Here is a 71,818-nt window from a genome sequence, read left to right as displayed (position 1 = left end):
AACAGACACTGACCGTACAATGAGGAACAGTGTTTTTCAAACTTTTTTTTTCGTGACCCAGCGGAAGAAAAACACTTCCCCCAGGGACCCAAAACATATCATAGAATCATAGAATCATAGAAGTTACAACATGGAAACAGGCCCTTCGGCCCAACATGTCCATGTCGCCCAGTTTATACCACTAAGCTAGTCCCAATTGCCTGCACTTGGCCCATATCCCTCGATACCCATCTTCCCCATGTAACTGTCCAAATGCTTTTTAAAAGACAAAATTGTACCCGCCTCTACTACTGCCTCTGGCAGCTCGTTCCAGACACTCACCACCCTTTGAGTGAAAAAATTGCCCCTCTGGATCCTTTTGTATCTCTCCCCTCTCACCTTAAATCTGTGCCCCCTCGTTATAGACTCCCCTACCTTTGGGAAAAGATTTTGACTATCGACCTTATCTATGCCCCTCATTATTTTATAGACTTCTATAAGATCACCCCTTAACCTCCTACTCTCCAGGGAATAAAGTCCCAGTCTGTCTAACCTCTCCCTGTAAGTCAAACCATCAAGTCCCGGTAGCATCCTAGTGAATCTTTTCTGCACTCTTTCTAGTTTAATAATATCCTTTCTATAATAGGGTGACCAGAACTGTACACAGTACTCCAAGTGTGGCCTCACCAATGCCCTGTACAACTTCAACAAGACATCCCAACTCCTGCATTCAATGTTCTGACCAATGAAACCAAGCATGCTGAATGCCTTCTTCACCACCCTATCCACCTGTGACTCCACTTTCAAGGAGCTATGAATCTGTACTCCTAGATCTCTTTGTTCTATAACTCTCCCCAACGCCCTACCATTAACGGAGTAGGTCCTGGCCCGATTCGATCTACCAAAATGCATCACCTCACATTTATCTAAATTAAACTCCATCTGCCATTCATCGGCCCACTGGCCCAATTTATCAAGATCCCGTTGCAATCCTAGATAACCTTCTTCACTGTCCACAATGCCACCAATCTTGGTGTCATCTGCAAACTTACTAACCATGCCTCCTAAATTCTCATCCAAATCATTAATATAAATAACAAATAACAGCGGACCCAGCACCGATCCCTGAGGCACACCGCTGGACACAGGCATCCAGTTTGAAAAACAACCCTCGACAACCACCCTCTGTCTTCTGTCGTCAAGCCAATTTTGTATCCAATTGGCTACCTCACCTTGGATCCCATGAGATTTAACCTTATGTAACAACCTACCATGCGGTACCTTGTCAAATGCTTTGCTGAAGTCCATGTAGACCACGTCTACTGCACAGCCCTCATCTATCTTCTTGGTTACCCCTTCAAAAAACTCAATCAAATTCGTGAGACATGATTTTCCTCTCACAAAACCATGCTGACTGTTCCTAATTAGTCCCTGCCTCTCCAAATGCCTGTAGATTCTGTCCCTCAGAATACCCTCTAACAACTTACCCACTACAGATGTCAGGCTCACTGGTCTGTAGTTCCCAGGCTTTTCCCTGCCGCCCTTCTTAAACAAAGGCACAACATTTGCTACCCTCCAATCTTCAGGCACCTCACCTGTAGCGGTGGATGATTCAAATATCTCTGCTAGGGGACCCGCAATTTCCTCCCTAACCTCCCATAACGTCCTGGGATACATTTCATCAGGTCCCGGAGATTTATCTACCTTGATGCGCGTTAAGACTTCCAGCACCTCCCTCTCTGTAATATGTACACTCCTCAAGACATCACTATTTATTTCCCCAAGTTCCCTAACATCCATGCCTTTCTCAACCGTAAATACCGATGTGAAATATTCATTCAGGATCTCACCCATCTCTTGTGGTTCCGCACATAGATGACCTTGTTGATCCTTAAGAGGCCCTACTCTCTCCCTTGTTACCCTTTTGCCCTTTATGTATTTGTAGAAGCTCTTTGGATTCACCTTTGCCTGATCTGCCAAAGCAATCTCATATCCCCTTTTTGCCCTCCTGATTTCTCTCTTAACTCTACTCCGGCAATCTCTATACTCTTCAAGGGATCCACTTGATCCCAGCTGCCTATGCATGTCATATGCCTCCTTCTTATTTTTGACTAGTGCCTCAATCTCCCGAGTCATCCAAGGTTCCCTACTTCTACCAGCCTTGCCCTTCACTTTATAAGGAATGTGCTTACACTGAACCCTGGTTAACACACTTTTGAAAGCCTCCCACTTACCAGACGTCCCTTTGCCTGCCAACAGACTCTCCCAATCAACTTCTGAAAGTTCCTGTCTAATACCATCAAAATTGGCCTTTCCCCAATTTAGAATTTTAACTTTTGGGCCAGACCTATCCTTCTCCATAGCTATCTTAAAACTAATGGAATTATGATCACTGGTCCCAAAGTGATCCCTCACTAACACTTCTGTCACCTGCCCTTCCTTATTTCCCAAGAGGAGGTCAAGTTTTGCCCACTCTCTAGTCGGGCCATCCACAATAATATCTTCTGACTGGAGTTTTCATCAAATCCCAATAAAGGTCAATACATGCTCGCTCTTCACTTCACTTCAAGTAATAACTAAAATTAGACATCGACGTTCCTTGAAAATCATTTTAAATACAGTTTAAATACAATAATGAAACGGTCAGGTTGAGTTTCACTTATTTAACGTGGCGGGTGGGTCCGCCTGTTGTTCACGATCTCGTTCCAATCTGGATCACAAGATGAAAGCGCTCCACGCATATCAGGTGCACTGTTGAGTCGGTTTCCTTCTCTTGTTTTTAACTTTGTCAGAGTCGAAAATCCCAGTTCGCAGATGTAGGTTGTTTTGAACGGCAGCAACAACAGAACACTAATCTTACTCAACAGAGGATATTCTTTGAAAACACTGATCGAAAAACATGACAAACTGAATGACTTGTGGTGTGCTTTCAGTGTGCTTACAGGTGAGTCGCATCAGCTCGTTTTCTTGCTCAAGCATCAAGTTTAGCTTCATTATTTATTCAGGATTTTCGAAAGCAAAAGGATCTTTCAACCAACGCTTTTCCATCAAATTTTCAAATCCCTCTGCAGGGAAGTCGTGATCAAAATGGTCAGACAGAGCAGCGAGATGTAACTGTATGACACATTTCACTTCATTCCCTTTATCTTCCTCGATGCTGTTCTCTCCACCCCAGAGGTTGTGGATGTTCAGTCGTTTAATGTATTCAAGATTGAGTTTGATAGATTTTTGGACAAGGAAATCAAGGGATATGGGGATCGGGCAGTAAAGTGGTGTGGAGGTACAAAATCAGCCATGATCGATTGAATGGCGGAGCAGGCTCGAAGGGCCCTAAGGCCACCTACTGCTCATATTTCATCTGTTCTTATCCTGCCAGAGGTGCGGTGCCCAGAACTGAATACAATACTTTAAATGAGGTCTAACCAGAGCTCCGTATAACTGTGACATAAATTCCACTCCTTTTTATTCCGGATCCCTTGAGATAAAAATCAAAATTCCATTACCATTTTAACTTTTTTTTGCATTTTTAGTGAATTCTGCATTTGGTCCACAAATCTCTCTCCTCCCCCACAGTTCCTAACTTCTCCGCATTTAGAAAATACTCTGATCTATCTTTTTATGGTCCAAATTGGATGACCTCACGCTTCCCCACGTTGAACTCCATCTGCCACAGTTTTGCCCACTCACTTAATCTGTCAATTTCCCTTTGCAACTTTCTGCTCCAATCTATAATGTTAATTGTGCCACCTAACTTAGTGTCATCAGCACACTTGGATACAAGGCTCTCTACATAAGAACGTAAGAAATAGGAGCAGGAGTAGGCCATACGGCCCCACGAGCCATCTCTGCCATTCAATCAGATCAGGGCTGATCTTCGACCTCAACTCCACTTTCGCACCCGATCCCCATATCCATTGATTCCCCGAGATTCCAATAATCTATCGATCTCAGCTTTGAATATACTCAACGACTGAGCATCCACAGCCCTCAGGGGTAGAGAATTCCAAAGATTCATAACCCTTTGAGTGCAGAAATTTTTCTCATATCGGTCCTAAATGGCCGACTCCTTATCTTGTGACTATGAGCTCCAGTTCTTGACTCTCCAGCGAGGGGAATCAGCCTCTCAGCATCTACCCTGTCAAGCCGTCTAAGAATGTTATACATTTCAATGAGATCACCTCTCATTCTTCTATCTCCACAGAATATAGGCCAATTTTACACAATATTTCCTCATACTGCAATTGCAGCAAGATCTCCTTAATCTTATATTTCAAAACCCTTACAATAAAGGCTACCATTTCATTTGCCATCCTCACTCTCATTAGACACTTTGCAGCTCACTATTTCCAGCATGTTTTTCCTCTATTCCTTCTATAGGGAAAATAAATAAAGGCTGAAATCATTTTACTAAACCTACACTCGTTTATGTTTTGGAAACAATATCCAACTGAACTGCATCAAATTCAATACTTAAGAGTTTCTGAAGGAAATAAACTAATGAGAACACTTAATTGCGATGGCCGGGAATCGAACCCGAATCAATTTCTTGGAAGGCAACTATGCTCACCACTATACCACCATCGCTGACCATCCATCATCATAAAATAGTTGTTAAACATCACACCCTGAACAGACACCGCAAGCGGTTGGATTTTGTTCTTCATTTGAACCGGTTTCCGACTGACCATTTCTCGCTCTTTTGTAGTTCACGTCTCCGCCCAGTAGATGTCGCAAACCCCCCAACCAATGGAAATTACACACTATCCAGTAATCCTTCACGTTTTTCGGCCGCATCACCCATTTCGTGAGGTTAAATAATTACATTAAATGATTACGGAGACCGGACTACCAGCTGGGCACGACTGGCTGCTTAATATTCAAGTCTATAAGATCTTTAGAAAGGACAGAGAAGTTGGGAAAGGAGGGAGACCAGCAATATTGCTAAAGGACAATATTACAGCAGTTGAAAGATAGAATATCAGTGAGGGTGAGCGGGCAGTGTAAACACTCTGAGAGAGACCCACTACAAATGCCCCCACTGTACTCCTCCAGAAGGTATAAGAAGGGCGAGAGCAGGAGAGTTCTTTATTCTGCATTAACGTATTTGTGAGATTGTGGAAATGTCTGGAAGAGGAAAAACCGGCGTTAAAGCTCGGGCCAAGGCCAAGCCTCGCTCATCCCGGGCCGGTACTGTAGTTCCCTGTGGGCCGTGTTCACTTGCTCCTGCGAAAGTGGAAATCCGCTGAATGTGGGTGCCGGAGCCCCGGTCTATCTGGCTTTTGTGCTCGAGTATCTGACGGCTGAAATCCTCGAGCTGGCCGCCAACGTAGCCCACGACAACACGAAGACCCGCATCATCCCCAGACACCTGCAGCTGGCCATCCACAACGACGAGGAGCTCAACAAGCTGCTGGGACGGGTGACCATCGCTCAGGGTGTCGCCAGATATCCAGGCCGTGCTGCTGCCGAAGAAAACCAGCATTGTCAGCTCCAAGAGCAAGTAAAGCGGCAAAGATTTAATCTGATATCCCAAAGGACAGGACCAACCTTATTGAAATCTTTGAAGAAGGAACAGAAATTGAATACAAGTTTAAAGCATTAGATTAAATATATTTGGATTTTCCGAAGGCCTTCGATAAGGTTTCGCGTTGTAGACTCATGGCTAATTTCAGAGCACGTGGAGTCAGGGGACAGGTGGTAGAATGGATCGTAAGCTGGCGACAAAGCAGAAAAACGAGAATAGAGGTTAAGAGTCGCTACTCAGACTGGCAAAAGGTGGGAAGTGATGTTCCAGTTGCTGGGACTACTGTTCTTCACAATTTACATTGACAATTTGGAAACGGGAATCAGAAGTACAATTTCAAAATGTGTCGACGACTCCAAATTGGGGGATGTATTTAATACAAAGGAAGAATGTAGCAAATTGCAAGAGGACATTAATAAACTTGCAGAATGGAGAATAAGGAGGTCACACACTGCTTGGATAATAGGAGTCTAAACGGGATAGAGGAGCAAAGGGATCTAGGGGTACAGATATAAAAATTACAAGAACTAGCGACGCTGCTCAATAAGGTCATAAAAGACAAATCAAACACTAAGATTCATTTCGAGAGGGATAGATTTGAAAACAAAGAAGTTATGTTAAAATTGTATGGGACCTTGGTTAGACCACACTTGGAGTATTGTGCACAGTTCTGGTCTCCATGTTATAGAAAGGACGGAGAGGGATTGGAGAAGGTGCAAAAAAGATTCACAAAGGTGATACCAGAAATGAGAGGATATTCTTATCAGGAAATGTTGAACAGGCTGGGGCTCATTTCACTAGAAAAGAGAAGGCTGAGGGTTGACCTGATAGAAGTCCACAGGATAATGATCAGGTTTGAAAGGGGAGACGCAGGGAAAATGATTCCACTTGTGGGGAGTCCAACACTTCAGGTAATAAATATAAAATAATCGCTAATAAATCCAATTGGGAATTCAGGAGAAACTGCTTTACCCAAAGATTGGGAAGAATGTGGAACTCGCTACCCAAGGAGTCGTTGAGGAAAATAACATAGGGGCATTTAAGGGGAAGATAGAGAAGGACATGAGGGAGAAAGGAATAGAAGGGTGTTGTGATAGAGTTAGATGAAGTAAGGAAGGAGGAGGCTCACGTGGAGCATGAACACCGTCACAGACTAATTCGGCCGAATGGCCTGTTTCTGTACCTTGGTTTCGATGTAACTCGATGCAAAGGCTCATGTTCAGATCCACCCACTGAATGTGTAAAAAGACTGGTTACTGACTGAAGGAGACGCTGATATCATGCGACCAGTGTTACTTTGAGCTTCTTTTGTCTTGGTGTAGACGACATTGGGTATTAATGGGACTGGAGTCGGGGCACCGACCAAAGTCCGGTACTTTAAACGGTGACTTATGAACCCCAGCCCACACATCACCAGATTTCTTGTATTTATTTAAAATAGTTGCCATGCTGGGCTCGTAAGGCATCACCAGAACTGTTCGACGAACCTTTCTACATCTGTGGGATTCAGCGCTTCGCTCCGTTTCTGTTATATTTTGTTGGATTATTTAAATAACGCATCAAACACACTGGGGAATCACTGAAATGTAACTCTGTACAGAAACAAATGACAGTGAATTACCTGGTGCCCAGGAGATTTGAAACATTACTCGCCTTTCGTCTTGTTGACTTGTCAACCGTGTTTCGAGTCCAACTACCCGCGTTGCTTCCATGTAAGGGATTAAACAGAGAGGGCGGGAGTGGAGGAGAAAGAGTGACAGACAGAGCAGAGAGCGGCCTCTGATCTTCCAGCTCCACCTCCAGCTTTCTCCACCCGCCAATTTCAAACAGTTTATCGATATTAGAACCGAAACACAGCGCTCTGGACAAACTCTTACATACTCGGACTTCATATTCAAGGATTTCCAGAAACCCGCAGCTTTTAAATAAGCCCCGTTACAATTAACAGTCAGTAATATTCCTGCCTAAATACAGTCCCTTCTATAACAAGTCAACCCGCCTCCTTCCATTTCAGTCCCAGACTCCCCCGATTCTATCTCCCCACACATCCCCTCCCGGACGGGTTCAGCAGTTTACAAACACTTTATTCTAGCTGATTTCGAGAATCTCTTGTGTTGGGGTTTGACTTGAGACGCGATGTTTCTCCGCTAGTGGTACCGTCTCACAGAGACTCTCACCCTGAATCTGTGAAAAAGAAATGTCCATGAACTGGGACTGAAGCCGAACACATCCCCGGTTACACTGCGGCCCGGCCCGGAGAACCCATTCTCTCTGTTTTATGTCAGACAGTATCCCACCTTCATGTCCAGCACTACAGAGAGACAAACACACACTGACAATCGTACACTTCCTATCAGTGTGTTCATATCAAGCTCAATAGCATCATCCCACATTCATATACAGCACCAGAGAGAGACAGAGAGAGGGAGACAGGGAGACAGACACGGTGAGAGAGAACACGGAGAGACAAAGTGCCACAGTATCAGTTGCAGACTAACCTGTAAAGTTTCGTTTAATCCAGAAATATCCAATTGGAGAGACAAAAGATGCAATCTCATCTCTCACTGATATTGTACCAGAGGCAGACACACTATTAATCCCACACACAGTTCAGAGAGTGACAAAAACAATGGGCCACATTTAACCCTCTCTTGCCTGTTGTACTTTATTCTGTTTTGCAGCTCAGGGACGTTCGGTATTACTCTCAGTAATCGAGAGTTTCAATCTGATTAAATTAATCTGGGACCGGTGCTGTCAGATATTAATCCGACACGATCCCAACAAACACATCGACTCACTCTTTCCTCCTTTTTTCTCCAGGATTGGTTTGAGAAATCCTCCCCCCGCCCCAGCTTCTTCCTCACGCGTCTGTTTTATCAGTAAAGAGTGCAAGAATGAATCAAAGCCATTTATCACCCGCCCACTTTATCTATGAAAGGCTCTTTACCATCAAAAGATTCCGAGAGAAACAGCAGGGATGGAAACATCTGGTTTAATAGTTAGAGATTGTAAAGTCAGTCTGGATTCCAGCGTTAGGCACTGGTGGAATCCCATCTGTTTTCCATTCTGGTGCCTGTTCCTGCACTGCCTGTGGACCCCATTCCCTCTGACCTTTCCCCCAGCCCCATTTCCTTTGCTCAGACTCTGAAAAATTCCAATTGGGGAAAGTTTCCATCGATTTTTGTATTGGGATTGAAACCAGATATCTGCGCATGCGCGGCTCAGCTCCGCCCCCAGCGCTGGTTGTTGGTGAACAGAAGAGCGCATGCGCGCTCCCCTCCCCCAGCTCGGCCTGTGGGCGCCATTCACTCAGTGAGCGGAAGAAGATGGTTTAAAACAGCCGGGAATGGAGAGATCACGGCCCCCGGGGGAAGGGAGCAAAGAGCAGCCTCGTTACAGCAGCTCATCGCTTCGGGACCGTGTCCGCAGATGGGCTCAGAGATCGGCATTGAGTCCGGGGGAAGGTCAGGGGGAGTCCGGGGTCTGTTTGTAAGAGGCGGAGTGGATCAGGAACTGGTCCCGGAACATGGAGTGAGCGGGGGAAGGGAGAGGTCATTCTCGGGCTGTGTGTGTCCAGGGTGTGTCCAGGGGAAGGGAGACTGAATGGGAAGAACCTGCTATTTAAAACCATTGCTGTTTTCTCTCCCCAAACCAGTAGTGAATGTTCCTGGTTTAGTTCCAGTCTCACCCTGTTTGTTGTTATTGGACAGTGAAGAGTGGAAACAGAGCCGGTCAGTGAGGATGTGGGGAGTTATACAAAGAGCGTCTGTTGCAGGGATCAGGTGAGAAGTGTGAAGGACACATTTTAAACAGCGGCTGTTTGCTTTCATTTGAACGGTAAGTCCAATGGGAGAGGGGATTAGAAACCTGACCTGTACAAAGGTCCCTGCCCCATCGGGTTGTCCCATTCATGGATCAGTGCAGGGGTTGGGTTGTGTCTGGATGTCACTAAATTGTTGTAAAATTGCCCAACACACCTGGTGTGCAGAAGCTGAGTGCTGCAGTACTGCAGTGGAGTCAGACACTGACACTGTTTGTATCACTGGTTTTCATTTGTGGATATTCAAAATAATCATTGACATGGATATTAATTCGAACACTTTTGTATTTTCTACCTCACTGGTTCTTGAGTTACAAGAGATAAATTTCTTCCGACAGGCAAATCCTTCAAGGACCCAGAATCAGTGGTATGTTTCCTCCACTCGAGGCACAAGGAACAGTGCAGCCAACTCCTTCTCCCACACAGTAAGTACATTATCACACACAGCGCACAGAGACACAGAGGCACAGACAGGTCATCAGTTCCACAGTCTCAGACAGTAGAAGCACTCAGTCCCACACTGATCCCAAGTTTCACAGGCACATTTTCAATCCAACGTTCAAACAGAGCAGGTGAGGCAGACACTGTTCCATTTCCCCCGAGCTGAGTCCCGCTGACAGGTAGATACAAAAATCCCAGTCCAAGATCACACTATCAGATTGAAAGGCACTGAGTCAATCTCACAATAGGGCAACATTAGGTACGAATTAAATCACAGATCGAAATCACACATGGCACCCGATTGGAAGGTACATAATCTATCCCAATAATGTACCCTGAGATTCCAATTGAATACTAGCTCAGAACTCACACACACATGTGAGTTTAATACACTATTCGAATGGATATTGCATGTATCATGTGATACAAATTCCATACATGTCCAAAACTCATGTACAGTATCAGATTGAGAAATGCTGTGACAGTGTAACCTGAGAAACAAATTAGATATCAGTTGATAATACACTCATAGTATGAGATTTATAGATACAGTATCAATTCTATTAGTATAGACTGAGCTACACATTATATACCATTTGAAAAGTGTCACCATATCAATTTGAAATATACATTATCATACACATTTGTACTTACAGAGATACAGATTTAATAGTAGTTCAAAAAGCAGATAAATTATCTGATTAAAACCTACAGCGTCAAATCCTAAAGTGTATCCATATTTACCAGTTAAATAATGAGAGATATGACCAAAACATGAAGATATTAAAGCTACAATTTTGAACGCAATAATGCAATCTGAGAGAATAATTACATACAAATACAGAATGAATCTCACACTCAGATACAGTACCAGAGACTGACAGATGCAAAAGGAATCCCAAACTCACATACAATACTAGAGACTGACAGACACAGAGCGAATCCTACACTCACATATGGTACCAGAGATGACAGATACAGTTTGAATCCCACACTGGCATACAGTACCAAGGGCTGATCGATATCTGGTTAATTACTCACTCTCATAAAGTACTAGAGACTGACAAATAAATAATGACTCCCACATTCACACAGTACCAGAGACTGACAGATAGTGAATGCATCCCACACCAACATGCAGTCTGAGAGGCTGCAGAAATAGAATGAATTCAACACCCACATACAAGACTGGAGACTGAAAGACACAGAATAAATCCCACACTCACAGTATCAGAGACTGCATATATAGAATAAATCACAAACTCACACACACGACTGACAAGATACAGAATGAATCTCACACTCACACACTGTTCCAGAGACTGGGAGATACAAAATGAATCACACATTAGTGCAGGCTGTGTAACACATTACTTACCAGTCCAAGAAGTATCAGATTGAAAGATACAGTATCAATTCCATTAGTGCAGACTGATCTACACATTATAAACCACTACAAAAAACTGATGCAAATTCACTCTGAAATATACAGTTTTCCATTCATGCAGACTGAGCTGCACATCATATACAAGTTCAAAAATGTCACTTTATCAGTTTGGAAGAGAAACTAATGCACAATTGTGTTCACATCGATACAGATTTAATAGTAGTCTGAAAAGTGCCCACATTCTCTGACTATATTCTACAGAATTTCATTATCAGCCAATTAAACACTGGGAAAAATATGCATACATTGAGGTATTAAAGATACTGTTTTGAACACCATACTGTAAATGGAGATACAAATTACACAGAGATAAAGAATGAATCTCAGACTCAGATAGAGGGCCAGAGTCTGACAAAAAGAATGAAAGCAGCACTCACACATTGTAACAGTGACTGACAGATACTGATTGAATCCTACATTCACACACAGTACAAGGGAGTGACAGACATAGAATGAATCACACACTCCCACAGTACCAGAGCCTGACAGATAAAGAATGAATCACACATTCACAGACAGTACTATGGACTGACAGATACAGAATGAATCCCACACTCACAGACAGTGCTGGGGACTGACAGATACAGAATGAATCCCACACTCACAGACAGTAATAGGGACTGACAGATACAGAATGAATCCCACACTCACAGACAGTAATAGGGACTGACAGATACAGAATGAATCTCACAGTCACACACATTAATGCAGTCTGAGTTACACAATACACAGTCCAAAAATCTCATAGTTTCAGATTGAAAGATACAGTATCAATTCCATTAGTGCAGACTGATCTACACATTATAAACCACTACAAAAAACTGATACAGATTGAGACTGACATATACAGTATTCCATTCATTCAGACTGACCTACACATTATATACAAGTTCAAAAATGTCACCATATCATTTTGGAAGATAAACTAAGTCACAATTGTTTTCCCTCGATACAGATTTAATAGAAGTCCAAAAAGTGCCCACATTCTCTGATTATAACCTACAGCATTACATTTTAAAATGTATCATTATCTACCAATTAAACACTGGGAAAAATATTGATACATTGAGGTATTAAAGATAGTTTGGAACACCATACTGTAAACGGAGATGCAAATTACATACAGATAAGGAATGAATCTCACACTCAGATGGAGGGCCAGATACTGACATGCAAATTGAAACCAGCACTCACACAATGTAACAGTGACTGACAGATACCGAATGAATCCTGCACTCACACACAGTACAAGGGACTGACAGACATAGAATGATTCACACACTCCCACAGTACCAGAGACTGACAAATAGAATGAAACCAACACTCGCACAATATACCAGTGACTGACAGATACCGAATGAATCCTACACTCACACACTGTAGCACGGACTGACAGAGACAACATTTATATCACTCACAAACAGTACTAGAAATTGATAGATGCAGAATGAATGACTCCCTCACATACAGCATCTGACACTGAGGGGAACAGAATGAAACCCTCCTTCACACACAATACCAGGGACTAACAGATATTGAATGAATCCCACACTCACAGACTGTACCAGAGACTGACAGATACAGAATGAATCCCTCACACACAGTACCAGGGACTGAGAGATACAGAATGATTCCCACACTCACAGACTGTACCAGAGACTGACAGATACAGAATGAATCCCACACTCACATACAGATCGAGAGACTGACAAATACAGAATGAATCCTACACTCACATACAGCACCCGAGACTGATAGATACAGAATGAATCCCACAACCATATACAGCACCAGGGACTGACAGATACAAAATTAAGCTCACTCACACACAATACCAGAAATTGACAGGAACAGAATGAATCCCACACTTACAGAAAGTAATCACAGACATTATTGCAGATCTGAGCTGCACATAACATACCAGTCCAATAATTTCACCATGGACAGATTGAAAGGTACATTATCATTCACATATGAGTTCAGAGATTAAGATGTGATGCTACTCTAAAACCCACACACGTGGTTTGATTAAAGAAAATCGAAAAATATATCCATATTTACAAATTAAATACTTGACGAAAAACTGCATATACTTTAAAGTGTTAAAGATACAGTTTCAAGTAAAATACTGGTAACTGAAATAAGAATACAGAATGAATTCAGATTTGCACTTTGTCTCAGTGACTGAATGACAGAATGAATGCCACACTTAGATAAAGTAGCAGATAATGGCAGATGCAGAATGAATCCCACAATCACAGATAGCACCAGAGACTGACAGTAAGAGAGTTAATTCCACACTTATGCACAGTACCTGAGACTGGCAGATACAGAATTAATCCCTCTCTCATATACAGTGAAAGAGACTGGCAGATACAGAACGATCCTAAACTCATATGTAGTGCCAGAGACTGAGAGATACAGAATAAATACCATGCTCATACTCAGTACCAGAGAATGACAGATGCAGAATGAATCCCACACACACAGTATCAGAGATTGACAGATGCAGATGAAATCCCGCTCTCATACACAGTACAAGAGACTGACCTCTACTGGACGTAGGCGAGAACTGTGAAAGAGCGGAAAACAAATTCGCATGATCTGTCGTGGTTGCAGAAACAGGACAATGTGCAATTTGAGGAAAGTTTCTGTCTGTCACTTCTATTCATAGAATCATAGAATCATAGAATCATAGAAGTTACAACATGGAAACAGGCCCTTCGGCCCAACATGTCCATGTCGCCCAGTTTATACCACTAAGCTAGTCCCAATTGCCTGCACTTGGCCCATATCCCTCGATACCCATCTTCCCCATGTAACTGTCCAAATGCTTTTTAAAAGACAAAATTGTACCCGCCTCTACTACTGCCTCTGGCAGCTCGTTCCAGACACTCACCACCCTTTGAGTGAAAAAATTGCCCCTCTGGATCCTTTTGTATCTCTCCCCTCTCACCTTAAATCTGTGCCCCCTCGTTATAGACTCCCCTACCTTTGGGAAAAGATTTTGACTATCGACCTTATCTATGCCCCTCATTATTTTATAGACTTCTATAAGATCACCCCTTAACCTCCTACTCTCCAGGGAATAAAGTCCCAGTCTGTCTAACCTCTCCCTGTAAGTCAAACCATCAAGTCCCGGTAGCATCCTAGTAAATCTTTTCTGCACTCTTTCTAGTTTAATAATATCCTTTCTATAATAGGGTGACCAGAACTGTAGACAGTACTCCAAGTGTGGCCTCACCAATGCCCTGTACAACTTCAACAAGACATCCCAACTCCTGCATTCAATGTTCTAACCAATGAAACCAAGCATGCTGAATGCCTTCTTCACCACCCTATCCACCTGTGACTCCACTTTCAAGGAGCTATGAATCTGTACTCCTAGATCTCTTTGTTCGATAACTCTCCCCAACGCCCTACCATTAACGGAGTAGGTCCTGGCCCGATTCGATCTACCAAAATGCATCACCTCACATTTATCTAAATTAAACTCCATCTGCCATTCATCGGCCCACTGGCCCAATTTATCAAGATCCCGTTGCAATCCTAGATAACCTTCTTCACTGTCCACAATGCCACCAATCTTGGTGTCATCTGCAAACTTACTAACCATGCCTCCTAAATTCTCATCCAAATCATTAATATAAATAACAAATAACAGCGGACCCAGCACCGATCCCTGAGGCACACCGCTGGACACAGGCATCCAGTTTGAAAAACAACCCTCGACAACCACCCTCTGTCTTCTGTCGTCAAGCCAATTTTGTATCCAATTGGCTACCTCACCTTGGATCCCATGAGATTTAACCTTATGTAACAACCTACCATGCGGTACCTTGTCAAATGCTTTGCTGAAGTCCATGTAGACCACGTCTACTGCACAGCCCTCATCTATCTTCTTGGTTACCCCTTCAAAAAACTCAATCAAATTCGTGAGACATGATTTTCCTCTCACAAAACCATGCTGACTGTTCCTAATTAGTCCCTGCCTCTCCAAATGCCTGTAGATTCTGTCCCTCAGAATACCCTCTAACAACTTACCCACTACAGATGTCAGGCTCACTGGTCTGTAGTTCCCAGGCTTTTCCCTGCCGCCCTTCTTAAACAAAGGCACAACATTTGCTACCCTCCAATCTTCAGGCACCTCACCTGTAGCGGTGGATGATTCAAATATCTCTGCTAGGGGACCCGCAATTTCCTCCCTAACCTCCCATAACGTCCTGGGATACATTTCATCAGGTCCCGGAGATTTATCTACCTTGATGCGCGTTAAGACTTCCAGCACCTCCCTCTCTGTAATATGTACACTCCTCAAGACATCACTATTCTCGTAATTTTGCACGTTTTCTGATTGCAAAATGAAGACAATTGATTCAAAATAAAGTTTTTGTTTCACTCATTCGATAGTTGTGAATTTACCCCGTTATTTTTCACTTACATTGCGCAGTATTTCTCTCTGATTTCTCAGGACACGATTTACATTGCTCCTCTACCCCATTTAAACTCATATTTTCCAAGCAGTATGTGGCCTCCTTATTCCCCCTAACAAAATGCACCAGCTCACACCTTTCTATATTGAAATTCAATACACATTTACACAGCCGTTCTGCAAGTATATTTTGTCGAAGTATTGGCTATAATCCCAAAATCAATTACAAGAATTTAACACAGCATTAAAACCAATGTTTGGTCCAACAAAATGTATTTGCATCTCGTCTCCATTCCCAGTTTTTCTGAATCCCACTCTTGCAAGATATTGTGAAGAATGAGTTTATCTTCTGTCCCTCTCTCATCGGCAAACTTCATTGACCCGGGGTTTGGGGACATCTACTGGCCGGAATCAGAACTGCAACAGTTCGGAACAAATTGCTGAAACCGGACAATGTGCAGTGTGAGCGTGTTTGTGATTGGTGGCAGGTTCTAAATCTGATTGGTTTCTTCAGGTATCCAATCAGAGAGTTACAGTGAATAATTATTGTGACATCACTCTCAGTGACCCAATCACAATCATTGCCTTCCCCCATCCCTCATTAGCATAGGGCTGTGGGGCTGCCTATTTCATCCGAGCTCGGAGCGGATTTGGGTCATTTCTGGGTCTCAAATTGAGTTTGAAAATGCCTGAGGACAAGAAAGCAGCTCCCAAGAAGGGCGCCAAGAAAACCTTGAGTAAAGCACCAGCCAAGGGCGGCAAGAAGCGGAGAAAGTCGAGGAAGGAGAGTTACTCCATCTACATCTACAAAGTGATGAAGCAGGTTCACCCCGACACCGGCATCTCCTCCAAGGCCATGGGCATCATGAACTCCTTTGTGAACGATATTTTCGAGCGCATCGCGGGTGAGGCTTCCCGCCTGGCCCATTACAACAAGCGGGCGACCATCAGCTCCCGGGAGATTCAGACCGCCGTGCGCCTGCTGCTGCCCGGGGAACTGGCCAAGCACGCTGTGTCGGAAGGGACAAAGGCGGTGACCAAGTACACCAGCTCCAAGTAAAACTCCACAATGTACTGAAAAAAAACCACAACGGCTCTTTTAAGAGCCACCCACAACCTCTCTGAAAGAGCTGCATTTCCTATATAATTGCTTAGTATCTTTTTAATACCGCGATATTATTCCAATCCAAAACTGATACTGTAACTGCACCGTTGAAATTTCTGACCCATAAACTGAACGCGAGTTTCTGATCCGCTCCTTCCCATTCGTTTTGTTCTTAAAGCGTTACTATTCCAGCCACGAACACACCCTGAATGACCCCGGGAGCAATTCCATTATCTCCATGAATTCAATCTCAGAAATGTTTAATGTCTGAGGTGAAAATCCCCATTTTAAAAGCAAACGCACCCCTTGCAGAAACACAGCGGAATAGGCGCAGAATGAGAATTCCGTCCGGGTCCCTCGTTTAATAGAAGCACTCCCGGCTCTGTGAGAAAGGAACAAACTATAACGTGTCACTTTCATAAAGACTGAATAAAAACGTGTCACTTCACGGAATGCTGTGAATGGGGCTTTAGTCCCGTCCGGTACAGTTTGTAAGCGATAATAGAATGAGCCATAAATTAAAGCAGATTTTAAAACAGCGCCAGCGATTGGTGACGGGTACCGCTGAATAAGAAAAGATAAAATGAACGGGTTTAAAATCTTGTGCTCAGGGCGACATTGATCTAAATCCGGTCCTTTACGACACTGGCGGGTTTTTTGAAATTCATAAAATTCCTAATCTGTCCGTTGAGGCTGTTGAATCCCGCCCTCATCTAATTTCCAGCTATCTGATTGGTTATTGAAATAGGCAAATGAGGTGTAATAATGCCCAACCAATCAGATGATCTTTCAGTCAATAAAAAGGGTTAATACAGCCGTCATTCTTCATTCTTTGTGAAAGTGTTTGTGAGATTGTGGAAATGTCTGGAAGAGGAAAAACCGGCGGGAAAGCTCGGGCCAAGGCCAAGTCTCGCTCATCCCGGGCCGGACTGCAGTTCCCTGTGGGCCGTGTTCACAGGCACCTGCGAAAGGGGAACTATGCTGAACGTGTGGGTGCCGGAGCCCCGGTCTATCTGGCTGCTGTGCTCGAGTATCTGACGGCTGAAATCCTCGAGCTGGCCGGCAACGCGGCCCGAGACAACAAGAAGACCCGCATCATCCCCAGACACCTGCAGCTGGCCATCCGCAACGACGAGGAGCTCAACAAGCTGCTGGGACGGGTGACCATCGCTCAGGGCGGGGTGCTGCCGAATATCCAGGCCGTGCTGCTGCCGAAGAAAACCAGCAGTGTGAGCACCAAGAGCAAGTAAACCGGTCAAGATTTAATCTGATAACCCAAAGGCTCTTTTCAGAGCCACCCACTGTATCTATGAAAGGGCTGAAGCGAGTCAGAGCTTAATTTAATAATAAATCGCTTAGTTAGAAACTAACGATATGTTGTTGAATACAAATGATCTGTTCAATACTCGCTTCTGGACAGTAGATGTCGCCAACCTCCAATAGGTTGAAATTTACAGATTGTATAGGAAATGAGGCACAAAATAATCAGTTCATTAAACTGGGAGGGTGGAATACAGAAATAACAGGTGAGTTTGATCATCGGCAACAAGAGGCACTCTATTGTGTTCCGGCCATTATTGTAAGTGTTATTTACAGTCTCATCCTCCCAGAACACTTACTCGGTCTGACTTCCAATACCCAGATTTGTCCGCCAGAAGGTGACGGATGTGTTGATTATTGTGTCAGCGATTGCTGAATCAGTGAGTGAAATTTGTCTGTTATTGGCTGAGTGAGGGATTTATTCTGTCCCTGTCAGTCTGTTCCTGTGTCAGTGACGAGTACCGCAGTGAATGTGACACTAAGTTTTACACTGCTTCTGATTCTAGCGCTGAGCGAAAACACTTAAGTTCTATTAGTGCGAGTTACAGTGAAACAGCCTCTGTCACAATAACTGGAGAGGAAAAATAGACAAACTTTATTTGATCCGAGTCTGGTTCATTAGAGATGAAAATATTTCCAACAGAGCCAAGCTGATACCATATCGGAAATGAAAACTTGCATCTCTTGTACTTTGCACGCGTGCCCGAGCCTCTCCCTGTATCGATGTCCGAGTTAGAGTGACACTGTGGGTGTAGATGCCTCACGTGAAAGTGTAGGACCGGAATCAGACCATTCTGTACCTGTTTGCCAGTAGTTTCCCTGTCCAAATGTGCCACTGGATGTGTTGATGGGTTAACAGTTATTAAACTGATCACTTACGTATTTTCTACCTCACCTGTACTTGAGTTACAAGAGATACGTTTCTTTCTACAGGCAAACCCTTGAACGAGCCAGAGTGAATGTGACGTTTCCTCCACCCGAGGCAAAGGAACAGTGCAGCCAGCGCCTTCTCACACACAGTATGTATATTATCACTCTCAGAGCACAGAGACACAGACAGGTCATCAGTTCCACAGTCTCAGACAGCAGAAGTCGTCAGTCCCACACTGATCCCAAGTTCCAGAGACACATTTTCAATCCAACAGCCAAACAGAGGAGGTGAGGCAGACACTGTTCCATTTCTCCCGAACTCAATCCCGCTGACAGGTAGATACAAAAATCCCAGTCCAAAGTCTCGTTTTCAGATTGTCAATTTCACAAAATGGCAATATTAGCCGTGAATTAAATACCAGATACCCCGAGATTCAAATTGAATACTAGCCCAGAACTCTCACACACAAGTGAGGTCAATACATGCCTTATTCATTCGAATAGTGCATCATTCGGATACAAATTGCAAGTCCAAAACTCATGTACAATATCAGATTGAGAAATGCTGTGACAGTATAACCTGAGAAACACATTAGATACCAGTTTATAATATACTCATGTTAAGAGATTTAATGATACAGTATCACAGACACACAAGTCCAAAAATCTTACAAAACAAAAATTAAAGATGCAGTATCAATTCATTTCATGCAGACTGATCTGCACATTATATACCAATTCAAAAATGTCAGTTTGAAAGATACATTATCATTCACAATATTACTCCGAGATACAGATTTAATAGTTATCCAAAAAGCACACAAATTATCTGATTAAAACCTCCAGCATCAAATCCTAAAGTGTATCCATATTGATAAAAACTATTTAAACATTGAGATATTAAAGCTACAATATTGAACACCATAATGTAATCTGAGAGAATAAATATAGACACAGAATGAATCTCACACTCAGATACAGTGCAGAGACTGACATGCAGAAGGAATCCGAAACTCACATACAGTACTAGAGACTGACAGATACAGAGTGAATCCCACATTCACACACAGTACCAGAGACTGACAGATACAGAATAAATCCCTCACTCACACACAGTACCAGAGACTGACAGATACAGAATGTATCCCACATTCACACACAGTACCAGAGACGAACAAATACAGAATGCAACCCACACTCATACACAGGACAAGAGACTGACAGATTTAGATTGAATCCTACATTCAAATACAGTACCAGAGACGGACAGATACAGAATGAATCCCACACTCACACACAGTACGGGAGAGGGACAGATCCAGAATGAATCCCACACTCACACACAGGCCAAGAGACTGACAGATACAGAATGAATCCCACACTCACACACAGTACCAGAAACTGACAGATACAGAATGAATCCCACACTCACACACAGTACCGGAGACGGACAGATCCAGAATGAATCCAACATTCACACACAGGCCAAGAGACTGACAGATACAGAATAAATCCCTCTCTCACACACAGTACCAGAAACTGACGAATACAGAATGTACCCCACACTCACACACAGGACAAGAGACAGAGAGATTTAGAATTAATTCCACATTCAAATACAGTACCAGAGACTGACAGATACAGAATGAAACCCACACTCACACATAGTACCAGAGACTGACAGATACAGGATGATTCCCACACTCACACACAGTACCAGAGAATGACAGATACAGAATGAATCCCACACTCGCACACAGTACCAGAGACTGACAGATCTCGAATGAATCCCACACTCACACACAGTACCCGAGACTGACAGATACAGAATGAATCCCACACTCACACACAGTATCAGAGACTGATAGATACAGAATGAATCCCACACTCACACACAGTACTAGAGTCTGACAGATTCAGAATGAATCCGACTCACATACGGGACCAGAGACTGACAGATACAGAATTGCTGCTTTACTCGGTCATCATCCTTTGAATCTGGTGGATAAATTGAAAGAAAGTCAGTGAAACTCCCCCATTTTAATGTTTGTCTCTGTAGAATTTACTGCCCAATAAAGTGAACACGGGTCCGGGGTCCGTTCAATTCCCTTTTGCTTTGCTCTCGCTCTCATTCAGATTTAGACCGCCCCCGGTTTTCCCGTGAACCACCACTTTCAGGGCTATGAATCAGAATTTAGTTCCTTCCTCTTTCTCACTGTGGAGCCAATCTCTGAAATAATTAATTACTGATCTTAATATCCCGCATATTAGCAGCACGTTCCCCGCAGTGTAACAATCCAGAATGAACGATTGGAGAAAAGAATTGGCTCATTTTCAGGCTTCGTCCATGATTCCGTTTTCAGGACACACGGTTCCTGTTCAGTCCCTGCAACGGAATCAATTGATAACCTGGAGTTTGTTATTTTTACAGGTAGAAGTGAAATTTGTCCATATCAGCAATCTATGATTGGGATTATATTCCGCAAGTTATAGACAATGTGTTTTTGAAACAGCGCTCGGAATTTGGGACGTGTAATACGGAATAACATTATTACAAAGAGATTTTAAGTCTTTGTGTAAAAACGACATGGCCGAGTAATTCACTTATTTCATACACTGAAATTGGCGGCTTTTTTCAAATTTTAAAAAATCGGTCAATTGTGGCCAACAATTTGCTCCGTTTTCTTATTGTCGTCTCTCCGATTGGTTAAGGAAATTAGTTTTCAAGCAAAGCAACCAATGAGAAGTAGCCTCAGTTTAGAGCGGGCTTTGCCAGTTGGGCCTGTGGTAATTCCAGGTCCCCAATGACTGAGCTCAAACGGTTCAATTTCACAAACCCTCTCAGTCTCAGTGTCAGAAACAACCGTCAGAGGGAAAATCCATATCACAAGCTGGGCCCTTATCACAGCGGCTCAGCTTAACCTGTTCTCCCATGGAAACCCCCGGTCCCACATCACAACATCTGACTGATAAATAGAACCAAAACAGAGCGAATGGAGTGAAGGAACATTTCAGCGAGGTGGGGGGGGGGGGGAATTCAGCTCCGGGTAAACTCACTTATAACGTTTCCTGGACAATTCAGTGCATTCAATAAGGGAAAGTTCCCTCTCAGTAACCGGTGCAGCACGCCGCCGATCCCACCTCACCGTACTGTGTGTCACAGAAAACTCTTTAATTATAAAACTATTCCCGAGCCCCACATAACCCCGCACCAGTTCCCAGGTCAGTGCTCTCTCTGTGAGGCGGTGGGTGGCTCTGAGAAGAGCCTTTGGTTTGTGTCCGGTTAGAAAGGATCGAGTTGTTCAGCCGCCGAATCCATAGAGAGTGCGGCCCTGCCGTTTCAGAGCGTACACCACATCCATGGCAGTGACCGTCTTGCGCTTGGCGTGTTCAGTGTAGGTGACCGCGTCCCTGATCACATTCTCCAGGAAAACCTTCAGCACCCCGCGGGTTTCCTCGTAGATCAGACCCGAGATCCGCTTGACACCGCCACGGCGAGCCAGGCGGCGGATGGCTGGTTTGGTGATCCCCTGGATGTTATCACGAAGCACTTTCCGGTGCCGCTTGGCTCCGCCTTTGCCCAGTCCTTTGCCTCCTTTACCTCTGCCAGACATGATGATTCTTCACTCAGATCGCTGCTGAATGAAAGACTCTCGCCTTTCTTCTGCATTTATAAAGCCCGCCCCGACCTGGTTGAGAAAGGCACATTATCGGACAGTCCGGGGAAGAGTGTTTGAATGAAAGACAGAGCATGAAGTGCGGGAGAGGAGGAGACTGGCTCAGAATGACGGACAAGCGGACGTGCAACTTCAAGCTCCGCCTCCAGGAATTAGTTACCGTCCTTTATAAAATTTTCACCAGCATCAAATAGGAAATACAAATTCAGAGACAATCCTTACAGACTCCGGCTTGATATTCAAGGGTTTCCAGAAAAAAAGGCGGAATATATAATTTAAATTCAATAAATGAGGCACACTACAGTTCCAACACAATCACTTTCATAATAAAATCAATCAATGCCGCTACGGAAACGTTAGAAGAGGGATAGTTTTAGTTTCAGATTTGTAGCTGACAGGAGGCGCCCAATAGTTTAATAAACATCAATCGGTGTGGAAGGCAATCTGTACCTTTCCGTGCTTGGGTCAGTATGGACTGGATAGAATCAGGCACTGGGATGGATGGAGAATGATCCTGTGTGGGGACTGGGTAGATTCAGGTCCTGGGATGGACAGAGACAGTTACTGTGTGGGTACAATGCGTTTATTGGAGCTGAAGTCATTGGGAACTGGACAGAATCAGGGAACGGAATGGACAGACCCAGGTCCTGTATGGGGACTGCATGGATTCAGGGACCAGGATGGACAGACCCAGGTCTTGTGTGGGGACTGGATAGATTCAGATATTGGATGGACAGACCCAGGTCCTGTGTGGGGACTGGATAGATTCAGGGACCAGGATGGACCGACCCAGGTCCTGTGTGGGGACTGGATAGATTCAGGTATTGGATGGACAGACCCAGGTCCTGTGTGTGGCCTGCATATATTCAGGGACCGGGATGGACAGAGACAGTTCCTGTGTGGGTAAAATGAGTTTAATTAGAGCTGAGGTCATTGGGGACTGGATAGATTCAGGGACCGGAATGGATGGAGATTGGTCATGTGTGGCTATTATGAATTGAATTAGAGCTGGAGTCAGTGTGAAATTGGATAGATTCAGGGACCGGGATGGACATACCCAGGTCTTGTGTGGGGACTGGATAGATTCAGTGGTCGGGATGGACAGACCCAGGTCCTGTTTGGGGACTGGATCGATTCAGGGACCGGGATGGACAGAGACTTGACCCTGGCCACTGTGTGAGCCGGAATATGACCGTTCGCAACCTTTGTGTCCTATCTGACTCTGAGATGAGCATCCGACCACATATCCGCTCCATCACCAAGACCTAATTCCACCTTTGAAACATCGCGCGTCTCCGCCCCTGCCTCAGCTGATCTGGTGCTGAAACACTCATCCATTCCCTTGTTACCTCCAGACTTTGCTATTCCAATGCTCTCCTGGTCTGCCTCCGATCTTCCACGCTCTGTAAACATGAACTCCTACAAATCTCCGTTGCCCTATTCTAACTCCCTCCAACTCCCGTTCACCTGTCACCCTTGTGTTCGGTGACTTACATTGGCTCCCATTCCTTCAACCGCTATAGTGATGTAATATATCAACGTAGACCGGGGATAACTGTGATCAATAGGTCAGTCTCTTCAGACAGTAACCAGCCCTTTCACAGATACAGTGGGTGGCTCTGAAAAGAGCCTTTGGGTTGATCAGATTAAATCTTGGCCGATTTACTTGCTCTTGGAGCTCACATTGCTGGTTTTCTTCGGCAGCAGCACGGCCTGGATATTCGGCAGCACCCCGCCCTGAGCGATGGTCACCCGTCCCAGCAGCTTGTTGAGCTCCTCGTCGTTGCGGATGGCCAGCTGCAGGTGTCTGGGGATGATACGGGTCTTCTTATTATCGCGGGCCGCGTTGCCGGCCAGCTCGAGGATTTCAGCCGTCAGATACTCGAGCACAGCAGCCAGATAGACCGGGGCTCCGGCACCCACACGTTCAGCATAGTTCCCCTTTCGCAGGAGCCTGTGAACACGACCCACAGGGAACTGCAGTCCGGCCCGGGATGAGCGAGACTTGGCCTTGGCCCGAGCTTTCCCGCCGGTTTTTCCTCTTCCAGACATTTCCACAATCTCACAAACACTTTCACAAAGAATGAAGAAATCTTCCCGCACTCGCCCTTCTTATACCTTCTGGAGGTATAAAGTGGGGGCACTTGTAATTGGTCAATCTGTTTTCACTCTCATTGGTTTAGCGAACAGCCCAATCAGAGAGCTGTTTTATTCGCCAATCAATAGCCGGCAATGAGAAAAGGGCGGAAAATACCGAACTGAACCGTTTTTTTGAAATTTGAAAAGCCCGCCAAAATATTTGTAACACAAGAAGCGGATTTAGTAAATAATGTCGCCTTAAGACAAAGTTTAAAAAATCTCTCTCCTTTTACTCTGTTATTGCACATTTCCCGTCACAACTTCCAGAATCTTTTACAATCCGTTTAAAATCCGGCTCCCTTCACCGTTCGCTTTCAATCTGGCGGGAGTAAAGTAACATTTTGTAACGGGACAGATTCCAGCTCAATCTTTGTAAAAGTAACAAACCACAGATTGTGGATTGATCGCTGTTCACAGGAGCTGCAGCGCGATCGAAACCGGAGCCGAGACTCCTGGTGTAAGAAGTCGAACAGTGACAGAGCCTTTAGACTATTCTGTACTCGGTGTGACGTCCCTTTCAGGGTTGCTGCATTTCAAAGGATTGCGGTTCTCAAAGTGATATTCCCGAATAATGAACAAACAAACGTGAAAAGGAGAAAGAAATGAAGTCTAATCCATCGCCTTATGACGGCTATGAAGGGGCAGACGCGGGGGAAGGGGCGGAATATGAACGGGAATGAGAAAATCAGGGACACGTTTTTGGTTATTGGAACTAAACAGAAAGCGACACATAGATTATTATACCTGGCAGTGATTATGAGAATCTTCCAGATTTCAAGGGAAATTAGAAAAGCACAAGAGTTATAGAGAGACAGTTACTATCAAACTATCTACAGTAAAATGATTCCATACAGAGGGGTCGGCACAGCGTCTTCAGAGAGACTGTGGGTGGCTCTTAAAAGAGCCTTTGTGTTTATTTTTTTTCAGTTGATTGTGGAGTTTTACTTGGAGCTGGTGTACTTGGTCACCGCCTTTGTCCCTTCCGACACGGCGTGTTTGGCCAGTTCTCCGGGCAGCAACAGGCGCACAGCGGTCTGGATCTCCCGGGAGCTGATGGTGTGGCGTTTATTATAATGGGCCAGGCGGGAAGCCTCACCCGCGATGCGCTCGAAAATATCGTTCACAAAGGAGTTCATGATGCTCATGGCCTTTGAGGAGATGCCGGTGTCGGGGTGAACCTGCTTCATCACTTTGTAGACGTAGATGGAGTAACTCTCCTTCCTCGACTTTCTCCGCTTCTTGCCGCCCTTGGCTGGTGCTTTACTCAAGGTTTTCTTGGCGCCCTTCTTGGGAGCTGCTTTCTTGTCCTCAGGCATCTCAAAACTCAATTTCAGACCCAGAAATCCAATCCGAGCTCGGATTAAATAGGCAGCAGCACAGCCCTATGCTAATAAGGGATGGTGGAAGGCAATGATTGTGATTGGGTCATTGGGAGTGATAAACGTCACCTTTTCCTTTCACTCTCTGATAGGTTTTTTCAGATATCCAATCAGATTTAATACCTGCTACCAATCACAAACACGCTCACACTGCACATTGTCCGGTTTCAGCAATTTGTTCCGAACTGTTGCAGTTCTGCTTCCGGCCAGTAGATGTCCCCAAACCCCTGACATTGAAGTTTGCAGATGAGAGAGGGACAGAAGATAAACTCATTCTTCACATTATATTACACGAGTGGGATTCAGAGAAACTGGGAATGGAGAACATTTTGTTGGAGCAAACATTTGTTGTAATGTCGTGTGAAATGCTTGTAATTATTTAGTGGGTATAGCCTATACTGAGGAAGAATCTAACAAAATTCAAGAAGACTTTAATAAACTTGCTGAAAGGCGGTGAAAATGGCCATTGAATTTCCATATAGAAAGTTGTGACGTGGTGCATTTTGCTCGGGGGAATAAGGAGGCCACACACTGCTTGGAAAATAAGAGTCTAAATGGGGTCGAAGAGCAAAGGGATTTAGGGGTACAGATTGACAAATCATTAAAGTAGCAACTCAGGTTGATAATGTCATAGAAAACAAACACAGAGGTTTATTTCTAATGGAACAGAATTGAAAAGGAGATAAGTTCTGTTGAACTGTAAATTAAACTGTCAAACCTTCTGTCAAACTATTAAACCTTCCCTTTCTGAAATCCGTGCTGACTATTCTTTATTATATATTCGGTTTCTATATGTTTATCTACTGCATCATTGAGTAAAGGATTCCATGATCATCCCCACCACCGACCTTTCGTTAACTGGTCCATAGTTCCCTGCACTTGTTCTATCTCCTGTTTTAAAATATAACAATCCCATTAGCTGTCATCCAGTCCTTTGGCACTATTGCACTTTGTGATGATTTTGTCTATATATGTAACAGTGCCTCTGCTATCTCTTCCCTTGCTTCATTTAATATGCACGGATACAATCCATCAGGACCAGTTTAACCACCCTTTCTAACTTAAATGTCTTGATATCTTTATTGACCTCTTCCTTTAATATCATGTTCACCCTGTTAATCTCCCGGGTAAATATGAGCAAAGTAACAATTCAATATTTCTGCTATTTCGCTGACGTTACCTGTGAGTTTATCTTGTGCATCCCTCAGTGGCACTCAAACTATTCTGATTTTCATTTTGTTATTTTTGTGTCTGTCGAATAATTTATTATTTCTTTTCATATTCCTTGATAATTTGATTTCGTGGTTCCTGTTTTCTTCCCTAATTGTTTTTGTGACTTCTTCCTAACCTCTTCCTATTTGCTTTTGTCATCCTTTTATTTAATATCTATGAATGAGAAATTCCACCAGCTTGTTGTGTCTGTTCAGGGGCTGATGTTTGGGAACTATTTATTGTCTGTGATTAAAGTACCAAAAACCCAAAGGGCGCAATTCAGTGTGAAACTCCACAGAAACACTCTACTTCTCTCTCCTCGTGAAATAAGGTGCTATAATGGTGAGTATAGCTGCCTTCCAAACAGTTAATTCCAACAGGTTTGAATCCCAGCACGCTGAATTCAGAAACACCAAGACTGGAACCGAATTTGATGATGTTCAGAGGGATAGTGTTTCCAAAACACAAACGGGTCTAATTTATATTTTAAAAATATTTTAAATATTCATTTATTTCCCCCATAACGTTGAATTTAACTTTGTTCCTTTGTATTATTATTTCTCCTGATCTGTACAGTGGACACAGGACACAATTGCCCGGAGTCAGTGAAATTAATTGATTTTCTGAAGTTTTTCCCTCTGCAGATTCCAGTTCCTTATTTAAATTATGTCGGATTAACCTTTCTGATCTATAGAAGGGTCATTGACCTGAACCGTTAACCCGAGCTTCCCTTCTCCACAGATGCTGCCGGACCTGCTGAGTCTTTCCAGCATTTTCGGTTTTAATTTTTTCTATGTTTTATCCCTTTCACTTTTGACGGTCATTGGAACTTCCAGATTTGCGCTCAGTTTTTATTTGTGTTTCAGTTCGGTTTATTTGAATTAATATAAATCGTGTCCTGAGAAATCAGACAGAAATATTGCGCAATGTAGAGTGAAACATAATGGGGCAACTTTCGAATGAGCAAAGCAAGAACATTACTATGAATCAATTGTCTTCATTTTCACTCACAAAATATGAAAAATTACGAGAGCAGAAGTTACAGAGAGAAACTATTTCCTCCCATTGCACATTGTCCTGAATCTGTATCAACGACAGATAATGTGAATTTGTTCCACTATGTTACAGTTCTCCCTTACAGCCAGTCGATATCAGAATGTATGTGAGTTTGGGATTAATTCTCTGTCAGTTTCTGGGACTGTATTGAGTGTGAGATTCATTCTGTGTCTGTCAGTCTCCGGTACTGTGTGTGTGTATGTGTGTGTGGGGGATTTATTCTTTATCTGTCAGTCTCTGGTGCTTTATGTGAATGTAGGATTCATTCTATTCTTGTCAGTCTCTGGTACTGCGTGTGAGTGTGGGATTCATTGTGTAACTCCGTCTCTGGGACAAAGTGCAAGTCTGGATTCGTTCTGTATTCTTATTTCATGTTACAGTATATTGCTTGAAACTGTATGTTTAATTCATTAATGTATGCACAATCTTTTGTCTAGCATTAATTTGTAATTATGGATAAACTTTTGGATTTTGTTTTAATCAAACAACGTGTGTGAGTTTTGGTGTAGGATTACACTTTAATCTCTGAAGACTATTGTAAATGATAATTTACATTTCATCTTTTACTGTGAAATTATTGGACTGGTATTTCTTGTGCAGCTCAGTCTGCGCTAATGGAATTGATACTGTATCTTTCAGTCTGATTCTGTGTAATATATTTAGATTAGTCTGTAAGGTGTAGCTCAGTCAGCTATAATGGAATTGATACAGTAACAGACTTAAAGATGAAGTATGAGGTTTTTGAACTGGTATGGAATGTGTAGCTCAGTCTGTACAAATCAAATTGATACTGGGGCTCAATCAGCTATAATAAGAATGATACTGTATCTTTCAGTCCGATACCGTGTGAGGTTTTTGGACCGGTATGTAATGTGTAGCTTAGTCTGCACTAATGGAATTGATAAAGTATCTTTCAGTCTGACACTGTATGAGATTTATGGATTGTATGTAATTTGTTGCTCATTCAGCATTGATGGAATTGATACGTTTTCTGTCAATCTGAAACTGTGATTTTTTTTTGTTCTAGTATGCAATGTGTGGTTCAGTCAACACTAATGGAATTGATGCTGTACATTTCAGCATGAGCTTGAAGTGATTTTTGGACTGATATGTAATGTGTAGTTCAGTCTGTACGAATGGAATTGACACTCTAGCTTTCAGTCAGACACTGAGAGAGATTTTTGGACTTGTTTTGTAATGTGTGGCTTAGTCCACACTAATAGGATTCATACTGTATATTTCAGTACGACACTGCATGCGAATTTTGGACTGTATATAATGTGTAGCTCAGTCTGCACTAATGGAATTGATACTGTATCTTTCAGTCTGATGCTGCGGCATATATTTAGACTGGTGTGTAATGTGTAACTCATTCTGCACTAATGGGATTGATACTGCATCATTCGGCATGACCCTGAATCTGTTTTTTGAACTGGTATATAATGTGTAGCTCAGTCTGCTGTAATGGAATTCATACTGTGCCTTTCAGTTTGACCCTGAATGTGATTTTTGGACTGGTATATAATGTGTAGCTCAGTCTGCACTAATGGGATGATACTGCATCTTTCAGTCTCATACTGTGAGAGATTTTTGTACTGGTATGTAATGTGTACGTCAGTCTGTACTAATCAAATCAACACTATATCTTTCAGTTTTATACTGTATGAGAATTTTGGACTGGTATCTAACGTGTACCTCAATCTGCAGTAAAGGAATTAAAACTGTACATTTCATTCTGACACCATGAGCTTTTTGAACATATATGTGAGTCAAATATGGGTAACATCTGAATTGGTATCTAATTTGTATCTCAGGGTGCACTATTGGCATGAATACTGCACTTTTAAACTCAAAATGTGTGTGAGTTGAGGGCTGGTATTTAATTTTAATCTTGGAGTACACTATTGTTATTCACTCTGTATCTATCAATCAGTACCATGTGTCAGTTCTATCTGGTATTTAATTTGTAGCTAAGGCTGAAATAATGTGAGAATTGAAACAGTGCCTTTCAATCTGAAACTGGGTGTGATTTTGGACTGGGAATTATTTATTTGCCAGTCAGCGGTACTGAGTCATTGTGAAATAGAAATTCCGTCTGTCTCTCCTGCTCTGTTTGACTGTTGGATTGGGATCAGTGTGGTATTGACCATTTCTGCTATCTGAGAATGTGGAACTGATGACCTGTCTGTGTCTCTATGCTCTGAGTGTTAATGTACATACTGTGTGTGAGAAGGAGCTGGCTGCACTGACTGCTCCTTGTGCCTCGGGTGGAGTAAACATCACACTGATTCTGGGTCCTTCAACGAATTGACTGATGGAAAAAAAACTGTCTCTTGTAACTCAAGAACAGGTGAGGTAGAAAAAAGCAAAAGTGATCAATTGAATCTCTCTGTTAATAATCATTGTAATATCCACAAAGGAAAAACAGCGATACAAACAGTGTCAGTGTCTGATTCCACTGCAGTACTGCAGCACTCAGCTTCTGCACACCAGGTGTGTTGGGCAATTTTACAATTGAGTGACATCCAGACACAACCCAACCCCTGCACTGATCCATGAATGGGTCTACCCGATTGGGCAGGGACCTTTGTACATATCAGATTTCTACTCCCCTTTCTCATGGGACTGACCGTTCAACCGAAACAAAACAGCCGCTGTTTAAAATGTGACCTTCACACTTCTCACCTGATGCCTGCAATAGATGCTCTTTGTATAACACCCCATATCCTTACTGTCCGGCTCTGTTTACTGTTCAATAACAAACACTAAAGGTTAATGGGCAGGTTTAAAAAATCAGATTTAGTACCTGCCACCAATCACAAACAGGCTCACACTGCACATTGTCCGGTTTCAGCAATTTGTTCCGAACTGTTGCAGTTCTGCTTCCGGACAGTAGATGTCCCCAAACCCCGGGACATTGAAGTTTGCAGATGAGAGAGGGACAGAAGATAAACTCATTCTTCACATTATATTGCACGAGTGGGATTTAGAAAAAATGGAGACGAGCTGCAAGTACATTTTTTTTGGACCAAAAACTACTTGTAATGCTGTGTTAAATTCTTGTAATCGATTTAGGGCGTATAGTCAATATTGAGGAAGACTGGGACAAAATAAACTTGCAGAACGGCCGTGCAAATGGCCATTGAATTTCAATATAGAAAAGTGTGAGGTGGTGCATTTCGCTGGGGGAATAAGGAGGCCACATACTGCATGGAAAATAAGAGTCTAAATGGGGTAGAGGTGCAATGTAAATCATCCTGAGATATCAGCGAGAAATACTTCGCAATGTAAAGCGAAATACAATGGGGTAAATTCACAACTATCGAATGAGTGAAACAAAAACTTTATTATGAATCAATCGTCTTCATTTTTCACCGTCAAAAAGTGCAAAAATACGAGAGTAAAAGTTGCAGACCGAAACTTCCATCACATTGCACATTATCCTGTTTCTCTGACCACGACAGATAATGTGAATTTGTTCCCTCATTACAGTTCTCGCTTACGGCCAGTAGATGTCATCTCTAGCACTGTACATGAGAGTGGGGTTGATTCTGTCATTGTCAGTCTCTGGTACTGTGCGTGAGTTTGGGATTCATTCTGTATCTGTCAGTCTCTGGTACTTTATGTGAGTGTGGGATTATTTCTGTATCTGTCATTTTCTGGTGCTGTATGTGAGTGTGGGATTCATTCTGTATCTGCCATTCTCTGCTACTTTATCTCAGTGTGGGATTCATTCTGTCATTCAGTCTCTGAGACAATGTGCAAGTCTGGATTCATTCTGTATTCTTATTTCAGTTTACAGTATCGTATTTGAAACTGTATCTTTAATGCTTTAAATTATATATAGTTCTTCGTCGATTATTTACGTTGTTAATATGGATACATTTTTCGATTTTCTTTATTCAAACAATGTGTGAGAGTTTTGGAGCAGTATTATATCTTAATCTCTGAACTGTATTGTGAATGATAATGTACGTTTCAATCTGTTCCCGGTGAAATTATTGGACTGGTATGTAATGAGTAGCTCAGTCTGCAATAATGGGATTAATTCTGTATCTGAGTCTAACACGACATGTGATTTTTGGACACGATATGTAATATGTAGCTCATCCTGCGCTAAAGGAATTGATACTGTACCTATCAGTCTTATACTGTATGAAGTTTTTGGACTGGTGAGTAACATGTAGTTCAGTCTGTGCTAATGGAATTGATATTATGTCTTTGAGTCTGATAAGGTATGAGATTCTTGGATTGCTATATAATGTGTGGCTCAGTCTGCACTAATGAAATCGATACTGTACCTTTCAGTCTAACATTGTATGAGATTGTTGGACTGTTATATAATGTTTAGCTCAGGCGGTGCTAAAAGAATTTAAACTATATCTTTCAGTCTGATCATTTATGTGATTTTTGGACTCGTATGTAATGTGTAGCTCAGTCTGCACCAATGGTATTGATAATATTTATATCTGTATAATACTGAGTATTTACCAATATATCTAATATGTAGCTCAGTCTGCACTAATGGAATTTATACTTTATCTTTCAATCTGATACTATGAGATCTTTGGACTGGTCTGTAAAGTGTAACTCAGTCAGCAGTAATGTGACTGTGACATTCATTCTGTATCCATCAGTCTCTGGTACTTTTTGAGTGAGAGATTCATTCTGTATCTGTCAGTCCCTGGTACTGTGCGCGAGTGAGATTCATTCTGTTCCGGATACTGTATGTGAGTGTAGGATTCATTCTATATCTGTCAGTCTCTGGTACTGAGTGTGAGCATGGGGTATATTCTGCATCTCTCAGTCTCAGGGGTATTACATATAAGTGATGGATTCATTCTGTATCTGTCAGTCTCTGGTGCTATCTGTGTGTGTGGGATTCATTCTGTATCTGCCATTCTCTGCTACTTTATCTCAGTGTGGGATTCATTCTGTAATTCAGTCTCTGAGACAATGTGCAAGTCTGGATTCATTCGGTGTTCTTATTTCAGTTTAAAGTATCGTTTTTGAAACTGTAGATTTAATACTTTAAATTATATACAGTTATTCATCGAGTATTTAATTTGTTAATATGGATGCACTTTTCAATTATCTTTAATCAAACAATGTGTGTGAGTTTTGGAGTAGTATTACATCTTAATCTATGAACTTTATTGTGAATGATAATGTACCTTTCAATCTGTTCCCGGTGAAATTATTGGACCCTTATGTAATGTTTAGTTTATTCTGCAATAATGGGATTAATTCTGTATCTCAGTCTAAACTGTATGAGATTTTTGGACTGGTGTGTAACATGTAGCTCTGTCTGTGCTAATGCAATTGATATTGTATCTTTGAGTCTGATAAGGTATGAGATTCTTGGACTGCTATATAATGTGTGGCTCAGTCTGCACTCATGAAATCGATACTACATCTTTTAGTCTAATATTTTATTGGATTTCCAGTCTGGTATGTAATGTACAGCTCAGGCAGTGCTAATAGAATTGAAACTCTATTTTCCAGTCTGATCATTTATGAGGTTTTTGGACTCGTATGTAATGTGTAGTTCAGTCTGTACCAATGGTATTGATACTGTTTATTTCAGTGTAATACTCCATGAGTATTTACCAATATATCTAATATGTAGCTCAGTCTGCGCTAATAGAATTGATACTGCACCTTTAAATCTGACACGATGAAATTTTTGGACTGGTATGTAATGTGTAACTAAGACAGCATTGATGGAATTGATGAGGTATCTTTCGATCTGCGACTGTGAGATTTTTGCTCTGGTACGTAATGTGTAACTCAGCCTGCACTAATGTAGGTGACTGTGAGATTCACTTTGTTACTCTCAGTCTCTGGTACTGACTGTGAGTGTGGGATTCATGCTGTAACTGTCACTCTCTGGTACTCTATTTGACTGTGGGATTCATTCTGCATATACATTCTCTAGTACTGTGTGTGGGTGTTGAATTATTTCCATATATCCAGTTTCTCATAATGTATGTTGGTGTGAGATTCATACTGTATCTGTCAGTCTCTGGTACTGTGTGTGAGTGTGAGATTAATTCTGTATCTGCCAATCTCAGGTACTGCGTGTGAGTGTGGCATTCATTCTGTATCTCTCAGTCTCTGGCACTGTGTGTGAGTGTGGGATTCATTCTGTATCTGTCAGTCTCTGGTGCTGTGTGTGAGATTCATTCTGCATCTGCCAATCTCAGGTACTGTGTGTGAGTGTGGGATTCATTCTGTATCTGTCAGTCTCTGGTACTGTGTATGAGTGTGAGATTCATTCTGTATCTGCCAAACTCAGGTACTGCTTGTGAGTGTGGGATTCATTCTGTATCTGTCAGTCTCTGGTACTGTGTGTGAGTTTCATTCTGTATCTGCCAATCTCAGGTACTGTGTGTGAGTGTGGGATTCAGTCTGTATCTGTCAGTCTCGAGTACTGTGTGTGAGTGTGAGATTCATTCTGTACTCTATCAGACTGTGGTACTGTACGTGAGTGTGGTCTTCATTCTGTATCTGCCAATCTCAGGTACTGTGTTTGAGTTTGGGATTTATTTTGTATCTCTCAGTCTCTAGTGCTTTATGAGAGTGTGGGATGGTTTTGCTATCTGTCAGTCCTTGGTACTGTATGTCAGTGTGTGATACATTCTGTATCTGACATCTCTAGCACCATACTTGAGTGTTGGATTCAATCTGTGTCTAGCAAACTCTAGTACTGTATGTGAGTGTGGGATTCATTCTGTGTTTGTGTGTCTCTGTACTGTATCTGAGTGTGAGATTCATTCTGTATCTGTATATAATTATTCTCTCAGATTACATTATGGTGTTCAATACTGTAGCTTTACGATCTTAATGTTTAAACAGTTTTTCCAAGTATTTAATTGGTAAACATGGATACACTTTAGGATTTGATGCTGGAGGTTTTAATCAGAAGATTTGTGTTTTTTGGACGAGTATCATATCAGTATCTCTGTGAGTACTATTGTGAATGATAATATTTCTTTCAAACTGATATGGTGACATTTTTGAATTGGTATATAATGTGTCGATCAGCCTGCAGTAAAGGAATTGATACTGTATCTTTAAATCTCATGCTATGAGTATATTATAAACTGGTATCTAATTTGTTTCTCAGGTTACACTGTCACAGCATTTCTCAATCTGATATTGTACATGATTTTTGGACTTGCAATTTGTATTCGAATGGTACACTATTCGAATGGATACTGCGTGTATTAAACTCCCGTGTGGGTGTGAGGGTTCTGGGCTAGTATTCAATTGGAATCTCGGGGTATCTGGTTTTTAATTCATGGCGAATGCCGCACTTCTTGGAAATTGACAATCTGATAGTGTGATCTTGGACTGGGATTTTTGTATCTTCCTGTCAGCGGGACTGAGTTCGGGTGCAATGGAACAGCGTCTGCCTCACCTGCTCTGTTTGACTGTTGGATTGAAAATGTGTCTCTGGAACTTGGGATCAGTGTGGAACTGACTACTTCTGCTGTCTGAGACTGTGGAACTGATGACCTGTCTGTGTCTCTGTGCTCTGAGAGTGATAATATACCTACTGTGTGAGAGAAGGAGTTGGCTGCACTGTTCCTTTGTCTCGGGGGGAGGAAACTTCACATTCATTCTGGATCATTCTCGGATTTGCCTGTAGAAAGAAAATTATCTCTTGTTACTCAATAACAGGTGAGGTAGAAAATACAAAAGTGATCAGTTTAATAGCTCTGTTAATAATTATTTTGTGCTTCGACAAATGAAAACCAGTGATACATTGTCAGTGTCTGACTCGACTGCAGTCCTGCAGCACTCAGCTTCAGCATACCAGGTGTGTTAGGCTGTTTTAGAACAATTGAGTGACATCCAGACAAAATGCAACCCCTGCACTGATCCATGAATGGGACTACCCTATGGGGCAGGGCCCTTTGTACAGGTCGGGTTTCTAATCCCCTCTCCCATGGGACTAACCGTTCAACAGAAAGCAAACAGCCGCTGTTTGAAATGTGTCCTTCACACTTCTCACCTGGTGCTTTCAATAGATGCTCTTTGCATAACTCCCCACATCCTTACTGTCCGGCTCTGTTTCCACTCTTCACTGTCCAATAACAATAAACAGGGTGAGATAGGAACTAAACCAGGACCATTCACTACTGGTTTGGGGAGAGAAAACAGCAATGATTTTAAATAGCACGTTCTTCCCATTCTCTCTCCCTTCCCCTGGACACACCCTGTACACACACAGCCCGAGAATGAACTCTCCCTTCCCCCGCTCACTCCATGTTCCGGGACCAGATCCTGATCCACTCCGCCTCTTACAAACAGACCCCGGACTCCCCTGCCCTCACCCTGGACTCAATGCCGATCTCTGAGCCCATCTGCGGACACGGTCCCGAAGCGATGAGCTGCTGTAACGCGGCTGCTCTTTGCTCCCTTCCCCCGGGGGCCGTGATCTCTCCATTCCCGGCTGTTTTAAACCATCTTCTTCCGCTCACTGAGGGAATGGCGCCCACAGGCTGAGCTGGGGGAGGGGAGCGCGCATGCGCTCTTCTGCTCATCAACAATCAGCGTTGGGGGCGGGGCTGGGTCACGCATGCGCAGATATCTGTTTTAATTCCCAATACAAAAATCGATGGAAACTTTCCCCAATTGGAATTTTTCAGAGTCTGAGCAAATCCGAGAAGGATCCAGAATGAATGTGAAGTTTCCTCCCCCCGAGACAAAGGAACAGTGCAGCCAACTCCTTCTCACACACAGTATGTATATTATCACTCTCAGAAAGGTCAAAGGGAATGGGGTCCACAGACAGTGCAGGAACAGGCACCAGAATGGAAACAGATGGGATTCCACCAGTGCCTAACGCTGGAATCCAGACTGACTTTACAATCTCTCACTATTAAACTCGATGTTTCCATCCCTGCTGTTTCTCTCGGTATCTTTTGATGGTAAAAGGCCTTTCATTGATAAAATGGGCGTCTGTGAAATGAGCCAATGGGTTCTGTTCATTCTTGGCTCCCTGACTGATAAAGCAACCCGTGACTCCGAAACTGGAGGGAGGATTTCTCAAACCAATCCTGGAGAAACAGCGGAGGAAAGTGGGAGTCCGTATATTTGCTGCGACCGTGTGGGATTAACATCTGACAGCAACAGTCCCAGATTATTTCAATCGGAATGAAACTCTCGGTCACTGAGGGAAATACTGAATGGGCCTGAGCTGCAAGATTACAAAGGGTGAAACATGCAAGAGAGGGTTAAATGTGTGACACTGTCCCTGAGAATGGGATTAATAATGTGTCTGTCTCTGAAATAATTTTAGTGAGAGATGAGACTGCATCTTCTGTCACTCCACCTTGGAATAGCAATTGGAATGGAGAATTTTTCCAATTTGTTACTGAGTGAAAACTGGACATTCCAGGTCAGTTTATCTCTCTCTCTTTTGCACAGCATATGAATGTGGGATACTGTTATTGAGTGTGAAACGGACATACTGATAGGAAGTGTGAGACTGATACATTGTCTGTGTGTGTGTCTCTGTCTGTCTGTTTATCTGTCGGTCTGTCTTTCTCTCTCTCCAGCGCTGTAAATGAAAGCGAAATACTGTTACTGAGCTTAATATCGACACCCTGATGGAAGGTAAAGACTGATTCAGTGTTTGTGAACAGACCTCCGGTGCTGTTGGTGAGACGGTCACTGTGAGGAGCGCCGGCCTCAGAGTGTTTAACAGTTACTGAGCTGGGAAACTACAACTAAACCCCGAGAATCTGCAGCACAGGTCGAGCGGGGAGGAAAGCCTGTCCCGGGAATTGTCAATCTGGCGACCAGTTTGTCCTGTGAATGTGAAGATGTGAACATTGTGTCAGAGAGAGTGTGTTAAACGGGCGGGCGGGTTAGATTAATGTCACTGTGTTTGTGTGGCCGGTCACATCGCCGGATTTCCGGGTCGCTTTTCAGTAAAATTTTTAAAAATCCCTTTCAAAGGATCGCACTCCTCCCCTGCCGAGCTCCGAAGTGAAAAATTAAGGTAAGGTTTGAGTTAAATTCAAGATTTCAGACGAAAAACGGAGATCCTGTCAGCGATCGGGTGAGAGAGCGCGATCAGTGCAGCAATGAAACGGGTTTAAATCGAAACTGGTGCTTTCAATTCCGGTGAAAGTTTTTCGACAGCAAACATTCCGGTGTTAGATATAGGAAGGGGCTAGTCTGGGACTCTGGAGTGCCCGATTTTAATTGTAACCGGCGAGTTTAAGAGGAGAGAGAAACACAGAGAGGCTGGAGGGGCCGGGAGCTGACAGCAAGGTGTCTCCGCCCCGTCCGCTTTGTGCCTTTAAGTTGCTCTGTGCCGCCGCCTCTCGTTTCATTTCTGACCCAGCTCTGACTGTCAGAGAGATTTTCTCCAGAGTCCCGGACATGACAGACACTGCAACCGCCGAAACGGCTCCTTCTGCCGCCGCCGCCGCTCAAACCAATGCTCCGAATAAGAAGAAGGCGGTTCCCCGACCCACCGGTCCCCCGTTGGGCGAACAGATCCTCAAGATTGTGGCGGATTGCAAGGATCGCAAGGGGATATCCCTGGCCGCGATAAAGAAGGTTCTGGCTGCCAAAGGCCTGGATGTGGAGAAGCACCGGTCCCAGATTAAATTAAGTATCAAGAGAAATGTGGAAAAAGGCTCCCTGGTGCAGATCAAGGGCACGGGCGCCTCGGGCTCCTTCAGAGTCGCTCAGAAGGAAACTCAGGCAAAAGTGGTAAAGAAGGTGAAGAAACAAGTGACCAAGAAATCTCCCGGAAAGAAACCAGCGAACAAAAAAACAGCCGTCATGAAATTAACGGCCAAGAAACCGGCCGCCAAGAAATCAGCGGTCAAGAAACCTGTTGCCAAGAAATCGACCACGAAAAAGGCGGCGAAATCACCAATTAAGAAGAAAGCGGCGGCTAAGAAGCCCAAGACCCCCAAGCCGGTGAAGGCGAAGAAGGTAGAAAAAGCGAGGGCCAAGCCCAAGCCGAAGTCAGCAAAGCCCAAGAAAGCAGCGGGCAAAAAGAAGTAAAAAATCAAGTGCAACTTGTGAACATCTGAACCCAACGGCTCTTCTCAGAGCCACCCACGTCTCTCAGAAAAGAGCTGACCCCGGAATCAGATGATTCCTGTCCCGGGGCCGGGCTCAGATTTCAGATGGAAATCATTGAAAATAAACCCAGGGTCCTGGTGACTCACTACCCACGCCCCAACCCCACTGTCTGAAATAAAATAGAGAGAACACAAAACAAAGGCTCTTCCAAGAGCCACCCACCGCCTCACAGACCTGGGAACGGGGAGAGGAAAGATCTAGGGCTGGGGAAGCAGTTTCCGATATGTCCGGGCCGGGCCTCACTCGAACTGGCGTGTGTTCGGCTCCAGTCCCAGTTCATTTTTCTCACAGATTCAGGGCGAGAGTCCGTGACAGGGTAAAACTGGCGGAGATCCGCCGCTATCACAATTAAAACCCCAACACATGAGATTCTCCAAATCAGCTGGAATAAGTGTTTGTAAACTGCTGAACCCGTCTGGGAGGGGATGTGTGGGGAGATAGAATCGGGTCTGCCACTGAAATGGAAGGAGACGGGTAGATATGTTATAGAAGGGACTGTATTTGGGCAGGAATATTACTGACTCTTAATTGTAATGGGGCTTATTCAAAAGCTCCGAGTTTCTGGAAATCCTTGAATATGAAGCCCGAGTCTGTAAGGGTTTGTGCGGAGCGCTGTGTTTCGGTTCAGTTATCGATAAACGGTTTGAAATTGGCGGGTGGAGAAAGCTGGAGGTGGAGCTGGAAGATCAGAGGCCGCTCTCTGCTCTGTCCGTTACTCTGACTCTCTCCTCCCCTCTCTGTTTAATATCTCACTCTGTCTCCTCCCCTCTCTGTTCAATGTCTCACTTTGTCTCCTCCCCTCCCTCTATCATCCTGTGAATGTTTCAGTCAGGTCGGGACAGGCTGCATAAAAAGGGAACCAGGATAAGTTCGCTGTTCATTCAGCAGCGATCTGAGTGAAGAATCATCATGTCTGGCAGAGGTAAAGGAGGCAAAGGACTGGGCAAAGGCGGAGCCAAGCGGCACCGGAAAGTGCTTCGTGATAACATCCAGGGGATCACCAAACCAGCCATCCGCCGCCTGGCTCGCCGTGGCGGTGTCAAGCGGATCTCGGGTCTGATCTACGAGGAAACTCGCGGGGTGCTGAAGGTTTTCCTGGAGAATGTGATCAGGGACGCGGTCACCTACACTGAACACGCCAAGCGCAAGACGGTCACTGCCATGGATGTGGTGTACGCTCTGAAACGGCAGGGCCGCACTCTCTATGGATTCGGCGGCTGAACGACTCGACCCTTTCTAACCGAACACAAAACAAAGGCTCTTCTAAGAGCCACCCACCGCCTCACAGAGAGAGCACTGACCTGGGAACGGGGAGAGGAAAGATTTAGGAGTGGGGAAGCAGTTTCCGATATTTAATTACGATGGGGAGATTCCCCAACATTCAGTAAAGGGAGATCAGCCATCCCGAGAGAAAGCGGAATTCCCGGTTTCACGGTATAAATGAACAGGTGGTGATACAGAGTCTTTCCGCAGACATTGCATTCTCCGTTCAGAGTAAAATCCCGCCTCACAACCTCTCCCGCTGTGTCCTCTCTGCTCGGTGTTTCATTCAATTATCAGGTCGATGTGAAGTTTCTGTTTGAGGAGCGGTTCACCGGGCTGGAACTGGCGGGATTTTTGAAATTGAAGCTGGACTTTGTCCGGTTCAGGAAAACAATGACCGGGGCTTAATTCCCGCTCGTTTACAGACAGATCAGAGAATGAACCGGAATGTGAAACAGCTTGAGATTTGAGCTGAGGAGTTGGAAATAATGGAGATTATAAAGAGAGGGATTCTTAAATTGCTTGAGAGAAATGAGATTTTCTTGAAACTGTTATTTGATGACCTGAAATTGGCGGGCTTTTTGAAATTCATGTTTAATTTCAGCTCAGCCAATTGGGCACAATACCTCCCGCCGTTTCGGTCTGACTGACAGAGCTCGGTTCAAATCTACCAATCACAGTCCCGGGGCGGTCCCTCCCTGACAGGGTGTGGGACTTCAGCCAATCACATGCCAGGGGCGGATCAAATTAGACCCGTTAAAAGGCGGCCCCAGAGCTGACTCCGTATTAACACTCTCTGGCTCTCAGGTTGTTTTGAGATTTGTTGAGAAAATGGCCAGAACCAAGCAGACAGCGCGCAAATCGACTGGCGGGAAAGCCCCTCGCAAACAGTTGGCTACCAAAGCGGCCAGGAAGAGCGCTCCAGCCACGGGCGGAGTGAAGAAGCCTCATCGCTACAGACCCGGCACTGTGGCTCTGAGGGAGATCCGCCGCTACCAGAAATCCACCGAGCTGCTCATCCGCAAACTGCCCTTCCAGCGCCTGGTGCGAGAGATCGCTCAGGATTTCAAGACAGACCTGCGCTTCCAGAGCTCGGCCATCATGGCCCTGCAGGAGGCCAGCGAGGCTTACCTGGTGGGGCTGTTTGAGGACACCAACCTGTGCGCCATCCACGCCAAGCGAGTCACCATCATGCCCAAAGACATCCAGCTGGCCCGCCGCATCCGCGGGGAGCGCGCCTAAACCCGACCCGGCTTCAGCACCAAGTGCAACAAAGGCTCTTTTCAGAGCCACCAAATCGGCGATGGAAAGAGCTGTGATCGCATGGGTTGAAATCGCATGGCCGTGAGAAACTTGCTTGAATGGGAAATGCATAAAAGGGAGGGAGCAGATGTGGGACGGACAGGGACAGAATAATTCCCTCACTCACATCCAAAAAGAAATTGCACTCACATTCTCAATTCAGCAATCGCTGACACAATAATCAGCATATCAGTCAGCATCTGTTCAAATCTGGGCAAAATAACTCAGACTGAGCCAGTGTTGTCCGAGAATGAGACAGAAAATAATCATATGCGTCCCTGGTATTTCTGTATCCCACCCGCCCAATTGACAATTCTGACGATTTTGTTATTTTTTGTCTCATTCACCATACAATCTGCAATTATCAATCTATGGGAGATTGGCGACATCTGCTGTCCTGAAGCGAGTACTGCAAAAAGACCGATCTGGATCATTTGTATTGAACAAGTTATTGTTAGTTTCTCGGATCGGAATCAAGTCCCTATTAAATTGATTCATGACTCGCTTCGACAGTAACCAGCCCTTTCACCGATACAGTGGGTGGCTCTGAAAAGAGCCTTTGGGTTATCAGATCAAATCGTGTCCGCTTTACTTGCTCTTGGCGCTCACATTGCTGGTTTTCTTCGGCAGCAGCACGGCCTGGATATTAGGCAGCACCCCACCCTGGGCGATGGTCACCCCTCCCAGCAGCTTGTTGAGTTCCTCGTCGTTGCGGATGGCCAGCTGCAGGTGTCTGGGGATGATGCGGGTCTTCTTCTTGTCGCGGGCGCGTTGCCGGCCAGCTCGAGGATCTCAGCCGTCAGATACTCGAGCACAGCAGCCAGATCGACCGGGGCTCCGGCACCCACACGTTCAGCATAGTTCCCTTTCCGCAGGTGCCTGTGAACACGGCCCACAGGGAACTGCAGTCCGGCCCGGGATGAGCGAGACTTGGCCTTGGCCCGAGCTTTCCAGCCGGTTTATCCTCTTCCAGACATTTCCACAATCTCACAAACACTTTCACAAAGAATGAAGAAATCCTCCCGCACTCGCCCTTCGAAAACCTTCTGGAGGAGTGCAGTGGGGGCACTTGTGATTGGTCCATGTGTTCTCAACCACATTGAGCTGTTCGTTAAACCAATCAGAGGCTTGTTTTATTCACCACTCAATAGCCGGCAATGAGAAAAGGGCGGAAAATACCGGCCAGAACCTTTTTTTGAAATGTGAAAAGCCCGCCAATATATTTGTAACACAAGAAGCGGATTTAGTAAATAATGTCGCGTAAAAACAAATATTTAAACATCTCATCTTTTACTCTGTTATTCCACATTTCTCGTCACAACTTCCAGAATCTGTTGCAAACCGCTTCATTCTCCGTTCACTTTCAATCGGGCTGGAATAAAGCCTCGTTTTGTCCCGAATAATTAACAAATATACGTGAGAAGGAGAATGAAATGACCGAACTCGAATCCACCGCCTTAAAACAGCTCTGAAGGGGCAGAAGCGGGGGAAGGGGCGGAAAATGAACTGAAATGAGAGGTTCAGGGACACGTTTTTGTTTATTGGCTGTAAATTGAACATCTCCACACAGATTATACCCGGCAGTTATTATGAGAATCTACCCGATATCAAGAGAAATCACAAAAGGACAAGTTATAAAGAGACAGTTAGTGTCAAACTATCTACCGTAAAATGATTCCATACAGAGGTGTCGGTACAGCGTCTTCAGAGAGACTGTGGGTGGCTCTTAAAAGAGCCTTTGTGTTTATTTTTTTCAGTCCATTGTGGAGTTTTACTTGGAGCTGGTGTATTTGGTCACCGCCTTTGTCCCTTCCGACACGGCGTGCTTGGCCAGTTCCCCGGGCAGCAGCAGGCGCACGGCGGTCTGGATCTCCCGAGAGCTGATGGTGCGGCGTTTATTATAATGGGCCAGGCGGGAAGCCTCACCCGCGATGCGCTCGAAAATATCGTTCACAAAGGAGTTCATGATGCTCATGGCCTTGGAGGAGATGCCGGTGTCGGGGTGAACCTGCTTCATCACTTTGTAGACGTAGATGGAGTAACTCTCCTTCCTCGCCTTTCTCCGCTTCTTGCCGCCCTTGGCTGGTGCTTTACTCAAGGTTTTCTTGGCGCCCTTCTTGGGAGCTGCTTTCTTGTCCTCAGGCATTTTGAAAATCAATTTCAGACTCAGAAATGAACCAAATCGTCTCCGAGCTCGGATTAAATAGGCAGCCCCACAGCCCTATGCTAATGAGGGATGAGGGAAGGCAATGATTCTGATTGGGACTGATATCACAATATTTTGCCTTTATCGATATGATTGGATAACTGAAGAAACCAATCAGATTTAATACTTGCCACCAATCACAAACACGCTCACACTGCACATTGTCCAGTTTCAGCAATTTGTTCCGAACTGTTGCAGTTCTGCTTCCGGCCAGTAGATGTCCCCAAACCCCGGGTCAATGAAGTTTGCAGATGAGAGAGGGACAGAAGATAAACTCATTCTTCACATTATATTGCACGGGTGGGATTTAGAAAAACTGGGAATGGAAATCATTTTATTGGACAAAGCAGTAGTTGTAATGCTGTATTAAATGTTTGTAATTAATTTCGGGGGTGCAGCTTATACTGAGGAAAAATACAAAACATTAAAAAAGAGTTTAATAAGCTTGCTGAAATGCCGTGTCAATGGGCATTGAATTTCCATATTTAAAGGTGTGAGGTGGTGCGTTTTGCTCGGGGGAATAAGGAGGCCACATACTGCTTGGAAAATAAAAGTCTAAATGGGGTGGAAGAGCAACGGGATTTAGGGGTACAGATTGACAAATCATTAAAAGTAGCAACACAGGTTGATAAGGCCATAGAAAGCAAACACAGCACATTCGAGAGGAATAGAATTGAAAAGTAGGTAAGTTATGTTGTACTGTAATTTAAACTGTCAAACCTTCTGCCAAACGATTAAACCTTCCCTTTCTGAAATCCGTGCTGACTCTTCTTTGTGATATTTTTGGTTTCTCGATGTTTTTCTATTGCATCAGTGAGTAAAAGATTACATGATCATTCCTACCACCGACCTTTAGTTAACTGGTCTTTCGTTGCCTGGATTTGATCTACCTCCTGTCTTAAAATATTAGAATCACATTAACTGTCATCCAGTCCTCTGGCACTATTTCTTTCTGTAATGATTTTTCCGATATATGTAACAGTGCCTCTGCTATCTCTTCCCTTGTTTCATTTAATATGTGCGGATACAATCCATCTGGACCAGGAGTTCTACCACCCTTTCTAACTTAAATGCCTTGATATCTTTATTGACCTCTTTCTCTAATATCATGTTCACCCTGTTAATCTCCCGGGTAAATACTGAGGGAAAGTAATAATTCAATATTTCTGCCATTTCGCTGACGTTACCTGTGAGTTTATCTTGTGAATCCCTCAGTGGCCCTCAAGATATTCTGATTTTCCTTTTGTTATTTTTGTGTCTATCGAATAATTTACTTTTACTTTTTATATTCCTTGATAATTTGATTTCGTGATTCCTGTTTGCTTCGCTAATTGTTTTTGTGACTTCTTCCTAACCTCTTCCTATTTGCTTTTGCCATCCCCTTATTTAATATCTATGAATGAGAAATTCCACCAGCTTGTTTTGTCTGTTCAGGGGCTGATGTTTGGGAACTATTTATTGTCTGTGATTAAAGTACCAGAAACCCAAAGGGAGCAATTCAGTCCGAAATTCGACAGAAACACTCCATTTCTCCCTCCGAGTGAAATAAGGCACTATAATGGTGAGTATAGCTGCCTTCCAAACAGTTAATTCCAACAGGTTTGAATCCCAGCACCCTGAATTCAGAAACACCAAGACTGGAACCGAATTTGATGATGTTCAGAGCGATAATATTTCCAAACGGGTCTAATTTATATAAAAAATACTTTTAAAATTCATTTCTTCGGCCATAACGTTGAATTTAACTCTGTTCCTTTGTATTATCATTTCCCCTGATCTGTAAGGTGGATACACGACACAATTGCCCGGATTCATTGAAATTAATTGATTTTCTGAAGTTTTTCCCTCTGCTGATTCCCGTTCCTTATTTAAATTATGTCGGATTAACCTTTCTGTTCTGTAGAAGGGTCATTGACCTGAACCGTTAACCCGAGCTTCCCTTCTCCACAGATGCTGCCGGACCTGCTGGGTCTTTCCAGCATTTTCGGTTTTAATTTTTTCTATATTTTATCCCTTTCACTTTTGACGGTCGCCATTGAAACGTCCAGATTTGTGCTCAGTTTGTATTTGTGTTTCAGTTCGGTTTATTTGAATTAATATAATGGGGCAATTTTCGAATGAGCAAAACAAAAACTTTATTATGAATCAATTGTCTAACTTTTTACTGACAAAATATGAAAAAATACGAGAGTAGAAGTTACAGGGAGAAACTATTTCCTCACATTGCACATTGTCCTGAATCTGGAACAATGACGATAATGTGAATTTGTTCCACTCTGTTACAGTTCTCACTTATGGCCAGTAGATCTCACACTGTATGAGTCTATGGGATTAATTCTATGTCTTTCAGTCAGCATGTGAGGGTGATATTCATTCTGTTTCTGTCAGTCACCTGGTACTGTATGTGAATGTAATATTCATTCTGTATCCGTCAGTCTCCAGTGCAGTCTGTGAATGTGGGATTCATTCTGTATCTGTCAATCTCTGGCACTATCTGTGAGTGTGGGATTCATACTGTATCTGTCAGTCTCTGGTACTGTGTGTGAGTGTGGGATTCATTCTGTATCTGTCAGTCTCTGGTACTGTATGTGAGTGTGAGATTCATTCTGTATCTGTCAGTCTCTGGTATTTTACCTCAGCGTGGGATTAATTCTGTAACTCAGTCTCTGGGCAAAGTGCAAGTTCTGTAATCTTATTTTGTTCTGTATTCCTATTTCAGATTACAGTATAGTGCTTGAAACTGTATCTTTAATTCATTAATATATGCAAATCTTTCGTCGAGCATTAATTTGTAATTATGGATACACTTTGGGATTTTGTTTCAATCTAACAACGTGTGTGAGTTTTGTTGTAGGATTACATCTTAATCTCTGAAGATAATGTACATTTCAATCTTCTACTGTGAAATTATTGGACTCGTATTTATTGCGTAGCTCAGTCTGGGCTGATGGAATTGCTATTGTATCTTTCAGTCTGACACTGTATGAGATTTTTAGACCTGTATGTAATCTGTGGTTCTGTCTGTACTAATGGAATTGACACTCTAACTTTCAGTCAGACACTGCGAGAGATTTTTTGGACTGGTTTGTAACGTGTAGCTTAGTCCACACTAATAGGATTCATACTGTATCTTTCAGTTTGACACTGGATGTGACTTTTGGACTGGTATCTAATGTATAACTCAGTCTGCACTAATGGGTTTGATACTGTATCTTCCAGTCTGATACTGTGTGAGATTTTTGTACTTGCATGTAACGTGTAGATCAGTCTGAACTAATCAAATCGATACGACATATTTCAGTATGACACTGTACGTGATTTTTGGACAGGTATCAAATGTGAACCTCTGCCTGCAGTAAAATAATTGATACTCTGCCTTTCAGGTTGATACAGTGTGATTTTTGGACAGGTAACTAATGTGTACTTCAGTCTGCACTAATGGAATTGATACTGTATCTTTCAGTCTCATACTGTATGAGAATGTTGGACTTGTATCTAATGTGTACCTCAGTCTGCAGTAAAGGAATTGAAACTGTACATTTCATTCTGACACTATGAGGTTTTTGGACATATATGTGAGTCAAATATGGGTAACATCCGAACTGGTATCTAATTTGTATCTCATTGTACAATATTGACATGAATACTGCATCTTTAAGCTCATAATGTGTGAGCGTTGTGGGCTGGTATTTAATTTGAATCTCGGGGTACACTATTGTGATTGATTCTGTACCTATCAATCAGGACCATGCTTCAGTTCTATCTGGGATTTAATTCGTAGCGAAGGCTGAAATAACATCAGATTGACACAGTGCCTTTCAATCTGATATTGGGTGTGATTTTGGACTGAGAATTATTTATCTGCCGGTCAGCGGTACTGAGTCATTGTGAAATGGAAATTCCGTCTGTCCCTCCTGCTCTGTTTGACTGTTGGATTGGGATCAGTAGGGGACTGGCTATTTCTGCTGTCTGAGATTGTGGGACTGGTGACCTGTCTGTGTCTCTGTGCTCTGTGAGTGTTAATGTAGGTACATTAACATTAAATCTCATTGTGTGTGAGAAGCAGCTGGTTGCACTGACTGCTCCATGTGCCTCAGGTGGAGTAAACATCACATTGATTCTGGGTTCTTCAAGAATTTGACTGTAGGAAGAAAAAGTATCTGTTGTAACTTATCAACAGGTGAAGCAGAAAATACAAAAGTGAACATTTGAATCTCTCTGTTAATAATCATTGTAATAACCACAAATGAAAATCAGCGATACAAACAGTCTCAGTGTCTGACTCCACTGCAGTACTGCAGCACTCAGCTTCTGCACACCAGGTGTGTTGGGCTGTTTTACAACAATTTAGTGACATCCAGACACAACCCAACCCCTGCACTGATCCATGAATGGGTCTACCCGATGGGGCGGAGACCTTTGCACATATCAGATTTCTAATCCCCTCTCCCATGGGACGAACCATTCAACCGAAACAAAACAGCCACTATTTAAAATGTGTCCTTCAAACTTCTCACCTGATGCCTTCAATAGATGCTCTTTGTATAAATCCCCACATCCTTACTGTCCGGCTCTATTTACTGTTCAATAACAAACACTAAAGGTTGATGGTCAGGTTTTCAAAGTCAGATTTAATACCTGCCACCAATCACAAACACGCTCACACTGCACATTGTCCGTTTTCAGCGATTTGTTCCGAACTGTTGCAGTTCTGCTTCCGGCCAGTCGATGTCCCCAAACCCCGGGTCATTGAAGTTTGCAGATGAGAGAGGGGCAGAAGATAAACTCATTCTTCACATTATATTGCACGAGTTGGATTTGGAGGAACTGGGAATGGAGACGAGTTGCAAGTACATTTTGTTAGACCAAACACTACGTGTAATGCTGTGTTAAATTCGTGTCAACAATTTACGGGGTATTGTCCATACTGAGGAAGACTGGGACAAAATAAACTTGCAGAACGGCCGTGGAAATGGCCATTGAATTTCAATATAGAAAGGTGTGAGGTGGTGCATTTCGCTACGGGGAATAAGGAGGCCACATACTGCTTGGAAAATAAGAGTTTAAATGGGGTAGAGGAGTAATGTAAATCATCCTGAGAAATCAAAGAGAAATACTGCGCAATATACAGAGAAATATAATGGGGCAAATTCACAACTATCGAATGAGTGAAACAAAAACTTGATTATGAATCATTTGTCTTCATTTTTCACCGTCAAAAAGTGCAAAAATACGAGAGTAAAAGTTACAGACAGAAACTTCCCTCACATTGCACATTGTCCTGTTTCTGTAACCATTACAGATAATGTGAATTTGTTCCCTCATTACAATTGTCGCTTGCCGCCAGCAGGGGTCAGTCTGTGGTACTGTACATGAGACTGAGATTTATTCTGTATCTGTATGTCTGGTACTGTGTACGAGAATGGGGTTTATTCTTTATCTGTCAGTCTCTGGTACGGTGTGTGAGCATGGGGTATATTCTGCATCTGTCAGTCTCAGATACTATATATAAGTGATGCATTCATTCTGTAGCTGTCATTCTCTGGCACTGTATGTGAGAGTGGGATAGATTCTGTATCTGCCATTCTCTGCTACTTTATCTCAGTGTGGGATTCATTCTGTAATTCAATCTCTGTGACAATGTGCAAGTCTGGATTCATTCTGTATTCTTATTTCAGTTCAGAGTATCGTATTTGAAACTATCTTTAACACTTTAAAGTATTTACAGTTCTTCATCGAGTATTTAATTTGTTAATATGGATACATTTTCGATTTTCTTTACTCAACAGACGTGATTGAGTTTTGGAGTAGTGTTACATCTTAATCTCTGAACTCTATTGTGAACGATAATATACCTTTCAATCTGTTCTCAGTGAAATTATTGGATTGGTATGTAATGTGTAGCTCAGTCTGCAGTAATGGAATTAATTTTGCATCTGAGCCTAACACTGTATGAGATTTTTGGACTGGTATGTAATGTGTAGCTTATGCTGGAATTGATAATGTATCTATCAGTCTGACACTGTATAAAATTGATGGACTGGAATGCAATGTATAGCTCAGTCTGAACGAATGGAATTGATACTGAATCTTTCAATGTGATACTGTATGAGATTTTTGGACTGGTGAGTAACATACAGATCAGTCTGTGCTAATGGAATTGATATTGTATCTTTGAGTCTGATAAGGTATGAGATTCTTGGACTGCTATATAATGTGTGGCTCAGTCTGAACTAATTGAATCAATTCTGTATCTTTCAGTCTAATATATATTGAGATTGTTGGACTGATATATAATGTTGAGCTCAGGCGGTGCTAATAGAATTTAAATTATAACTTCCAGTCTGATTGTTTGTGATTTTTGGACTCATATGTAATGTATAGCTCAGTCTGTACCAATGTTATTGACAATGCTTATTTCAGTATAACACGAGTATTTACCAATATATCTAATATGTAGCTCAGTCTGCAGCAATAGTATTTAAACTGTATCTTTCAATCTGCCACTCTGAGATCTTTGGACTGGTCTGTAAAGTTTCACTCAGTCTGCAGTAATGTGACTGTGACATTCATTCTATATTTGTAGTCTCCAGTACAGTCTGTGAGTGTGGGATTCAATCTGCATCTGTCAGTCTCTGGTACTGTGTGTGAGTGTGGGATTCAATCTGCATCTGTCAGTCTCTGGTACTGTGTGTGAGTGTGGGATTCATTCTGTATCTGCAGGTCTCTGGTACTGTGTGTGAGTGTGGGATTCATTCTGTATCTGTCAGTCTCTGGTACTGTGTGTGAGTGTGGAATTCATTCTGTATCTATCAGTCTCTGGTACTATATGCGGGTGTGGGAATTCATTCTGTCTCTGCCATTCTCTGCTACATTATCTCAGTGTGGGATTCATTCTGTAATTCAGTCTCTGAGGCAATGTACAAGTCTGGATTCATTCTGTATTATTATTTCAATTTACAGTATCGTATTGGAAACTGTATCTTTAATACTTTAAATTACATACATTTCTTCGTCGAGTGTTTAATTTGTAAATATGGATTACTTTCGGATTTTCTTTAATCAAACAACGTGTGAGAGTTTTGGAGTGGTATTACATCTTAATCTCTGAATTATATTGTGAACGATAATATACCTTTCAATCTGTTCACAATGAAATTATTGGATTGGCATGTAATGTGTAGCTCAGTCTGCAATAATGGGATTAATTCTGTATCTCAATCTAATATTGTATTAGATCTTTGGACTGGTGTGTAATATGTAGCTCAGCCTGCAGTAAAGGAATTGATACTGTCTCTATCAGTCTGATACTATATGAGCTTTTTGGACTGGAATGTGATGTGTAGCTCAGTCTTCAATAATGGCAGTGATACTGAATCTTTCAATCTGATACTCTATGTGATTGTTGGACTGGTGAGTAACATGTGGCTCAGTACGTGCTCTGGAATTGATATTATATCCTTGAGTCTGATAAGGTATGGGATTCTTGGACTGCTATATAATGTGTTGCTCAGTATTCACTAATGGAATTGATACTGTATCTTTCAGTTTAATATTGTATGTGATTTTCAGTCTGGTATGTAATGTACAGGTCAGGCATTGCTAATTGAATTGAAATTGTATCTTTCAGTCTGATCATTAATGATGTTTTTGGACTCGTATTTAATGTGTCGCTCAGTCTGTACCAATGGTATTGATACTGCTTAATTCAGTATAATACTCTATGAGTATTTACTAAGTTATCTAATATGTAGCTCAGTCTGCACTAATGGAATTTATACTGTATCTTTCAATCTGACACCATGATATCTTTGAACTGGCATGTAAAATGTAACTCAGTCTGCAGTAGTGTGACTGTGAGATTCATTCTGTATCTGTCAGTTCCTGATACTCTATGTGAGTGTGATATTCATTCTGTATCTGTCAGTCTCTGGTACTGTGTGTGAGTTTGGGATTCATTCCATATCTGTCAGTCTCTGATATTGAGTGTGTTGAGATTCGTTCTGTTCCTGTCAGTCTCTCGTGCTGTATGTGAGTGAGACATTCATTCTTTATCTATCAATTTCTGATGCTGTATGTGAGTGATATAAATTCTGTATCTGTCAGTCTGTGCTACAGAGTGTGAGTGTAGGATTCATTCTTTATCTGTCAGTCTCTGGCACATTGTATGAGTTTGGGATTCATTCTATATGTCAGTCTCTGGCACTCTATTGGAGTGAGAGATTCATTCTTTATCTGTATCTAATTTGTATCTTCGTTTACAGTATGGCGTTCAAATCTGTATCTTTAATACCTTAATGTTTGAATATTTTTTCCCAGTCTTTAATTGGTAGATAATGATATATTTTAAAATGTAATAAGATAATGTGGGTATCTATTTTTGGACTACTATTAAATCTATATCGATGGGAACAAAATTGTGAATTTGTGGATCTTCCAACTGATATGGTGACATTGTTGAACTTGTATATAATGGGGAGCTCAGTCTGCACTAATGGAATTGATACTGTATCTTTCAAACTGACACTATGAGATTTTGGACTGGTACGTAATGTGTAACTAAGCCAGAATTGATGGAATTGATACTGTATCTTTCAGTCTGCGACTGTCAGATTCTGGTATGTAATGTGTAACTCAGCCTGCACTAATGTAGGTGACTGTGAGATTCACTTTGTATCTGTCAGTGTCTGCTACTCTCTTTCTCTGTGGGATTCATCCTGTATATACATTCTCTAGTACTGTGTGTGGGTGTTGAATTATTTCCACATGTGCAGTTTCTCATAATGTATGTTAGTGTGGCATTCAATCTGTATCTGTCAGTCTCTGGTACTGTGTGTGAGTGTGGGATTCATTCTGTATCTGTCAGTCTCTGGTACTGTGTGTGAGTGTGGGATTCATTCTGTATCTGTCAGTCTCTGGTACTGTGTGTGAGTGAGGGATTCATTCTGTATCTGTCAGTCTCTGGTACTGTGTGTGAGTGTGGGATTCACTCTGTGTCTGGCAACCTCAAGTACTGTATGTGAGTTTGGGATTCCTTCTGCATGTCAGTCTCTGTACTGTATCTGAGTGTGAGATTCATTCTGTGTCTATAATTATTCTCTCAGATTACATTATGGTGTTCAATATTGTAGCTTTAATATCTTAATGTTTAAATAGTTTTTCTCATTATTTAATTGGTAAATATGGGTACACTTTAGGATTTGATGCTGGAGGTTTTAATCAGATCATGTGTGTGCTTTTTGGACTACTATTAAATCTGTATCTCTGTGAGTAATATTGTGAATGATAATATAACTTTCAAACTGATATGGTGACATTTTTGAGTTGGTATATAATGTGCAGATCAGTCTGCACGAAATGAATTGATACTGCATCTTTAATTTTAATTTTGTAAGATTTTTGGACTTGTGTGTAATGTGTATCTCAGTCTGTGATACTGCGTCTTTAAATCTCTTAATACGAGTATATTATAAACTGGTATCTAATGTGTTTCTCATGTTATACTGTCACAGCATTTCTCAATCTGATATTGTACATGAGTTTTGGACTGTCAATTTGTATCCGAATGATGCACTATTCGAATGAATACTGCATGTATTGAACTCACGTGTGTGTGAGAGTTCTGGGCTCGTATTCAATTTGAATCTCGGGGTATCTGGTATTTAATTCACCGCTAATATTGCTCTTTTGTGAAATTGACAATCTGAAAGCGAGGCTTTGGACTGGGATTTTTGTACCGAGCTGTCAGCGGGACTGTGTTCGGGAGAAATGGAACAGTGTCTGCCTCACCTGCTCTGCTTTACTGTTGGATTGAAAATGTGTCTCTGGAACTTGGGATCAGTGTGGGACTGACTACTTCTGCTGTCTGAGACTGTGGAACTGATGACCTGTCTGTGTCTCTTTGCTCTGAGAGTGATAATATACCGACTGTGTGTGAGAAGGCGCTGGCTGCACTGTTCCTTTGCCTCTGGTGGAGGAAACGTCACATTCATTCTGGCTCCTTTCGGGTTTGCCTGTAGATAGAAACGTATCTCTTGTCACTCAAGAACAGGTGAGGTAGAAAATACGTAAGTGATCAGTTTAATGGTCTGTTAACCCATCATCACATCCAGTGCCACATTTGGACAGGGAAATTACTGGCACACAGGTACAGAGTGGTCTGATTCCGATCCTACACTTTCACCTGAGGCATCTACACCCCCAGTGTCAATGTAACTCGGACATCTATGCAGGGAGAGGATCGGGCACTCGTGCAAAGTACAAGAGATGCAAGTTTTCATTTCCGATACAGTGTTAGCTTGGCTCTGTTGGAAATATTTTAATCTCTAAAGAACCAGACTCGGTTCAAATAAAGTTTGTCTATTTTCACTCTCCAGTTATTGTGACAGAGGCTGTTTCACTGTAACTCGCACTAATGGAACCAAAGTGTTTTCTCTCAGCGCCAGACTCAGAAGCAGTGTAAAACTTAGTGTCACATTCACTGCGGTACTCGTCACTGACACAGGAACAGACTGACAGGGACAGAATAAATCCCTCACTCAGCCAATAACAGACAAATTTCATTCACTGATTTAGCAATCGCTGACACAATAATCAACACATCCGTCACCTTCTGGAGGACAAATCTGGGTATTGGAAGTCAGACCGAGTCAGTGTTGTGGGAGGATGAGACTGTAAATAACACTTACAATGGCCGGAACACAATAGAGTGCCTCTTGTTGCCGATGATCAAACTCACCTGTTATTTCTGTATCCCACCCTCCCAGTTCAATGAAATGATTATTTTGTGCCTCATTTCCTATACAATCTGTAAATTTCAACCTATTGGAGGTTGGCGACATCTACTGTCCAGAAGCGAGTATTGAACAGATCATTTGTATTTAACAATATATCGTTAGTTTCTAACTAAGCGATTTATTATTAAATTAAGCTCTGACTCGCTTCAGCCCTTTCATCGATACTGTGGGTGGCTCTGAAAAGAGCCTTTGGGTTATCAGATTAAATCTTGACCGGTTTACTTGCTCTTGGTGCTCACACTGCTGGTTTTCTTCGGCAGCAGCACGGCCTGGATATTAGGCAGCACCCCGCCCTGAGCGATGGTCACCCGTCCCAGCAGCTTGTTGAGCTCCTCGTCGTTGCGGATCGCCAGCTGCAGGTGTCTGGGGATGATGCGGGTTTTCTTATTGTCGCGGGCCGCGTTGCCGGCCAGCTCGAGGATTTCAGCCGTCAGATACTCGAGCACAGCAGCCAGATAGACCGGGGCTCCGGCACCCACACGTTCAGCATAGTTCCCCTTTCGCAGGTGCCTGTGAACACGGCCCACAGGAAACTGCAGTCCGGCCCGCGATGAGCGAGACTTGGCCTTTGCCCGAGCTTTACCGCCGCCTTTTCCTCTTCCAGACATTTCCACAATCTGACAAACACTTTCACAAAGAATGAAGAATGACTTCCGTATCAACCCTTTTTATTGACTGAATGATCATCTGATTGGTTGGGCATTATTACACCTCATTTGCCTATTTCAATAACCAATCAGATAGTTGGAAATTCGAAGAGGGCGGGATTGAACGGTTTCAACAGTCAGATCAGGAATTTTATGAATTTCAAAAAGCCCGCCAATTTCAGTGTCGTAAAGGACCGGATTTCGATCAATGTCGCCCTGAGCACAAGATTTTAAACCCGTTCTTTTTATCTTGTCTTATTCAGCGCTACCCGTCACCAATCGCTGGCGCTGTTTTAAAATCTGCTTTAAATTATGGCTCAATCTATTATCGCTTTCTAACTGTACCGGACGGGACTAAAGCCCCATTCACAGCATTCCGTGAAGGGACACGTTTCAATTCAGTCTTTATGAAAGTGACACGTTATAGACTGGTCCCTTCTCACAGAGCCGGGAGTGCTTCGATGAAACGAGGAACCCGGACGGCGCTCTCATTCTGCCCCTATTCCGCTGTGTTACTGCAAGGGGTGGGGTTGCTTTTAATATGGGGATTTTCATCTCAGACAGTAAACATTTCTGAGATTGAATTCATAGAGATATTGGTATTGCTCCGGGGGTCATTCAGGGCGTGTTCGTGGGCGGAACAGTAACGCTTTAAGAACAAAGCGAATGGGAAGGAGCGGATCAGCCACTCGCGATCAGATTATGGGTCAGAAATTTCAACGGTGCAGTTACAGTATCAGTTTTGCATTGGAATAATATCGCGGTATTAAAAAGATACTAAGCAATTATATAGGAAATGCAGCTCTTTCAGAGAGGTTGTGGGTAACTCTTAAAAGAGCAGTTGTTTTTCTTTCAGTTCATTGTGGAGTTTTACTTGGAGCTGGTGTACTTGGTCACCGCCTTTGTCCCTTCCGACACGGCGTGCTTGGCCAGTTCTCCGGGCAGCAACAGGCGCACGGCGCTCTGGATCTCCCGGGAGCTGATGGTGCGCCGTTTATTATAATGGACCAGGCGGGAAGCCTCACCCGCGATGCGCTCGAAAATATCGTTCACAAAGGAGTTCATGATGCTCATGGCCTTGGAGGAGATGCCGGTGTCGGGGTGAACCTGCTTCATCACTTTGTAAACGTAGATGGAGTAACTCTCCTTCCTCGACTTTCTCCGCTTCTTGCCGCCCTTGGCCGGTGCTTTCCTCAAGGTTTTCTTGGCGCCCTTCTTGGCAGCTACTTTCTTGTCCTCAGGCATTTTCAAACTCAATCTCAGACACAGAAATGACCCAAATGTGCTCCGAGCTCGGATTAAATAGGCAGCCCCACAGCCTTATGCTAATGAAGGATGGGGGAAGGCAATGATTATGATTGGGTCACTGGGAGGAGTGTCACAATAACTAGTCACTGTAACTCTCTGATTGGATACCTGAAGAAACCAATCAGATTTAGCACCTGCCACCAATCACAAACTCGCTCACACTGCACATTGTCCGGTTTCAGCAATTTGTTCCGAACTGTTGCAGTTCTGCTTCCAGCCTGTAGATGTCCCCAAACCCCGGGACATTGAAGTTTGCAGATGAGAGAGGGACAGCAGATAAACTCATTCTTCACATTATATTGCACGAGTGGGATTAAGAAAAACTGGGAATGGAGACGAGATGCAAATACATTTTGTTATACCAAACATTCGTTTTAATGCTGTGTTAAATTCTTGTAATTGATTTTGGGATTATAGCCAATACTTGCAGAACGGCCGTGTAAATGTGTATTGAATTTCAATATAGAAAGTTGTGAGCTGGAGCAATTTGTTAGGGGAATAAGGAGGCCACATACTGCCTGGAAAATATGAGCTTAAATGGGGTAGAGGAACAATGTAAATCGTGTCCTGTGAAATTAGAGAGAAATACTGTGCAATGTCAGTGAAAAATAACGGGGTAAATTCACAACTATCGAATGATTGAAACAAAAACTTTATTTTGAATTAATTGCCTTCATTTTCCAATCACAAAACGTGCAAAATTACTAGAGTAGAAGTGACAGACTGAAACTTTCCTCACATTGCACATTGTCCTGTTTCTGTCACCACGACAGATGATGTGAATTTGTTCCGCTCTTTTACAGTTCTCGCCTACGTCCAGTAGAGGTCAGTCTCTTGTACTGTGTATGAGAGCGGGATTTCATCTGTATCTGTCAATCTCTGATACTGTGTGTGTGGGATTCATTCTGCATCTGTCATTCTCTGGTACTGAGTGTGAGCATAGTACTTATTCTGTATCTCTCAGTCTCTGGCACGACATATGAGTTTGGGATCATTCTGTATCTGCCAGTCTCTTTCACTGTCTATGAGAGTGGGATTAATTCTGTTTCTGCCAGTCTCAGGTACTGTGTATAAGTGTGGAATTAACTCTGTTACTGTCAGTCTCTGGTGCTATCTGTGAGTGTGGGATTCATTCTGCATCTGCCATTATCTGCTACTTTATCTAAGTGTGGCATTCATTCTGTCATTCAGTCCCTGAGACAAAGTGCAAATCTGAATTAATTCTGTATTCTTATTTCAGTTCCCAGTATTTTACTTGAAACTGTATCTTTAATACTTTAAAGTATATGCAGTTTTTTGTCAAGTGTTTAATTTCTAAATATGGATATATTTTTCGATTTTCTTTGATCAAACCACGTGTGTGGGTTTTGGAGTAGCATTACATCTTAATCTCTGAACTCATATGTGAATGATAATGTACCTTTCAATCTGTTCATGGTGAAATTATTGGACTGGTATGTAATGTGCAGTTCAGATCTGCAATAATGTCTGTGAGTACTGTCTGTGAGTGTGGGATTCATTGTGTTCCTGTCAATTTCTGTTACTGTGTGTGAGTGAGCTTAATTTTGTATCTGTCAGTCTCTGGTGCTGTATGTGGGGTGGTATTCATTCTGTGTTTGTCAGTCTCTCTATCTGTATGTGAGTGTGGGATTCATTCTGTATCTGTCAGTCTCTGGTACAGTCTGTGAGTGTGGGATTCATTCAATATCTGTTAGTCCCTGGCATTGTGTGTGAATGAGGGTTTCATTCTGTTCCCCTCAGTGTCAGACGCAAAATGTGAGGGAGTCATCCATTCTGCATCTATCAATTTCTAGTACTGTTTGTGAGTGATATAACTGTTGTCTCTGTCAGTCTGTGCTACAGTGTGAGAGTGTAGGATTCATTCTGTATCTGTCAGTCACTGGTATATTGTGCGAGTGTGGGTTTCATTCTATTTGTCAGTCTCTGGTAATGTGGGAGTGTGTGATTCATTCTATGTCTGTCAGTCCCTTGTACTGTGTGTGAGTGCAGGATTCATTCGGTATCTGTCAGTCACTGTTACATTGTGTGAGTGCTGGTTTCAATCTGCATGTCAGTACCTGGCCCTCTATCTGAGTTTGAAATTCATTCTTTATCTGTATGTAATTTGCATCTCCGTTTACAGTATGGTGTTCAAAACTATCTTTAACACCTCAATGTATCAATATTTTTCGCAGTGTTTAATTGGTAGATAATGATACATTTTAAAATGTGATGTTTTAGGTTATAATCAGAGAATGTGGGCACTTTTTGGACTTATATTAAATCTGTATCGATGGGAAAACAATTGTGAATTAGTTTATCTTCCAAACTGATATGGTGACATTTTTGAACTTGTACATGATGTGTAGCTCACTCTGCATGAATGGAAAACTGTATATTTAAGAGTGAATTTGCATCAGTTTTTTGTCGTGGTTTATAATGTGTAGATCAGTCTGCAGTAATGGAAATGATATTGTGTCTTTCAATCTGATACTTCTTGGACTGGTAAGTAATGTGTTACTCAGCCTGCACTAATGTGTGATTCATTTTGTATCTCCCAGTCTCTGGAACAGTGTGTGAGTGTGAGATTCATTCTGTATCTTGTCAGTCGTGTGTGTGAGTTTGTGATTTATTCTATATATGCAGTCTCCGATACTGTGAGTGTGGGATTTATTCTGTGTCTTTCAGTCTCCAGTCTTGTATGTGGGTGTTGAATTCATTCTAAATATGCAGCCTCTCAGACTGCGTGTTGGTGTGGGATGCATTCACTATCTGACAGTCTCTGGTACTGTGTGAATGTGGGTGCCATTATTTATCTGTCAGCCTCTAGTACTTTATGAGAGTGAGTAATTAACCAGATATCTATCAGTCCTTGGTACTGTATGCCAGTGTGGGATTCATTCAGTATCTGTCAACTCTGGTACCATATGTGAGTGTAGGATTCGCTCTGTGTCTGTCAGTCTCCAGCAATGTATGTGATTTTAGGATTCCTTCTGCATCTTTCAGTCTCTGGTACTGTATCTGAGTGTGAGATTCATTCTGTATTTGTATGTAATTATTCTCTCAGATTGCATTATTGCGTTCAAAATGGTAGCTTTAATATCTTCATGTTTAGGTCATATCTCATTATTTAACTGGTAAATATGGGTACACTTTAGGATTTGACGCTGTAGGTTTTAATTAGATAATTTGTCTGCTTTTTGAACTACGATTAAATCTGTATCTCTGTAAGTACAAATGTGAATGATAATGTATATTTCAAATTGATATGGTGACACTTTTCAAATGGTATATAATGTGTAGCTCAGTCTGTACTAATAGAATTGATACTGTATCTTTAAATCTCAGACTATGAGTGTATTATAAACTGATATCTAATTTGTTTCTCAGGTTACACTGTCACAGCATTTCTCAATCTGATACTGTACATGAGTTTTGGACTGTTATGGAATTTGTATCACATGATACATGCAATATCCATTCGGATAGTGTATTAAACTCACATGTGTGTGTGAGTTCTGAGCCAGTATTCAATTGGAATCTCAGGGTACATTATTGGGATAGATTATGTAACTTCCAATCGGTTGCCATGTGTGATTTCGATCTGTGATTTAATTCGTACCTAATGTTGCCCTATTGTGAGATTGACATAGTGCCTTTCAATCTGATAGTGTGAACTTGGACTGGGATTTTTGTATCTGCCTGTCAACGGGACTCAGCTCGGGGGAAATGGAACAGCGTCTGCCTCACCTGCTCTGTTTGAATGTTGGATTGAAAATGTGCCTGTGAAACTTGGGATCAGTGTGGGACTGAGTGCTTCTACTGTCTGAGACTGTGGAACTGATGACCTCTCCGTGTCTCTGTGCGCTGTGTGTGATAATGTACTTACTGTGTGGGAGAAGGAGTTGGCTGCACTGTTCCTTGTGCCTCGAGTGGAGGAAACATAACACTGATTCTGGGTCCTTCAAGGATTTGCCTGTAGGAAGAAATTTATCTCTTGTAACTCAAGAACCAGTGAGGTAGAAAATACAAAAGTATTCGAATTAATATCCATGTCAATGATTATTTTGAATATCGACAAATGAAAACCAGTGATACAAGCAGTGTCAGTGTCTGACTCCACTGCAGTACTGCAGCACTCAGCTTCTGCACACCAGGTGTGTTGTGCAATTTTACAACGATTTAGTGACATCCAGACACAACCCAACCCCTGCACTGATCCATGAATGGGACAACCCGATGGGGCAGGGACCTTTGTACAGGTCAGGTTTCTAATCCCCTCTCCCATGGGACTTACCGTTCAAATGAAAGCAAACAGCCGTTGTTTAAAATGTGTCCTTCACACTTCTCACCTGATCCCTGCAATAGATGCTCTTTGGAAAACTCCCCACATCCTTACTGTCCGGCTCTGGTTCCACTCTTCACTGTCCAATAACAATAAACAGGGTGAGACTGGAACGAAACCAGGAACATTCACTACTGGTTTGGGGAGAGAAAGCAGCATTGATTCTAAATAGCAGGTTCTTCCCATTCTGTCTCCCTTACCCTGGACACACCCTGTACACACACAGCCCGAGAATGGCCTCTCCCTTCCCCCGCTCACTCCATGTTCCGGGACCAGTTCCTGATCCACTCCGCCTCTTACAAACAGCCCCCGGACTCCCCCGGCCCTTCCTCCGGACTCAATGCCGATCTCTGAGCCCATCTGCGGACACGGTCCCGAAGCGATGAGCTGCTTTAACGAGGCTGCTCTTTGCTCCCTTCCTCCGGAGGCCGTGATCTCTACAGTCCCGGCTGTTTTAAACCATCTTCTTTCGCTCACTGAGGGAATGGCGCCCACAGGCCGAGTGGTGGAGGAGAGCGCGCATGCGCTCTTCTGCTCACCAACAACCAGCCCTGGGGGCGGAGCTGAGCCGCGCATGCGCAGCTATCTGGTTTAATTCCCAATGCACAAATCGATGGAAACTTTCCCCAATTGGAATTTTTCAGAGTCTGAGCAAAGGAAGTGGGTCTGGGGGAAAGGTCAGAGGGAATGGGGTCCACAGGCAGTGCAGGAACAGGCACCAGAATGGGAAACAGATGGGATTCCACCTGTGCCTAACGCTGGAATCCAGACTGACTTTACAATCTCTAACTATTAAACTAGATGTTTCCATCCCTGCTGTTTCTCTCGGTATCTTTTGATGGTAAAGAGCCTTTCATAGATAAAGTGGGCGGCTGATAAATGGCTTTGATTCATTCTTGCACTCTTTACTGATAAAACTGAAGCGTGAGGAAGAAACTGGGGCGGGGGCAGGATTTCTCAAACCAATCCTTTAGAAAAAAGGAGGAAAGAGTGAGTCGATGTGTTTGTTGGGATCGTGTAGGATTAATATCTGACAGCACTGGTCCCAGATTAATTTAATCAGAATGCAACTCTCGATTACTGAGAGTAATACTGAACGTCCCTGAGCTGCAAAACAGAATAAAGTACAACAGGCAAGAGAGGGTTAAATGTGGCCCATTGTTTTTGTCACTCTCTGAACTGAGTGTGGGATTAATAGTGTGTCTGCCTCTGGTGCAATATCAGTGAGAGATGAGATTGCATCTTTTGTCTCTCCAATGGGATCTTTCTGGATAAAACGAAACTTTACAGGTTAGTCTGCAACTGATACTGTGGCACTTTGTCTCTCCGTGTTCTCTCTCACCGTTTCTGTCTCCCTGTCTCCCTCTCTCTGTCTCTCTCTGGTGCTGTATATGAATGTGGGATGCTGCTATTGAGCTTGATATGAACACACTGATAGGAAGTGTACGACTGTCAGTGTATGTTTGTCTCTCTGTTGTGCTGGACATGAAGGTGGGATACTGTCTGACATAAAACAGAGAGAATGGGTTGTCCGGGCCGGGCCGCAGTGTAACCGGGGATGTGTTCGGCTTCAGTCCCAGTTCATGGTAATTTCTTTTTCACAGATTCAGGGTGAGAGTCTCGGTGAGACGGTACCACTAGCGGAGAAGCATCGCGTCTCAACTCAAACCCCAACACATGAGATTCTCGAAATCAGCTAGAATAAAGTGTTTTGTAAACTGCTGAACCCGTCCGGGAGGGGATGTGTGGGGAGATAGAATCGGGGGAGACTGGGACTGAAATGGAAGGAGGCGGGTTGACTTGTAATAGAAGGGACTGTATTTAGGCAGGAATATGACTGACTGTTAATTGTAACGGGGCTTATTTAAAAGCTCCGGGTTTCTGGAAATCCTTGAATATGAAGTCCGAGTCTGTAAGGGTTTGTCCAGAGCGCTGTGTTTCGGTTCTATTATCGATAAACGGTTTGAAATTGGCGGGTGGAGAAAGCTGGAGGTGGAGCTGGAAGATCAGAGGCCGCTCTCTGCTCTGTCTGTCACTCTTTCTCCTCCACTCCCGCCCTCTCTGTTAAATCCTTTACATGGAAGCAACGCGGGTAGTTGGACTCTAAACACGGTTGACAAGTCAACAAGACGAAAGGCGAGTAATGTTTCTGATCTCCTGGGCACCAGGTAATTCACTGTCATTTGTTTCTGTACAGAGTTACATTTCAGTGATTCCCCAGTGTGTTTGATGCGTTATTTAAATAATCCAACAAAATATAACAGAAACGGAGCGAAGCACTGAATCCCACAGATGTAGAAAGGTTAGTCGAACAGTTCTGGTGATGCCTTACGAGCCCAGCATGGCAACTATTTTAAATAAATACAAGAAATCTGATGATGTGTGGGCTGGGGTTCATAAGTCACCGTTTAAAGTACCGGACTGTGGTCGGTTCCCCGACTCCAGTCCCATTAATACCCCATCTCGTCTACACCGAGACAAAAGAAGCTCAAAGTAACACTGGTCGCATGATATCAGCGTCTCCTTCAGTCAGTAACCAGTCTTTTTACACATTCAGTGGGTGGATCTGAACATGAGCCTTTATATCGAGTTACATCGAAACCAAGGTACAGAAACAGGCCATTCGGCCGAATTGGTCTGTGACGGTGTTCATGCTCCACGTGAGCCTCCTCCTTCCTTACTTCATCTAACTCTATCACAACACCCTTCTATTCCTTTCTCCCTCATGTCCTTCTCTATCTTCCCCTTAAATGCCCCTATGTTATTTTCCTCAACGAATCCTTGGGGAGCGATTTCCACATTCTTCCCAATCTTTGGGTAAAGCAGTTTCTCCTGAATTCCCTATTGGATTTATTAGCGACTATTTTATATTTATTACCTGAAGTGTTGGACTCCCCACAAGTGGAATCATTTTCCCTGCGTCTCCCCTTTCAAACCTTATCATTATCTTGAAGACTTCTATCATTTCAACCCTCAGCCTTCTCTTTTCTAGTGAAATGAGCCCCAGCCTGTTCAACATTTCCTGATAAGAATATCCTCTCATTTCTGGTATCACCTTTGTGAATCTTTTTTGCACCTTCTCCAATCCCTCTCCGTCCTTTCTATAACATGGAGACCAGAACTGTGCACCATACTCCAAGTGTGGTCTAACCAAGGTCCCATACAATTTTAACATAACTTCTTTGTTTTCAAATCTATCCCCCTCGAAATGAATCTTAGTGTTTGATTTTTCTTTTATGACCTTATTGAGCTGCGTCGCTACTTCTTGTAATTTTTATATCTGTACCCCTTGATCCCTTTTCTCCTCTATCCCGTTTAGACTCTTATTATCCAAGCAGTGTGTGACCTTCTTATTCTCCATTCTGCAAGTTTATTAATGTCCTCTTGCAATTTGCTACATTCTTCCTTTGTATTAAATACATCCCCCAATTTGGAGTCGTCGACACATTTTGAAATTGTACTTCCGATTCCCGTTTCAAAATTGTCAATGTAAATTGTGAAGAACAGTAGTCCCAGCAACTGGAACATCACTTCCCATCTTTTGCCAGTCTGAGTAGCGACTCTTAACCTCTATTCTCGGTTTTCTGCTTTGTCGCCAGCTTACGATCCATTCCACCACCTGTCCCCTGACTCCACTTGCTCTGAAATTAGCCATGAGTCTACAACGCGAAACCTTATCGAAGGCCTTCGGAAAATCCAAATATATTTAATCTAATGCTTTAAACTTGTATTCAATTTCTGTTCCTTCTTCAAAGATTTCAATAAGGTTGGTCCTGTCCTTTGGGTTATCAGATTAAATCCTTGCCGCTTTACTTGCTCTTGGAGCAGACAATGCTGGTTTTCTTCGGCAGCAGCACGGCCTGGATATCTGGCGACACCCTGAGCGATGGTCACCCGTCCCAGCAGCTTGTGGAGCTCCTCCTCGTTGTGGATGGCCAGCTGCAGGTGTCTGGGGATGATGCGGGTCTTCGTGTTGTCGTGGGCTACGTTGGCGGCCAGCTCGAGGATTTCAGCCGTCAGATACTCGAGCACAATAGCCAGATAGAACGGGACTCCGGCACCCACATTCAGCGGATTTCCACTTTCGCAGGAGCATGTGAACACGGTCCACAGGGAACGACAGTACCGGCCCGGGATGAGCGAGGCTTGGCCTTGGCCCGAGCTTTAACGCCGGTTTTTCCTCTTCCAGACATTTCCACAATCTCACAAATACGTTCATGCAGAATAAAGAACTCTCCTGCTCTCGCCCTTCTTATACCTTCTGGAGGAGTACAGTGGGGGCATTTGCAGTGGGTCTCTCTCAGAGTGTTTACACTGCCCGCTCACCCTCACTGATATTCTATCTTTCAACTGCTGTAATATTGTCCTTTAGCAATATTGCTGGTCTCCCTCCTTTCCCTACTTCTCTGTCCTTTCTAAAGATCTTATAGACTTGAATATTAAGCAGCCAGTCGTGCCCAGCTGGTAGTCCGGTCTCCGTAATCATTTAATGTAATTATATAACCTCACGAAATGGATAATGCGGCCGAAAAACTGGATAGTGTGTCACTTCCATTGGTTGGGGGGTTTGCGACATCTACTGGGCGGAGACGTGAACTACAAAAGAGCGAGAAATGGTCAGTCGGAAACCGGTTCAAATGAAGAACAAAATCCAACCGCTTGCGGTGTCTGTTCAGGGTATGATGTTTAACAACTATTTTATGATGATGGATGGTCAGCGATGGTGGTATAGTGGTGAGCATTGTTGCCTTCTAAGCAATTGATTCGGGTTCGATTCCCGGCCATCGCAATTAAGTGTTCTCATTAGTTCATTTCCTTCAGAAACTCTTAAGTATTGAATTTGATGCAGTTCAGTTGGATATTGTTTCCAAAACATAAACGAGTATAGGTGTAGTAAAATGAATTCAGCCTTCATTTATTTTCCCTATAGAAGGAATAGAGGAAAAACATGCTGGAAATAGTGAGCTGCAAAGGGTCCAATGAGAGTTAGGATGGCAAATGAAATGGTAGCCTTTATTGTAAGGGTTTTGGAATATAAGATTAAGGAGGTCTTGCTGCAATTGCAGTATGAGGAAATATTGTGTAAAATTGGCCTATATTCTGTGGAGATAGAAGAATGAGAGGTGATCTCATTGAAATGTATAACATTCTTAGATGGCTTGACAGGGTAGATGCTGAGTGGCTGATTCCCCTCGCTGGAGAGTCAAGAACTGGAGCTCATAGTCACAAGATAAGGAGTCGGCCATTTAGGACCGATATGAGAAAAATTTCTGCACTCAAAGGGTTATGAATCTTTGGAATTCTCTACCCCTGAGGGCTGTGGATGCTCAGTCGTTGAGTATATTCAAAGCTGAGATCGATAGATTATTGGAATCTCCGGGAATCAAGGGATATGGGGATCGGGTGCGAAAGTGGAGTTGAGGTCGAAGATCAGCCCTGATCTGATTGAATGGCAGAGAGGGCTCGTGGGGCCGTATGGCCTGCTCCTGCTCCTATTTCTTACGTTCTTATGTAGAGAGCCTTATATCCAAGTGTGCTGATGACACTAAGTTAGGTGGCACAATTAACATTATAGATTGGAGCAGAAAGTTGCAAAGGGAAATTGATAGATTAAGTGAGTGGGCAAAACTGTGGCAGATGGAGTTCAACGTGGGGAAGCGTGACGTCATCCAATTTGGACCATAAAAAGATAGATCAAAGTATTTTCTAAATGCGGAGAAGTTAGGAACTGTGGGGGAGGAGAGAGATTTGTGGACCAAATGCAGAATTCACTAAAAATGCAAATAAAAGTTAAAATGGTAATGGAATTTTGATTTTTATCTCAAGGGATCCGGAATAAAAAGGAGTGGAATTTATGTCACAGTTATACAGAGCTCTGGTTAGACCTCATTTAAAGTATTGTATTCAGTTCTGGGCACCGCACCTCTGGCAGGATAAGAACAGATGAAATATGAGCAGCAGGTGGCCTTAGGGCCCTTCGAGCCTGCTCCGCCATTCAATAGATCATGGCTGATTTTGTACCTCCACACCACTTTACTGCCCGATCCCCATATCCCTTGATTTCCTTGTCCAAAAATCTATCAAACTCAATCTTGAACAATTTAAACGACTGAACATCCACAGCCCTCTGGGGTGGAGAGAACAGCATCGAGGAAGATAAAGGGAATGAAGTGAAATGTGTCATACAGTTACATCTCGCTGCTCTGTCTGACCATTTTGATCACTACTTCCCTGCAGAGGGATTTGAAAATTTGATGGAAAAGCGTTGGTTGAAAGATCCTTTTGCTTTCGAAAATCCTGAATAAATAATGAAGCTAAACTTGATGCTTGAGCAAGAAAACGAGATGATGCGACTCACCTGTGAGCACACTGAAAACACTCCACAAGTCATTCAGTTTGTCATGTTTTTCGATCAGTGTTTTCAAAGAATATCCTCTGTTAAGTAAGATTAGTGTTCTGTTGTTGCTGCCGTTCAAAACAACCTACATCTCCGAACTGGGATTTTCGACTCTGACAAGAGAAAGAAACCCACTCAACAGAGCACCTGATATGCGTGGAGCGCTTTCATCTTGTGATCCAGATTGGAACGAGATCGTGAACAACAGGCGGACCCATCCGCCACATTAAATAAGTGAAACTCAAACTGACCGTTTTATTATTGTCCTTAAACTGTATTTAAAATGATTTTCAAGGAACGTCGATGTCTAATTTTAGTTATTACTTGAAGTGAAGAGAAGAGCGAGCATGTATTGACCTTTATTGGGATTTGGTGAAAACTCCAGTCAGAAGGTATTATTTTTTTGGGTCCCTGGGGGAAGAGTTTTTCTTCCACTGGGTCACGAGAAAAAAAGTTTGAAAAACACTGATCTTCATTGTACGGTCAGTGTCTGTTCAGCAAACCGGCTCTGAATGTCTCAGTCTGTATTTCGAGAAATGGTTCTGTGCGCGACGCGGGCAATACAAACGGTGACCGACGCACTGCGACTAATGGCGGCCGGAGGCCCCACAATCCCCCGCGGCCGAGAAACCCCTCTATCTCTCCAAGGTGCTGATTTTTCCGCTCAGACTGCGCATGCTCCCGTGCCCCGCCGTGCATTCTGGGAACGCATCGCTCCTTTCCTTAGTTCCCGAGTCGGACTCGGTGGAAACGGGAGAAGAAACCGGGAAGTGGCGGGTAGGACTGGGTAGGCGCTGGATGATGGGTGTAATGGAGTCCGGGGACCCCCGCCCGCCCGATCCCCCGGGACCCCCGACTCTGATTCAGGGCGTGAGCCGCACTCGGTGTTGCTGAGTCTCCGCTCAGTGTCAATGCAGGTTGTTGTTGATCTGCTTTCCTTTTGCCTCAGCTTTGCCGGACAGAATCAGCCAGGGACGGTGACTGTGCTGCTCTCCATGGTTGAAATTCCGGCAGCTCGCTGTACAGGCTCACAGGTGCAGAATTACCATTTGGCCGGGTACTGGAGGGCAAACAGTGACTGGGGCCGAAACCCAACATCACGCAGAACCTTCAGGAGCGAAAAGGAGGAAAAATAGATCCTGCGATGAATCTGGATTTCAAATAGCGAGGACATGTCACGGAGGCAGAGTGTGTGGGACGGGGGAATTCATAGCTTAATAGGGGCAAGGAGGGAGAGTGTGTGGGACGGGGGATTTAAGCTTAATTGGGGCAAGGAGGGAGAGTGTGGGACAGGGGTTTTACAGCTTAATGATGGCAAGGAGGGAGAGTGTAGGTCGGGTGATTTACAGCTTAATAGGGGCAAGAATGGATAGTGTGTGGGACGGGGGATTTACAGCTCATCAGGGGCAAGGAGGGAGAGTGTGGGACGGGGGATTTACAGCTTAATAGGAGCAAGGAGGGAGAGTGTGGGACGGGGGATTTACAGCTTAATAGGGGCAAGGAGGGAGAGTGTGTGGGACGGGGCATTCACAGCTTAGGATGGGCAAGGGAGAAAAGAATGTTCCAGAGAAACTAGAACTGTGTGTTCTGAATTTCTATCCTGTATTTATGGTGATGAATTATGTAAATGATGTGCACAGATGCGTCGACTAGGCTTTATTCTCTTGAATATACAAGATTAAGGACTGATCTAATTGAGGTGTTTAAGATGATTAGAGGTTTTGATAGAATAGATGGAGATAAACTATTTCCTCTGGTGGGAGAGTCCAGAACAAGGCTGAATCATCTGAAAATTAGATCTCGGCCATTGAGGGGTGATGGCCGGAAGCAAGTCTTCCGAACTTTTCCCGCAGAGCGGCAGTGGACCTGAGAGTAGAAGACTGAGATTGTGGAATAAAAGCAGCAGCAGACCTGCAACAAGAGACAACTACTGTGCGGCATCACAGGTGAGGCAGGAGAGTCCGAGAGGTGAGCCGAGTATAAAAGGGGAGACCGAGAGCGGGAAGAGAGTCTAAGAGTCGAAGGCACGTCATGGCAGCACAGCTCGCACCCGTTATATGCTCCTCCTGCACGATGTGGGAAGTCATGGACACTACCAGTGTCCCTGGCGACCATGTGTGCTGGAAGTGTGTCCAGCTGCAGCTACTGGCTAACCGTCTTTCGGAGCTGGAGCTGCGGGTGGATTCACTGTGGAGCATCCGCGATGCTGAGACTATCGTGGATAGCACGTTCAGTGAGGTGGTCACACCGCAGGTAAAGAAAACGCAGGCAGAAAGGAAATGGGTCACCGCCAGGCAGAATAAAATGACTAGGCAGGTAGAGCCGGAGTCCCCTGGGGCCGTCTCCCTCTCAAACAGATATTCTGCTTTGGATACTGTTGAGGGAGATGGCTTATCAGGGGAAAGCAGCAAGAGCCAGGTTCGGGGCACCACGGGTGGCTCTGCTGCACAGGAGGGGAGGAAGAAGAGTGGCAGGGCTTTTGTGATAGGGGATTCAATTGTAAGGGGAACAGATAGGCGTTTCTGCGGCCGCAAACGTGACTCCAGTATGGTATGTTGACTCCCTGGTGCTAGGGTCAAGGATGTCACCGAGCGGCTACAGGGCATTCTGGAGGGGGAGGGTGAACAGCCAGTAGTCGTGGTCCATATTGGTACCAACGACATTGGTAAAAAAAGGGATGAGGTCCTGCAAGGTGAATTTAAGGAGTTAGGAGATAAATTAAAAAGCAGGACTTCAAAGGTAGTGATCTCAGGATTACTACCGGTGCCACGTGCTAGTGAGTATAGGAACAGGAGAATAGACAGGATGAATGCGTGGCTGCAGGGAAGGTGTAGGAGGGAGGGATTTAGATTCCTGGGACATTGGGACCGGTTCTGGGGAAGGTGGGACCTGTACAAGCGTGACGGGTTACACCCGAGCAGGACCGGGACCAATGTCCTCGCGGGGGTGTTTGCTAGTGATGTTGTGGAAGGTTTAAACTTGAGTGACAGGGGGATGGGAACCTCAGCGGGGAGTCAGAAGGGAATAAAGAAGAGAGCAGCAAGAGAGGGGAAGACCCAGGGGAAATCTACAATACAAATAGTACAAACAGTTGTTCAAGAACAAGTGAAAGGCAAAAGCATACAGCAGCGGAAAGAAAGTGTACTTTAGGCACTTTAGGCACGATAGATAAAATGAAAACTAGAAGGCGTAAGGCGATTAACCCAGCATCAAAGCTGTGGCAGGGGGTTGGGAACTTAAGCAGGGAGACAGAGGAAAGCGTATCAGGAAGCGACAGAAGGTATGGAGTAAAAGCTAAAGTGTTAAAAAAGGAAAAAGCAGGAACTAAGTGTCACAAAACATATTTGAAAGTTTTTTATCTGAATGCACGTAGCATTCGTAACAAAATGGACGAGTTAAAGGCACGAATAACGACGTATGGGTATGATCTTGTGGCCATTACAGAAACATGGCTGCAGGGTGACAACGACTGGGAATTAAATATGCCAGGGTATTTAACAATTAGGAAGGACAGGCAGGAAGGAAGGGGAGGTGGGGTGGCTATGTTAATAAGGGAAGGAATCACTGTAATACAGAGAAAAGATATTGGGACAAAGGATCAGGATAATGAAACAGTTTGGGGAGAGATAAGGAATAATAAGGCGAAAAAAACTCTCGTGGGCGCGATATATAGGCCTCCTAATAGTTGCAACTCTGCTGGAAGAAGGGCATGTAATAAGGGAACAGCTATAATTATGGGGGATTTTAACTATCATATTAACTGGACAAATCAAATTGGGCAGGGTAGCCTTGAGGAAGAGTTTATTGAGTGTATTAGGGATGGATATGTTGAGCAGTATGTAACTGAACCCACAAGGGGGCAAGCAACCTTGGACCTGGTCCTGTGTAATGAGACAGGATTACTTAATAATGTCCTCGTTAAGGATCCCCTTGGAATGAGTGACCACAACATGGTTACATTCCAAACGCAATTAGAGGTTGAGAAGGTTGGTTCTCAAACAAGCGTACTGGGCTTGAATAAAGGAGACCATGATG

At 43.4% G+C, this 71,818-nt stretch overlaps 7 protein-coding genes, 1 long non-coding RNA gene and 1 other non-coding gene across 9 annotated transcripts; 5 read left to right on the top strand and 4 right to left on the bottom strand.

The window, feature by feature from the left end:
• Positions 1–16,328: 16,328 nt before the first annotated feature.
• LOC137317947 (histone H2B 1/2-like) lies at positions 16,329–16,703 on the top strand. Its single transcript, XM_067980943.1, has one exon. The coding sequence runs from the start codon at positions 16,329–16,331 to the stop codon at positions 16,701–16,703; it is 375 nt and encodes a 124-aa protein (XP_067837044.1).
• Positions 16,704–17,608: 905 nt separating this feature from the next.
• Positions 17,609–18,118, top strand: LOC137317917 (histone H2A.J-like). The gene has a single exon (XM_067980915.1). It carries the CDS (start codon positions 17,609–17,611, stop codon positions 17,996–17,998), a length of 390 nt encoding a protein of 129 aa, XP_067837016.1. The 3' UTR covers positions 17,999–18,118.
• Positions 18,119–24,277: 6,159 nt separating this feature from the next.
• Positions 24,278–24,667, bottom strand: LOC137317918 (histone H2A-like). The gene has a single exon (XM_067980916.1). It carries the CDS (start codon positions 24,665–24,667, stop codon positions 24,278–24,280), a length of 390 nt encoding a protein of 129 aa, XP_067837017.1.
• Positions 24,668–25,616: 949 nt separating this feature from the next.
• Positions 25,617–26,070, bottom strand: LOC137318016 (histone H2B 1/2-like). The gene has a single exon (XM_067981001.1). It carries the CDS (start codon positions 26,068–26,070, stop codon positions 25,696–25,698), a length of 375 nt encoding a protein of 124 aa, XP_067837102.1. The 3' UTR covers positions 25,617–25,695.
• A 12,732-nt stretch (positions 26,071–38,802) lies between these two features.
• LOC137317958 (histone H1-like) lies at positions 38,803–39,438 on the top strand. Its single transcript, XM_067980954.1, has one exon. The coding sequence runs from the start codon at positions 38,803–38,805 to the stop codon at positions 39,436–39,438; it is 636 nt and encodes a 211-aa protein (XP_067837055.1).
• A 2,175-nt stretch (positions 39,439–41,613) lies between these two features.
• LOC137317914 (histone H3-like) lies at positions 41,614–42,024 on the top strand. The gene has a single exon (XM_067980913.1). The coding sequence runs from the start codon at positions 41,614–41,616 to the stop codon at positions 42,022–42,024; it is 411 nt and encodes a 136-aa protein (XP_067837014.1).
• A 6,329-nt stretch (positions 42,025–48,353) lies between these two features.
• Positions 48,354–55,395, bottom strand: LOC137318021 (uncharacterized). The gene is made up of 3 exons (XR_010961795.1): positions 55,326–55,395; positions 54,219–54,303; positions 48,354–48,431 (listed from the first exon to the last, which is right to left on the bottom strand). It is a non-coding gene; the product is annotated as an uncharacterized lncRNA (long non-coding RNA).
• A 1,208-nt stretch (positions 55,396–56,603) lies between these two features.
• LOC137317957 (histone H2B 1/2-like) lies at positions 56,604–56,978 on the bottom strand. Its single transcript, XM_067980953.1, has 2 exons — positions 56,853–56,978; positions 56,604–56,768 (listed from the first exon to the last, which is right to left on the bottom strand). Exons 1-2 carry the CDS (start codon positions 56,976–56,978, stop codon positions 56,604–56,606), a joined length of 291 nt encoding a protein of 96 aa, XP_067837054.1.
• Positions 56,979–66,103: 9,125 nt separating this feature from the next.
• trnar-ucu (transfer RNA arginine (anticodon UCU)) lies at positions 66,104–66,175 on the top strand. Its single transcript has one exon. It is a non-coding gene; the product is annotated as a tRNA-Arg (tRNA).
• The last annotated feature ends 5,643 nt before the right edge of the window (positions 66,176–71,818 follow it).

Source organism: Heptranchias perlo, unplaced genomic scaffold (assembly GCF_035084215.1).
Source record: "Heptranchias perlo isolate sHepPer1 unplaced genomic scaffold, sHepPer1.hap1 HAP1_SCAFFOLD_64, whole genome shotgun sequence".
Lineage (NCBI taxonomy): Eukaryota > Metazoa > Chordata > Chondrichthyes > Hexanchiformes > Hexanchidae > Heptranchias > Heptranchias perlo.
Note: the sequence above shows the minus strand (reverse complement) of the source record. Positions and strands in the feature narration are given on the sequence as shown.

Coding starts and splice junctions, on each gene's coding strand:
- LOC137317947 (XM_067980943.1), top strand. CDS start 16,329: ATGCCTGAGGACAAGAAAGCAGCTCCCAAGAAGGGCGCCAAGAAAACC.
- LOC137317917 (XM_067980915.1), top strand. CDS start 17,609: ATGTCTGGAAGAGGAAAAACCGGCGGGAAAGCTCGGGCCAAGGCCAAG.
- LOC137317918 (XM_067980916.1), bottom strand. CDS start 24,667: ATGTCTGGAAGAGGAAAAACCGGCGGGAAAGCTCGGGCCAAGGCCAAG.
- LOC137318016 (XM_067981001.1), bottom strand. CDS start 26,070: ATGCCTGAGGACAAGAAAGCAGCTCCCAAGAAGGGCGCCAAGAAAACC.
- LOC137317958 (XM_067980954.1), top strand. CDS start 38,803: ATGACAGACACTGCAACCGCCGAAACGGCTCCTTCTGCCGCCGCCGCC.
- LOC137317914 (XM_067980913.1), top strand. CDS start 41,614: ATGGCCAGAACCAAGCAGACAGCGCGCAAATCGACTGGCGGGAAAGCC.
- LOC137317957 (XM_067980953.1), bottom strand. CDS start 56,978: ATGCCTGAGGACAAGAAAGTAGCTGCCAAGAAGGGCGCCAAGAAAACC. Junction 56,769..56,852: donor ACTCCATCTACGTTTACAAA/GTGATGAAGCAG, acceptor GATATTTTCGAG/CGCATCGCGGGTGAGGCTTC.